Source organism: Telopea speciosissima, chromosome 5 (assembly GCF_018873765.1).
Source record: "Telopea speciosissima isolate NSW1024214 ecotype Mountain lineage chromosome 5, Tspe_v1, whole genome shotgun sequence".
Lineage (NCBI taxonomy): Eukaryota > Viridiplantae > Streptophyta > Magnoliopsida > Proteales > Proteaceae > Telopea > Telopea speciosissima.
Genome location: NC_057920.1, coordinates 24,954,163 through 25,026,251, shown reverse-complemented (window position 1 = coordinate 25,026,251; position 72,089 = coordinate 24,954,163). Strand labels below are relative to the sequence as shown.

The following is a 72,089-nucleotide window of genomic DNA, read 5'->3' as shown; positions in this document are numbered from 1 at the left end:
GAATCCATATAGTCTTCAATAGCCACCTACGTGCAACTCCAAGTGGACTCTGATGTAGAGTGGAGGACTACTATACGTTTCTATTTCCAAGGTACTCACTATGTTGCTTTCCTGTTATCAAAGTTGGTCACCTCCAAAGATAAGTCACATGCCAATCCACCCAACCAAGTCAAGAAGCAGCGTCATAGGCAACCAAATCCTATGAGGGACACCAAAAGAAGCTGGGTTGGGGCATATGAAGGACTTCAGATTGGGCACACAGTTATTGAAACAGAAGAGAAACAAGATGAGGTTTTCAAAATTTGATTTTCTTTTTTTTCTTTTTAGAAGAAAAGAAAAAGAGAAGAAACTAAGCACTCCGAATTACTTAAAAATCAAAAAAATAAAGTGGACAATAATCTCCCTAGCAACGGCGTAAAAAACTTGTTTGCAAGATATAATAACCGCAAGCGTACGGATCAATCGTAGCTACGGGTCGAACTCAAGGAGATGTACGCCACTCTATTTTACTCACTTAAAAGTAATGCAAAGTGAACCAAATTAATTAAAGTGGTGGACTAAACTAATGATAATTAAAATAACACGTCCTAATTCATAAGCATCTAGCAAAATTACGTATCTAACGAATTGAATTGGCATTCTAACACATATCCATCTAACCTATCAATACTAAGGTGGATTGGAAGGAATAAATCACAACCACACACCACAACCACATAAAAATAAAAACAAAAGAAAGATATTAGAGAGGGAGAATGAGACTAAGAGATTAGATATGTAAAACCCGAAGGTGCTTGAACCGGATTGAAATTGCTTGCTTCTCACACTTGAAATGGTGCTACAAAATCTGAAATTAAAACAACAATAATTAAATTAAAATCCTACCATAATGCATGATGATAATAGTGATTAAAAAATAAAATCCTAAAAACATGATTGAATTAGAGAAGTAGAGAATGAGAATGAAAATAAAAATATTAGAGAATGAAAATTCCTAATAGAATGGAGGGATTAATGGAAATGAGAATACTAATAAAATAAAACTAATAGAAGAAGAAAGAGGTAGAGAATAAGAAGAAGAAATTAGAAACTAGAAGAATTAAGAGGTTAAGAAGAAGAAGAACATAAAAATAAAAATAAGAACTTGATACTCCTTTCTACCAAAGTTGAAAGGGCATGAATTAACTAGACATTGCATGAATGTAATTTGATGAAGCTTGAACCCTTGATTAATCCTTGCATGGCTTCCTCTTCCAAGTCTCTAATTCTTCTCACAAGGATTAGAAGCCTAGACTATAAAGCTTTAAAACTAAACTAGAATTAAAATATTACAACCATATTGAAGACATAACTAAATTAAAGCTTGAATTAAAAATAACCATGGAATTAAATTCATGAAATCAAAACTAAGACTAGGAAGCCAAAAATTAGAAGGAGAAAAAGAGAAATTTCTTTAAATTATTGAACTAAAAATTGCACTAAAAATTGAACTTAAAACTGAACTAGAACTAACTAAAAATTAACTAGTTACAACCCAAAGGGCAAGGGGTATTTATAGGAGGAAGGAGGGGACAAAGGGGAAGAGAGAAGAGGTAGGAGAAATATTCTCTTCTCCTTCCTTTACAAAAAGATTGAATCCCAAGAGAAAAAATAAAAAAAATAGAAAGTGGGAGAGATAAAAATCTTAGCTACATAAACTTTCTATTTTTCAAAAAGTGGATTTTTTAATTTCATTCTTGTGCTTCCTTATCTTTACATGAGTCTTCTCCAAGTAAAGTGATCAAGGCATCTTTAATGTTTGACTTTTCAACATTCCAAGGATAAGGGAATCTTCTCCAAAAACAATCTATCCATAGTAAAGTTCTAAAAATACCCTTGAAAAGTTGAAGGAGAGAGAGAGTGATCATTGGGATTCCACTCACAATAAATAAAATACCCATTCTGTCCTTCAAAAAACGTGGACCATGGGATACTTATATAGGCCTCACTGTTGCATTCCTTGCAAAAAATTACCCAAAATAGACCCAAATTTCGTCCAATTTGGAATTCGGGAGCCCAAGATATCTCAAGTTGAAATTGGGCTGCTCCAGAGCCTTCATCTTTCGGCTAACAGAAAAGATAACTTCTGATAATTGTAATATGGCCCCTCGAATCCAAACTTCCGCTTTACTTTGTCCTCGGCCAATTGTCAATAATTACAAATAAACCCCTATCATAAAAATTGAAATAGTGGCATGCCATTTTCACGCGTCGTTACAAAAACGGTCGTAACTTCTTTGTTTCAACTCGGAATCAAGTGCCGTTTAAACCGTTGTGAAGCTGACTCGACGAGTTACGCATCCATATTATTAACACCTCAAAATTATGCTAAGGGGCCCACTGTACTCGCATTCAAATTTAATTGATTGGCATGATTCTTTCAGTACTCAATCCAAACTTGATTTTCTCGACTCCTGGGCGCTTCCGACTACTGCCAAACACCACTAAATAGCTTAAAAATAGCTATTTAGCATCATTTGCTCCATTTTCATAAGAATTCACCTAAAACCTGAAAACACAAACAAAAACCTTTAGTAGCTCCGTTCCAAGTATAAAAATGCATGCTCTATGGCCCTAAGATTTCACACATAAATGTGCTCATCCAGAGTAATAGCCTCAATCCTGCATTAGAAAATGAAATTCATCTATGAAGGAAAAATGATCACTATCTTTGGCAATCCAGAGATTGTCCACACCTTGGCAAGCATCGAAGTAGGTGGGGAAGCTCCTGCAGATTTTTAGATGGGAGGATTTGAGATTGGGGCAATCAGTGTATTGGCCTCAGAAATGAAGGAGAAAATTCCATCTAGTTACCCATATGCATAGAGCAGAACAATTCTGAAGATGATGAATAATATGGGATATTTTTTGGGACTTGGATTAGGAAAGAACCAACAAGGGATTCCACTATTCCTTGACTTTTTAACTTACAGCAACCATTAAGGGCTAGGATACAAAGCACCAAAGAAAGGAAGTTATCCTAAGCACATGAGCCAAGAATGCCAGAAGGCCAAGAAACCATCTCCATACTTCAAGACTTTGAATGGATATTTTTTCAAAAAAGGCAACAGTTTCCCTTACTGCGGAAATATTAAGCCATGGTTCAATCATGACAGTGGAAGTCTCTAGCCAGGTTTTTAAAATCTTCTTTCAAGAGGACATCGATTAGATCAACCTCAAAGTAGAACAGATGAGGTTGAAAGCTACTGAAGAACGACTGAACATCGAAGGACTATTTGAAATAGCTGTGATCTCTGTGGGGGAGGAAGAAGGGCCAAAACCTTATCTGTCAATTCACCCTGTCCAAGAGCCAATTGTGAACTGGATTAGTGTCTCAGAAAGGTTTAGTAAGATAAAGTCTCAGGGAGTGGTCAGCATCGAGTTAGTCCTGTCTGTCGATGAGTCTATTGTAATCAAGGAAGGTAGTGCCTTCCAGTCTGTCGAGTGTGCTTGTATTCCTTCTCTTATCATGAATGAAATCACCCACTCCGAGTATGTCTCCTCTCCATCTGATTCCTCTTTTGATTCTTCTTCCGATGATGAGGATGTCCGAGAGGACGTATGCTGGGAACTGAACAATGCCCACAAATGGTTAAAATTGGTGCCCCGCTCAGCAAAGAGGAAGTTGGTCAAATGACAGTCCTGTTGAAGGAATTTCAAGAAGTGTTCACTTGGACCTACAAAATATGCCCGGCATCGATCCAAAAATAGTTTAACACCAACTACCTACTTATCCAGATGCATGGCCGATAAAATAAAAGCCCAGAAGGATGCGACCTGAATGGAGTGAGAAGATCAGGGAAGAAGTCATAAAGCAGTTGAATGCAGGACTCCTACAAGTAACGCAGTAGCCTTAGTGGTTATCGAATATCGTCCCCGTACCCAAGAAAGACGGAAAGGTAAGAATGTACATGGATTTTCGAGACCTCAACAAAGTCAATCCCAAAGATAAATTTCCTTTGTCGCATATTGATATATTGGTTGACAACATGGCAAAACATGCCTTGTTATCATTCATAGACGGATTCTCCGGATACAATCAAATCAGCATTTGTCCAAAGGACAGAGAAAAGACAGCGCTTACCACAGCATGGGGAACTTATTATTACAAGGTAATGCCCTTTGGTTTGAAGAATGCTGGGGCAACATATCAAAGGGTGGCAATGGCCATTCTCCATGACATGAGATACAAAGAAGTGGAGGTGTACGTAGATGACATGATTGTCAAGTCACTCGACAGGGGCATTTTACGGTATTGAGAAAGTTCTTCTAATGAATTAAAGAGTACAAGCTAAGGTTGAACCCTCAGAAGTGCGTGTTTGGAGTAACAGCAGGGAAACTCCTAGGATTTCTCATCAGCAAGAGAGGGATAGAAGTGGATCCCGACAAGATAAAGGCCATAACAGAAATGCCAACACCAAAAATAGAAAAAGAAATCCGGGGTTTCTTTGGACAAATTCAGTACATAAGTCGGTTCATAGGCCGGTTAACCAGCGTATATGAACCCATCTTCAAGCTCCTAAAGAAATAAGAACCAAAGCAATGGAATGATAAGTGCCAAGAGGCGTTCATAAGGATAAAAGATTACTTTATGAATCCACCGGTCCTTGTTCCGTCAGTATTGAGCGAACCACTGCTATTGTACTTATCTATCGGCGAAACATCAATGGGATCTATGGTGGCACAACAAGATCAAAAGAGTGGGGAAGAACACGCGGTTTACTACTTAAGCAAGAAATTGTTGGAGTATGAAACTCGTTATACCCCATTGGAAAAGACATGCACTGCTTTTGTTTGGACGACCAAGAGGCTAAGACATTACATGATCGCACATCAAATCCGGCTCATCTCAAGGATGGATCTGATTAAGTATCTCTTCGAGAAGCCAGCATTGACAGGAAGGATGGCCAGGTGGTTGTTGTTGTTGTTAGAATTTGACATAACATATGTCAACCAAAAATCCATAAAAGGACAAGCAATCTCAGACTATCTAGCTGCATACCCGACCAGGGTAGATTCACAGCTACCAGAAGACTCATTCCCATATGAGGATTTGGAATATGTGGAGGAAGAAGACAGTGAAGACTGGTGGCAATTGTACTTTGATGGTGCAGCCAATCAGAGAGGATATGAGGTAGGAATATTGTTGATAAGCCCAGTTGATCTCTATCTGCCGTCTGCATTCTGGCTAGATTTCTCTTGCACCAATAACATTGCAGAGTATGAAGCATGTGCAATTGGTCTCAAAGCCACCATGGCATTAGAGATCAAGAAGCTGAGAGTCTATGGGGATTCATCAATCGTGATTTGTCAAACTCAAGGAAAGTGGAAGACAAAGGATGAAAAGCTGAAACCTTACCAAGAACAATTGGAGAGCTTGATCAAGAGCTTCGATGAAATCACCTTCGAATATTTGCCGAGGGACAATAAAATATTTGTCGACGCTCTAGCTACTTTGGCTTCAATGGTTGAATGCACTCTAGACACTTAAGTTCGCCTATTCTTGGTGGATAGAAGACATGGACTAGCATATAAAGAGTCAGTAAATGCTATGACAACTGATGGAAGGTCATGACCTGCACCCATCATTGATTTCATCAGAGAAAGGAAATGTCCTCCGAATTCCACAACCGGTGAACAGAAGAGGTTGCAAAAGCACGCCACGTAATTTGTACTTCAAGGCGACCTGCTATACAAGAGCTCCTATGATGGTATACAACTACTGTGCATAGACGAGGAACAGACCCAAGTCATCATGGAAGAAATCCATCAGGGAATCTACGGGCCGCACATAAATGGCAGGATGCTCACCAAAAAAATCCTCAGAATGGGATATTATTGGACAACCATGGAAGTTGATTGCATGTCCTTCGTGCAGAGATGTCACAAATGCCAGATATTTGCCAATATCATTCATTTCCTCCAACAGAGCTCCATTCGTTAAATGCTCCCTGGCCATTCTCAACATGGGGCATTGATATAATTGGGAAAATCACGCCAAAGGCATCCAATGGACACGAATTCATCCTTGTAGCCATAGACTATTTCACCAAATGGATGGAGGTGCGGTCCTATGCTGTCTTGATAGCTACAAATTTAGCAAAGTTCATCAAAGAGAACCTCATATGCAAATATGGAGTGCCACATGCCCTCATATCCGATCAAGGAGCACATTTCTGGGGAAAGGCAAACAAGTTTTGCACCAAGTTTGGCATCCAAAGGCATCGGTTAATGACCTATAGACCACAGACTAATGGGGCAGTAGAAACAGCCAATAAGAATGTCAAAGTCATATTGCAAACAATGGTTGATACCCACAAGGATTCGACAAAAAAACTCCCGTATGCGTTATGGGCATATCGAACCTTAATTCGAATCTATACTGGGGCAACCCCTTTTCCTTGGTCTATGGGATGGAGGCAGTATTACCCATAGAAATCCAAGTGCCGTCTCTGAGAGTATTGATGAAAAAAGGATGAAAGCTATGGATCAACTCAAGAAATACCAACTCAGGACGGCAAGGGCATTTAATAAATGAGTTCACCCCCGCAACATCAAAGAAGGGGAATTGGTACTTCGAGAACAAAGAGCACTAGTCTATAACCCAAGGGGCAAGTTCAGGCCTAATTGGAGCGGACCTTATTACGTGAAGGAAATCTTGGCTAGGTAAGCAATTTGTCTCACTGACTTAGATGGAGAGGATCTAAAGGGCCTTGTCAATATAAACCAACTTAAAACATATTTCGTGTAGCCATTTGGTCTACATGAACTACGTTTGATTTGATTCCTTCCCAAAGGATACATAGGCAACTTGATATGCTCAAGTACGATCATAACAGCCAGTCCCCACCAGGGACATTCCTCTAATTCTACCATCCGGCATTTCTATCATTTAAGAACCCCTTCTGCCAGTTCTGCTACTCGACACTTCTGTCTATTAAAAAAAAAATCCGCCATTTAGCACTCTCCCATGTGTTTCTGATAGGAGCTAACTAATCCTTGAGTCTAAAAAAAAAAACAAAGAAAGAAAGACTTGTTCCAGTTTATTAAGGAAGCTCTTTGATTGAGTGTAGATAACATGCATCATCCATAGAAGGCGACCTCCCTCGATGAGATCCTGCAAAAATGGACCCTTAGCATGAATTCTGACGATCCAACTCTTCTGGAAGACGTCCAATTGCCGGTCCTAGGAAGGATCATATGCATGGAGATTCATCATGACATACTCCGACAAGCACACCAGTGTTGGGATCCAAAACTACATGTTTTCAGATTTAGAGAAGTAAGGACAACACCCACAATTGAAGAATTTCGAGCTTGCATACTCTCACCACCACTAGGGAGACTCTTTTGCCCCCCTTGCACAGTAATTATGAAGAATTTTTACAAGATTTCTTTGGATGGACCAAGAGGGAAGTCAAAGAAATCATGAATTATGGAAAAGTGGATATTCTAAAGCTAGTGGATGCTTAGTTTGGAGAAAATGAGGATTTAATACAAAAATAAAATTTTAGTTGTGCGTTCTTTTTTTTTTTTTGGGGGGTAATTGCATCGGTACCTAACATTTAGAGAAATTACATCTTGGGTACCTCACGTTTGATAATATTAGGTTTGGGGTACCTCACGTTTCATAAATATTATATGGGAAAAAAGAATGCCAACCGGTTGCATGGTTCCTGCGCCTAGACAATGAATTCGAGCGAAATTACCACTCACCACCCAGTGAACTGAAAATATCTATTCAGTCAAATGCTCCTGCATGCACTCTTATAGGCCTCCGCACTGGTGCAGGCACTACACGACGAGATAGCGATCTCTTGCCCATATTATATTTGGGGGGTATCTAATGTTTCTTAAATGTTATTGTTGAGAGGGTGAATATTCCCTCTCAGGATTAGCGTCAGTATTTTGGTGCTAATCCCGAGAGATCTCCTCTCTTTTTCTTATTTTGATGTTACTTTCCCTTTTTAACCCTACTTTTTGTAATCCCTTTATATGAAAGAATATCGCAGCCCTCTCATTCAACGAGAGAGCTGCTCTTTGGCTCCCTTTCCTTCTTCCTCCTCTTTCTCTCTTCTTCCTCACTTCTTCCATCTCTTTTCTGTTTATTTACATGCTATCAGAGCATACCAGATCACTGGTTACAAGCTCACACAACTCAGGTTTGGTTCTCCATCGTCTTCTTCATCCTCACAACAAGAAGGTGAGGCTGTGAACAAACTCCTAGGGCTCTCGGCTTCCTTTCTACAGCAGGGGGTGTCTCCCCCAGACTTTTCTTGAAGTTTGTGAACCTTGTATGATGGGTTAATGACATCGTAATACTCCTTACTCAGGTTCAATGTCTTCTTTTTCTTTCCGGATGCATTCTAGTTGATCGATTTTATGCTTTATATTGCTGGTGCTTGAGTAAATCGATTAGGATATCGATATTTACTATTCTACAATGAATCTTTGCATTCGGTAGTGGAGGAATTAATTTTTGGATCAATTTTTGATCGATTTTTTATGGCTATATGGTCTTCGGTTTGGCTGCTTGAGATCGATTTTTGTGCATATATGGTCTTCAGTTTTTTCTGCTGTTCGAACCTCTGTTTTGGGTAATCGATTGTTGAGCCTTGTTGGACAGTTCGGCTGTTTGATTGCTGGTCTCTCTTGGATTGTTTTGTTGGTGGCTGGATTGCTATTTGAAGATATTTGGACTGTTTTACTGCTGCTCTTAGACCTGTCAAACTTTATTTCTGGTTTACCTTGTCTTTGGTTGTAATGGGAGAGACACCAAAGGATGCTAAGTTGGTGACTGAGGTTGTATCCTCCTCATCAACATATCTCACAGCTAAGAAATTGGAAGGGAGTCACAACTTTCAGCAGTGGCAGATATTTGTGTTCCTAGTTTTGATTGGAAGGGGTGACAAAAATCACTTGACAGGGGTGAAGCCTGTGGGTACTGATGAGTCTTCATGGGAAATTACCGATGCTAGGATTTTGGGACAAATGCTTAATTCTATGGACAGCAACATTGTTGACCTGGTCACTCATATCAACACTGTCAAGGAACTATGGGATTACTTGGCTGTGTTGTACTCTGGACACAACAACCTCTCGAGGATTTATGAGCTGTCCCAAGAATTTTATCATGTTGATAGGAAGGGTCGTCCACTTACCCAACACTTGGCTGATTTCAAACGTATGTATGAAGAATTGAATGCACCGTTGCCCATCACCTCTGATGTGACACAAATGCAGAACCAACGGGAACAGTTAGCTGTTATGAGCTTTTTGGGCAGCTTGGGACCTGAATTTGATTCGGTTCGATCTCAGATCGTTGATGGTGACAAGGTTCCCTCGCTTGCAGAGACTTTTTCTAGGTTCTTTGTGTATCCCAAGACACTACACGAGACTCTAGCACTGTTGATAGCACTGCCCTTGTGAGCAGTGGCTGTGCAGGAGGACGTGGTCCTACTAAGAAACCCACCTCTGTTGTTCCTTCTTTAGCTAGTACTCAAGGCTTGACTGATAAATCTGAGAAAACTAGTCCAGTGAGGGTATGTCACCATTGTGGTAAACCTGGCCATATTCAGCATTTTTGTTGTAACTTGTAAGTTACATGGCAAACCACCTCAATCCAAGATAGCTAACACTGCTAGTACTGAGCCAGCAGCCCCTTTTTTGCCTATGGAGGAGCGCCTCGTGACTTTGACCATGACAGAGGAGTATGCTTGATACAGCCAGGGAAAGGCATCTCAGGAAACTCCTTCCACTTCTGCTTTTGTCCAAACAAGTAATGTCATTGTGTGCTTCTCCATCTCTAGGCCCTAGATTATTGATTCTGGGGCATCTGATCATATGTCTAGGATGTCAGGTATCTTTTCCTCTTTACATACCTCTTATTCTAATGTTACCCTTGCTGACGCTTCCTTTGCTACAGTCAAAGGTACCGGCACTGTTCAGCCTACTTCTGCCATATCCTTATCTTCAGCCTTATATTTACCTAAATTCCCATTTAATCTTTTGTATATTAGCCAAATCAGTAAGGCATATAACTGTTCTATAACCTTTTTCCCTAATGGTTGTGTCTTCAGGATCTCCAAACGAGAAGACGATTGGTAGAGGCAGAGTATCGCGGGGGGGGGGGGCTATATCTTCTTGAGGACACACCTTATGTTGCCTATTCGAGTACATCATCCCCTCACCAGAGACATTGTCGGCTGGGACATCCCTCTCTACAGAGTTTGCAGACACTTTATCCTAGTTTTCGTTCTCTTTCGGTTTTAGATTATGAGTCTTATCAGTTTGGGAAACTCCACCGTGTGAGTTATTCCCCTAGAGTCAATAAACGGGCCACTGATCCTTTTTATTTGGTTCATTCGGATGTATGGGGCCCTTTTCCCATATCGTCCAATCTTAGGTTTAAGTATTTTGTTACTTTTGTTGATGACTACTCTCGTGTTACATAGTTATATTTAATGAAGTGTCGGTCTGAACTATTTCCTGTCTTTTCCACCTTTATTGCTGAAATAAAGAATCAATTTGGTGGTTATATTAAAGTTTTGCATAGTGACAATGCACGGGAATACTTTTCTACTCCATTTAATGCTTTCATGACCACTCATGGTATTATTCATCAGTCTTCTTGTCCTGACGCACCTCAACAAAATGGTGTGACAGAGCGGAAGAAACGTTACTTGATGGAAGTTACTTGGTCCCTTCTCTTTGAAATGAAGGTGACCAAATCTTTTTGGGCGGATGCCGTTTTGACTACATGTTATCTCATCAATCGCATGCCCCCTTCACTGTTGAAAGGTAGCATTCCTCACACTTTGCTTTTTCCTACCGACCCTTTATTTCATTTGTCACCACGTGTTTGTGGGTGTATTTATTTTATTCGGGACCATACCCCTGGGTTATCCAAACTTGACCCTAGATCTCTTAAGTGTATTTTTGTTGGATACTCCCGAGTTCAGAAGGGGTATCGGTGTTATTCTCCCACTCTTCGGAAGTATTTTATTACTGCTGATGTTTCTTTCTTTGAGTCTTAGTCATATATGGATGCACCGGTCATTTCATCTACTTTTTTTTTTGTTTTTTTTAACCCGAATATTACTTGGGACCCGGGCCAGCCCCTAGAATTTTATTAATAATCAAAAGTTATAAAAGAATACAAGGGGGGGACATTCCACCTTACTCCAACCCAAGGAGCACAAAACTCTCATAAACCTCTCAAAACAAAAACCTTCCAAGCCCATACAACTATGAAAAGAAAAAACACAAGCACTACTTTCTCAGAACAGGCAGTCCAGCCTTGTCCTCTCTCAGAATACCTTGAAATTCTCCCGTTGGCAGAGTGCCCTGCTAGAGAGTGATAAAGGACCTTATATTACAGGCAAGATTAGCCAACCAATCTGCTGCCCTGTTACTTTCTCGATAAGAAAAGGACACGAAAGCCCGAGTAGAAGAAACTAAAGCCAAGACCTCCTGGAACATTGATCATTCAAACAGTGGATGCAAAGTCTAAGTTTACCACCAAATAACCTAACTCCTGGCACAGAAGCAAACCGTCCCTTAAAGCCCTTAACTCTGCAATTGAATCAGTGCAAGCACCATAAAAGTTAGAGAAGGCTACCGGGACCACACCATACGAGTCCCTAATGACCCCTCCACCACCCCACCCCCCAAAGCCAGGATTACCCTTACAAGTACCATCCACATTAAGCTTTACTGAGGCGAACGACGGACACCAATAAGCTGGGAGAGGGCATTTCAGCTTGGGGGTCATTTCATCTACTTTAGATGAGGATATTCCAATTTATGTTGTTCATTCTCCTATGTTTGTGCCTATTTCACCTGTTCCTGTGCTAGTGTCTGCTCCGCCTGTTCCTGTACATGTGCATGTTCGGCTGAAGTTCGCAACGTTTACGGCCGTCGTCCAAGGGAAGAAGTTGCTGTCCTTGTTGACACCTGCTGCCATGTCTTTGTCGTCTGAGGATTCTACACCAGTCCATGTTCCTCCGCCTTCAGATTTGGACCTTCCCATTGCTCATCGCAAAGGTAAACGTCGGTGTGTTTAACACTCTCTTTCCTCTCATGTTTCCTATTCAAGTTTGTCCACTTCCTTTCATGCCTGTCCGTATATTGTTGAATCTCATCCCCTTCCTAAGACCACTGCAGAGGCATTATCTAGTTCTGGCTGGAGGACAGCTATGGAGGAGGAATTGCAGGCATTGGAACATAACCAGACTTGGGATCTTATTCCATTGCCATCTGGGAATCTGCTATAGGTTGTCGATGGGTTTATGTTGTCAAGGTTAATGCAGATGGCACTCTTGCTTGCCTTAAGGCCCGCCTGGTGACCAAAGGCTATGCACAGGTTTATGGGGTGGATTATTCCGATACCTTTTCTCCAGTTGCTAAACATACTTCTGTTCTGGTCTTGATCTCTCTTGCAGTCACCCATCAGTGGCCTTTGCACCAGTTAGATGTCAAGAATGCATTCCTTCATGGTAACCTACAGGAGGAGGTGTATATGGAACAACCTCCCGGGTTTGTTGCTCAGGGGGAGTCTGGCTTGGTTTGTAAGTTGAAGAAGTCCTTGTATAGCTTGAAACAATCTCCCAGAGCCTGATTTGGTCGTTTCACAGAAGTAGTTCTTGAGTTTGGTCTATCTCAATGTAACAGTGATTACTCTCTCTTTTATCGACAGACCAACACAGGCAGAATTTTCCTTGTTGTGTATGTGGATGATATAGTGATTACTGGAGATGACTTCGAAGGAATTAACAATTTGAAGTCCCATTTACAACAGAGGTTTCAAACTAAAGATTTGGGGAAGTTAACTATTTCCTAGGTATTGAAGTGGCTGAGTCGAGGAAAGGTATATCCCTATCACAGCGGAAGTATACTCTTGACCTACTTACAGAGACTGGGATGCTAGGGTGTAGACCTCTTGATAACCTGATGGATCCTAATGTCAAACTTGTTGCTGAAGAGGGAGATGTTCTTGATGATACAGAGAAGTATAGAAGACTTGTTGGGAAGCCCAACTATTTAACTTTCACCAGACCCGATATTGCTTTCTCGGTAAGTGTTGTGAGCCAATTCTTGTCATCTCCTCAAACTCCTCATTGAGATGTTGTTATACGAATTTTGAGATACCTCAAAAAGGCTCTAGGGCGTGGATTAGTATATGCTAGTCATGGGCATGCGAGAGTTGAAGGGTTCTCAGATGCAGTTGAGTGAGAGAAAGAGAGAGAGAGAGAGAGAGAGAGAATAACAGACCTGAGAAAAGAAGAAGAATACCATGACTGGCCGATCATGATTTCACACACCACAATCGCACCACAGTAGCAACTTAAATAACTCTTTTCAATTCATTCAAACTTCTATGGTATTACATTGTCAATATAAAGAAAACTCCCTCGCATAGAAATAGAAACCCAACTAAAATAAGAAACTAATAAACTAGTTTATAATTCCTACGTAATCTACTACATAGTGGAATAAAAAAAAGATAACAATTAAAATCCCTGCTAGCTTAGTAAGAAACTACCAAATGTCTACCAGCCCTTGTCAGGCCAGAAAACTGGTTTAGGACTGGTTCTTGGTTTGGGCCTCCAAAGTGGGTCATCTATGTCCAGCCAAACCATAGCCTCCATGTCAGCAGGTACTGATCTCAAGTTCCAATAATATTACATGGTATCAGAGCTTTGATTTCAGTACCTGTGTTACCCTTTTCATCTTTGTTTGAGTGCTTGTCAAGGTTTTTCCCTATCTTGTGGTATGCACCCACCTATGCTATTTTTTGTTTGGTAAAACCCTAGTTTCTTGAACATACACAACTAAGGTTTCATCGTTACTACTGCTATGATTACTGGAGGAGTGATGGTCTGCATTTGATGAAGGAAAAATTCTAATTGAAGATGCCTTTCTCCTGTGTTAGGGTTTGTTGTTTTCTTCCTTACACATGAGAATTTGCCTTTCTAAGGTATATTTTTGGTGCTGCTGATTTATCCTCCTTCTCTGAACCCTATCTCATCTGGGTTGATTATTGTGAAATTTTTAGGACATGTAGTTAGTCCTGTGGAACAGAATTGGAAGAATCCCCAAATAGCATGGGACTCTTTCCTTTGTCAAAAGCAGTCATTCTGTCAATGGATGCCTGCAAAGATGCCATCATTGTCTGTTGAGAATTGACAGATAATGTTGACACTACCATGCAGTGAGTTAGTGCTAAACTCTAAAGTAGTCGCTTGTTCAATAAGATTGGCAATGGCCACATCACTTTTCATCTTTATAGGAGTTAAGCAGTTGAAGAAGCTCATTATTACTCACCATGGCTGCAGGGATTTGTGATGGGCCCACACAGAGGGTAGAAAGCTCAAATCAAAGTGTAGCGGCAAAACAGTAAATATTTTGAAGTATATGAGAGTAATGGAAGAATTGTACATAAACTGAAATCTATAATATGATGGCAGGACTGTAAATAAGAGGAATTTTAAAGGACTAATAAGGAATAAATAAAGAAAGGATGTCAAGGGGGATATAATTTAAAGAGAAGGGGTAGACTTGGAATAAAATTAAAGGGTCGGCGTTCTCTGTGGGGGAGCATGGCCCCTGCACGGGCGGGGGGGCCAATGAGAGCATGCCCGTTGGCATCATGGGGGGCGGGATGTGTCTGGGCATGGGCAGTACACTCTCCTATAGAGAACTTTTCTCCAAAATTAAAATAAGGGAGAAAAAATGATAGAGTTTAAGGAAGGGGTAATTGAGGAAAGTAGGGTAATATAATTCAAGCAACCAAATCGTTATGGGGGGAAATACAGTCTTCTACCTCTCGACACCAAAAACCCAGCGGAAACCAGATTGATGGTGGGAAGGAGATCTTCCTCTGGAGAACTATGACTGACCTGAAATTTCAGGCGTAAGATTGCAACTCAAGCTTCTATTGATCTCCACAGCCAACAGCTCAAAACAGCAACCAAGGAACCAAAGAGGAGGACCTGACGGTACCCTTAAGAGCCAACAGATGTTCTTGGTACAATCTCACAGCAGATGGGGATTTTGGGCTAAAGTTCTAGGATTTTAAATTGCCTCAGCAGTGATAATTATACCCCACATACCAGATCGATATGGAGTGTAACAGCAGAGCTTCAATGAACTCTCCTCAGGTAAACAGTACCAGTAACAGGGAAAAGGAATGTAAGAAAGAAAAAAGAATAAGAGAGAAGAAACGAGAGTGAAAGGATATGTAACTACAGGGGAAGTAGGGGTAACATGCCTTGAGAAAGGAAGATGGGTTCTTTTGGCTCTGATACCAAATTGGTGGAGAACCCATTGAAAGAAGGAAATTGTTTCAAAGAGAGAAGGGGAAAGGGACCTGTTTACCAGGTCTGCAACTCGCCACGCACAAGCACACGGTATCCAGAAACTCAAAACTTCATTTATTCCAAGAATCCATCATATGCTACATCCTAATAAATAAGTAAAACTCCAACAAAGAAAATAGAAACTAGTCTAAGACATGGAAAAAAAATTTTGGAAACTATCTCCTACGTAATCTACCCAAAATAAAAGATTACTCCTAGGTAGTCTACCAGCCTTTGCCAGACCAGAAAGCTGGTTTAGGACTGGTTCTTCGTTTGGACTCCAAAGTCCAAAGTGGGTCGTGTCTGTCCAGCCAGGCCATAGCCTCTACATCATCTAGCTTCTTGGACATGCATCCTAAGACATAAAAGTTCTGTTAGGCATGTAAACAAAGACAGCTTTTGATATTTCCCAGTTTTAGTAAGAGAAATATTATCCCCTAAGTTTGGTTTATTGAACCAATGAGCACCAAAGTGGCGTTTGTTCATTCTCAAGCTCCCTCTTTCTAATCATCTTTCATATTTCTCTGCAAACTAGATTACATTGCCAATTGGTTGCTTCTTGTTGCGGCACTGTGATACGCACGCGAGCTTATCGGCTATTCACAAAAAAACAGAAATGCTGAACTCAAGTTTTTAACTAAAATAGTGATCCATAAATATCAATTAGAATTGGAAAAAGGAAGAAATCTGCCAGATAATAATGGGAGTCACCAAGATGGTAGAATAACTGTAGAACAACAGGGAGAGTGGTAATCATCTATCCATGTCTAGGCATCTAAAATTCTGCTCAGAAAGAGATTCTGCTCTTCTCATAGCTAGGCACATGCCACACGTGCTAAGCTATCAGATAATACTAAAACATGAGAACAGCTCATTTGCATGAATGTATGTACTATGTTCAAGCATGCACATTCAGATTTCAGAGATGTGGGACTGAACTGCTGGATATATAACTATAGCTATTGAACAACTTCATGTAAGACTGATGGTCCAGATTATAAAGAAAGAATGCACTACTATAAATACAGTGGCATGTAAGCATCATGAACGCTACCTCCAACCACCGGTATGATCTTGTCAATTCATACGTTGCAAAACCACCATCGTTGTTCTGCAGCAGCACCAAGAAATGCACATATAAATGAATTGAAAAGGTTTATTACTTGAAAAAAATAATAATAATAATAACAATAAGACTACAAAGCATTCAGAATAAGACAGCATTACGATATCATTCAGAATATGGTAAAAAGTTGAGCTGCAACATGAAGACACAGGCTCAAGTCTGAAAGCAGCCCACTATGTGCAAAAAATGCTGAAGGTTAGAAACACTTCCACATGTGTATGAAGGCGGGACTGGTACTCTTATATTATCCTTCCATACTCTCAATAACCATCACTTCTGTTCCAACTAAATACTGTAACCTATCGGCATTAAAGCCACGCACCCTACAATTTCTCTCCCTGGCAGATTCTTTTAAAACTGAGGTAGCCAAACAACACTGACAATTCCCTTTTCAACACATTGCCCCACTATCATGTATTCATGTTCTCCATTCTCATCAACCTGAACAAACAAGGAAAAGACTCACAAGCTTACCCCCTCCCCCCACAAAACATTCATCTTCTAAAACCTCAGTGTTCTCCCTCCCATCATATGGGCTACCGGAGATGGCAAATTTACTTGCAAAACTCCTAAAATTTTAAGATTACCATTCAATTTTTGAACTATTATGTCGGCAATCATTTTGCATGCAAAGTTGTGCTCATAGTTAATAATTAGGGACGTATTTGCAAGTATGCTAGTACAAAAAAGTATGTCCCAGTGCATGAGGCTCCTGCAACTGCAGGATCTGGGAGGGGGGAGGGGCAAATGTATGCAGACTTACCCCACATTGCAAGTATGCTAGAAATTTATTATATAATTTTGGATTATTCAGACTTAGGTTACCTGCAGGGAAATAATCACATTTGCAGCATCATATAAGAGCTTTGCCTCTAACGGCTCGCCAACAATTTCTGATGGAATCTTCGATAATAGAAGAGCAGCCTGCAGGGGGGAAAATAACAACAATTACTATAACAAAGAGTCCGGTAGCAATTGAGATATTTTAATTCTGTTCACTGATTCTACCTTTAATCCTTCGGCTGTGCAGTCAGAGATCGGCCAACCATGATCTGCAGTTGAAAAAGGCCATGCACCTCTAGAAATATGTCGATACCAAAAATTTAGATCACCTGGGCAGTCTTCTAAAACCTTCAAAAAAAAAAAAAAAAAAAATCAAACAAGAGTGAAAAGGCAGGGAACAATATGATTAAGAATATAGAAAATGTTGCCTGTTGAAGATAACAGAAGAAAACCTGTGTTTTTTTTATGTACCCATGTGCTTTTCTAAGAGTTGAACCATATTCTTCAACAAGGTCAGTTGCAATAATTGCTTGAACAGCAAAAGCAGTGTCCCATAACTGACTTCCATTATACCCCTGTATTATGACGGACATAGGATATAGAAGCCAAACTTTGTAAGCTTGGATGAAATAGTGAAATAGAGTTAGTTTTCAATGCAACAAGCCATTGAAATAATCATAGATTTTGCAGCTTGAGTGATGGATTAAACAAAACATATTGCAGAAGAGAATGATAAGATCCACCCAATGATATTTACTGACTGGTTGTTATCTTCAGACCTGCATTTTCATGCCATCTTCAGCAAGCCACAAGTAATCAAGGATTCTGGGGAGATGCAACTTGAATGCCTCTGAGTTTGGATCTTCCACCCAGCAGCAAAGCATATTTAAAACCTGTATTACATTAATCAAGCTCTCGAAAACCTTTAACAGAATTATAACTAAATAATCTAATGTTCTTAGTTATTAACCAATTAGAGTAATCAAGTTACTGGATGGACACTTGACAGTTCATAGCATATTTTATCTGTTTTCAGCTGCAACTGAATGTTCAATGCTCCAATCAAAGATAGAAATTATAACTTTAAGAAGAGCACTATAGGAATCTTCCAATTCATACCTTGTTTACTGGACCTATGCATATGTATCGAGTATTCTCATCTTCATAATGTATGTGCTGAATTGCAGTGAGCAAAGCTTTCTCTCTCAACCTTTTTCCTGGCCAACACGTTAGTATAGGCTCAACAAACTTGTGAAGAGATCCCCAAAGGATATCCTGTACAAGTGGATGTGGGTAGTATAGATCTTCCTGCAACAAGAATGAATTGTATCCTCATGCTGACACAATACGATAGCAAGAAGCATGGAAAAAGGTGCAACAAAGTTATTGAGGAGAACTGTCCCATTTGCGCTCCTTTATAAAAGTTTCTCCCTTATCCAAAGGGAACTAATTATGGCACTTGACAATGTAAGAAAATCCAGAACAATGAATGAGAAAAATCAAGTATAAAATACGAGCAAAAAACAAAGCACCAACATTCTTCCTCAACAAATAGAAATAGTCTCCCATTCTTCATTCGGATAATTAGTTTCATTTCTCAAAACATTTTCTGCTTTTAAATTATTTTTTTTTTGGCGGGGGGGGGGGGGGGTGAGGGGGGGTAGGGGGTTGGACATGATATTTTTTTCCAAACTTTGCCTGGAGCTTCCACAGCATACAAGTGATTCTTATCTCCAATCTCATGAATTAAGTAGAAGTGGATCACATTCATGGAGCGAAATGACCTTTACATATTCCCAGCCTTTATAACAATAACAATTTTAATGATGACAGTGAAAATCTTACAATGGTAGTAAGTGAAAGTATTTCCTAAATCGGATTAGAAACGGCTTCTTGTTTGGAGACCTTTTAGAGCCATGTGGATGGCTATAAGGTCAATCCAACCATTGGATAGATGGAGCACCCCTTGGATTGTCTGGAGGTTAAACTTTGCGGTCCATCTCTGTTAGAGTTTGTGTAATAAGGGTACTTTAGGAACTAGTCTTTTGTCTAGTTGCCTTATATTGTATTTTTCTCCTTTTTATCTTTTTTACCTTTTACCTCCCTAGGGATGTGGATGTAATATCTTTCTTATTGTCAATGAATTAATATAGCTGTGTGGAGAATACTCTCCAATACAACACATTACCACCGAATCTTCTTCTCCTCCCTCCCTCTTCGTCTTTCAACTTCTTCTCCTTCTCGTACTTGCATTCACAACCTAAAATCCAACTTGGTATCAGAGCTCTCAGGTTTGAGAGTTGTATTCCTCTTCTTGCTTCTTTTTTCCTCTCTTTGGAATCCTAGGGCACAAGGGAATCCAAGAAGGAGGTTACTATGTGAAACACTTGAAGAAGTATGAAATAGATTTCGTACAACCTATTTAGATGTTTGAAGTTGATATTTGAGCTTTATTGAAGCTCACATGCAGATTTGAAGCCCACCAAGCTGCTCCTAGTATTACCGCCAGCTCCCTGTTGCAGGCTCTATTCTCTCTCTCTCTCTCTCTCTCTCTCTCTCTCAGCATGTGTTTGGGCTTGGGAATGGACCACTAGAATCGCCCAAGGGTTATTGTTATGCTCTATGTCCTTATTTGTTGATTGAAGAAGCTGTTTGAGCATAGCTCCTTCTTGTGGGATCTGCCAGGTAAAACCGATAGTCTTTTTCCCCTTTTCTTGCATTTGGAATGCAATGTGTGACTTCCTTGGTTGAGAAATGGTTATGGAATGTTTTGTTTGGAGTTTTTGAGTTGGTTTGAGTTGGTGCTACTCCTTGGAGAGTGTTAGAATGGAATTTATCAAAGTTGGTACTTATTTTCTACTTGGCTAGGACTCTTTTCTCGTGTTGGATTGCATATTTGGGTTGAGTATGTACTCCCCACTTGGTTGGGATACCTTCGTTTATGGTCAAGTACCGTTTTTTCTACAATATGGCTGATTCAGATGTCTCTGGGCTTGGTTCGGCTGATTCACAGCCTACTCTGGTAGCCCCTCAGTTAGTTTTTGAGAATCCACATACACAAATCTCCATTGTGAAGCTCGATAACACCAACTACTTGGACTGGTCTCACTCAGTGAAGCTTTCCCTTAGGAGCAAAGGGAAACTTGGGTATATTATAGGTGCTATTACAGCCCCAGAGCCTGGCTCTCCTACCTATTAGAATGGGAGACCGAAAATTCCACAGTCATGACTTGGCTGATTTTCTCCATGAAGCCCGAGTTGGGAGAAGGTTTATGCGAAAGGAAACTACCAAGGTAATTTGGGATTATGTCTCCAAGACCTTTGATAGGGTGGGTGACTCTACCAAGGTCTACCAGCTTCTCCAAAAAACTATTACAATGCGGCAAGGTGACAGGACCCTTTCTGAGTACTATAATACCTTTATTCGTCTCTAAGAGGAGTATAACCACTACAAGGATCTTCAACTGACCAACCCAGAGGATGAAGAGAAGGTGTATCGCACTCTTGAGGAGAGTGTCCTCATTTTACTTAGTATCTTGAACCCTGACTATGAACCAATCAAGATCCAGATTTTAGGTCGGTCCCCTCTTCATTCTCTTGACGAGGTCTGTAGCTACTTACAAAGTGAGGAGACTCGGCGTGTGGTCATGGAACCAGCATCATCACTTGAGAGGTCTGCTCTCACTTCTAGTTCTCATAGAGACTTTTGTGGAGTTGGTAGAGGCCAAGGGCCTAACCGTGGGGAAGACAGAGACAGATTTCGATGCAATCATTGTGGGAGATTTGATCATACTAAAGATAGGTGTTGGAGTCTTCATGGCCGTCCTCCTGGTACATACCAGTGGTGGCCGTAGAGGAGGAGCTCGAGCACACTCTGTGATGACTAAGGCAGATGCTAGGGAGTATTTGAAATTAGTGGAAAGTCAAAAGTCAACGCACTCATGCTATCCACTCAATTAGGGCTTTTTTATAGGATTATTTTTGTCTAAAGGTGGGGCATGTAGTGTGAAATCCACTGTAAATTTGAACTTTGGAACTTGTGTGATTTCAAGTTCCAGTTCAGTATCTATGGTTGCTTCGATGCTGTGGGCTGCATCAGTAGAGGATGCAGATCAACTCCTCGACTCACCTATGGAGGATTCCAGGGAGTCTTCATAGCTTGCTATTCTGGAGTCTGAGAATCCTGCCGGTACCTTGCACCAGAGTTACCTGTGTCAGATCTGCTGGCTCGAGCGTATGCAGAATCTTTCCATTTCCTAATCCAATTGTAAGTTGTAATCTATCCTTGTGTATATTATGTAATATTGATAAATTAGTATATATAGGGACAGAATGGTAACTGTTGTCTATGGGACCCACGTCCCCAGTGGGGAATCCAGTTCCCTGTAGTTTACCCAGTTGGATTTCCCCTGGTGTCATATGACATCATCATATGGTTAAATATAGCTAATTAACTAATTAATTCTAATTAGAATTAGTTTTAAGAAACTGTTTTAAAAATCTGTTTTTGATTAACTTGGCAAACATGCCTTAGTAGAATTCAATTATATAAACCACAATTAGTGCTATTCGTTCATTATACAAACTAAGAGAATCGATTCAGCCTAGAACCTTGGAGAAAGAAGAGGAAGGAAAGGAGAAAAGAGAAGAAGAAGAAGGGAAAGGATGACTTACCTTAGAGATTTGATCTTGGGACTGAGTTGGGAGCTTGGATACCTCCATTAAAGGCCTTGGAACATTCAATCAAGGCTACCATCTATCAATTCCATCTGTTGTATCAGGTAGGCCATGAATTACTGCTGTATCTTCCTTCTTCCTCTTATTTCTCTTATCCCTAATTAGGTCTTAAACCCAATTCAGCCTTTAAATCATAGATTAGCTTAGAAATTGACCAAATCCTATAATTTACCCTTGAAATTAGACCAATTTTGGTTTAGGTAGTGATATAATCTGAGGATTACATATTACTTTTCAATTTCAGCTGAAACATACAATCTAATTAACCCTAGGATGGTAAATTAGGTTTAGTTAACCAGATTCCCAAATTGGTTTATGGTTTTTGAATTAAACTATCAAATTCTATTGACCCACCTTAAATTAGGTCCAAAACCTAAAATTGGGAGCTTGCATGTCAAGATCCATGAATTACAGACAAAACCCAAATTCTGACTTTTGGACCGGATGGAGTTGCAGACCTGCAACCGATCGACCGTAGGGTTTTGGCTTTGAATCCGGTCCATGATTTTAACCTTATTTTGAACCCCTAATGCTTGGATTTTGATGTAGGACTCCTCCTATGTCTAATTTGTGATGTTTTGTGTCTAATTAGGGCTGTGTAATCCTGTCTTTGTATGGTTTATCTGGAGTATTAGAATTCTGCTGGGCTAGACTAGTCTGTTATCTCAGGTAAGGGAAATTTGAACTTAATTTGGTGTGTTTGTGGACTTAATTGTTATTTGTTAGGTATGCCATACCATGCATCATCAATACAACTCAGATCATGTAGTTTGTTAGCTCTTACTTCTTTGCATTAGATGCATGTGAATTAGGATGCATTGGCATGTTGCATTGCACTGATACTTTACTTGGAACTGTATGAATGATGATGATGTACTGGTCAACATACTATTACCTTATTGATACATATGCCATCATGTTAGACTGCATATGGTTAGGATTGACATAGCCCAGTACTACATCTCATACCAACAGGGGAGAGGTGTTGGATAACCCGTGGTAGGTCCAAAGGGATAATTCCAGAATGCCATCCACTGTCCCATTACCGAAGAACATTACAGGTGTGGGAACAAACAATAGGGTTAGTCACTGGGGGTCCGTTAACGTCAGATGTATGATGCTTGAGCTGCCAAATCTCCACCGTAGTAGAATGGTTTCGCTCGGGTGATCGACGTCTGGTTATGTGTTTCCGGGACCTAAGCTAGCATTCTATTACAGTAGTACTTATACAGTTATACCTCATGAGACCTAGTATTCATGTTAGGAGCATGCTTATTTTAGGTCATTCATCATGGCATCTGCATGTGCTTGCATGTTTTTCCTTGCTAGGCTCAGTGGAGCTCACCCCCGTGGATATCCCTACTTTTAAGATGATACTTCTGTTCAAGGTACTAAAACTCGGGTCTCGGCACCAACTCGGCTCTTGGAAAAACCGAGACGAGTCGAGATCTCGTCGAGTTGGTGCATTTTTTTTTTTCCAACTCGAAGCCTCAACTTTGGATCAACCCGAGATCCGAGATCTCGCCGAGATATATCGAGTTTTGCCGAGTTAGGTAAGGTATTTAAGTGGTAGGTCGCCCAGGTAGGTCAAAAAAATGGGTCGAAACCGAGATCCAAACCGAGATCCGAGATCTCGCCGAGATATTACACTTTTGAGACTCGCAGGCAGTCTCGGCTCGGCTTTTCCAAAAACCAAGAAACTTGGCGAGATCTCGCGAGTTCTCGTACAATGCTCCTGCTGCTATTGCTGGTGTTTTTGTGGGAGTCTCTTCTGCTCAGGACACTCCTTCAGTTCTTGGAGTTGATAATCCTCTTGTGGTGGAGCACGATGTCTCGTGCTCATGTGACGACCGCTCGTTCTCTTGAACTGCCTGACAGACAGGCTATCTCCTCCCTTTTTATTATAACACTTTCATATACAGAGACTATTGTAGATATGTCTTTTGGTTTTGAATTATTGTGTGGGATTGACTTGTAACTCAACTTCACTGTTACATACATATAACAGCTTTATCACTAGATTCCTTATTATTGCCTTATTCTTTAATATTTAAATTGCTTCCGCTGCGTTTAAATTCTGTATTGTGATAATGATTGTAAATAGGGTATTGCACTTGCGATCCTGGTGGGTTGGTTGGATGTCAGAGACATCCAGTCACACTTGGCCCTTATGAACCGGGCCAGGGTGTGACATGTAGGGTAGAAGTGGTGTACATAACATGAAAAAATCAAAAGCTCTGCCCTCCCTCTCTATCTATCGAAGGGATGGAAGGGTAAAGGCCTTTGGTGTCCCCTCCAGTCAAGAATTGGGGCCTCACAATCACTAGCCAACCCACATAGCACACAGGATGATTCCACCTTGGAAGATGCAGTGTGTCGTAGGTTCATGTCACATCTGGGCACATCTTCTTCTATACCTAGAGTGGCCAGTTCCTCTTCATCCTCCGCTTTGCAAGTCTCCACATCCGCTTCAACTGCAACCCAGTCTTAGGTTATTAACTCTGAAGCCACTGACCACATGACTGGTACATCTCACTATTATGATTCCTACACCATTTGTTCTGGTAAGGATAAGGTTATTTGAGTTGATGGCTCCCTTTCCTCCCTTTCTGGTAAGGGCAACATTCCTGTTACATCGTCCATTTCTCTTGTTTCCGTCCTTCACGTCCCTAACCTTACTACTAATCTTTTATCTATGAATCATTTGACTAAATCCCTGAACTGTTGTGTCACTTTTTTTCCTTCTCACTGTCTTTTTTAGGATTTAGTGACGAAGAAGATTATTGGCAGTGGACTTGAGGAGAAAGGCCTTTACCTTTTTTAACCTTTGTTGCCCATAACTCAGTCCTATGGGTGTGGACGTAATGATAGTAGTTCTGTAGATTCTGTTATGTTATGGCATCGTCATCTTGGCCATCCATCTTTTGTTGTAATGAGGAAACAATTACCTCATTTATTTTCTTCTTTTGTTTCTTCTCGTGTTTTTTCAATGTGAACCATGTATGTTAGCCAAACATTGTCGTTCATCTTAACTATATTAAGGCAATAGATCTACTACTCCCTTCCATATTGTGCGTACGGATGTTTGGGGACCCTCTTCTACTACCTCTTTATTTGGCTATCGTTACTTTGTTTCATTTGTTGGTGACTTTTCTCGCACTACTTGGACTGTTCTTATGAAGCATAAAAGTGATGTCTGTGATGCATTTAAGAATTTTTATCAAATGATTCTTACTCAGTTTGATACTCAAATCAAAATTGTTCGTTCTAATAAACGGGGGAATACATGTTTAGTGGCCTCCAAACCTTCTTTGCTAATAATGGAATTATCCATCAGCTAGCGTGTGTTAATACATCCCAACAAAATGGGGTTGCTGAGAGGAAAAATCACCATTTATTGGAGGTCACCCGTAGTTTCTTATTTAGCACGCATGTTCCTAAGACCTTCTGGTCTGATACTCTTCTCACTACTTCCTTTCTCATAAACCGCATGCCTACAATACTCCTTGATTCCAAATCTCCCTTAGAAACCTTATCTCCACAGGTTTCTGCTTTCTCCCTTCCTCCCAAAGTCTTTGGATGTGTTTGTTATGTACATGTTAACAAACCCTCTCACACTAAACTTGATCCCAAAGCTCTCAAGTGTCTCTTTCTTGGGTATTCTTTTACTACCAAAGGCTACAAGTGTTATCACCCTTCATCTCGTCGGTGTCCCTTCTCCAAAGATGTCACCTTCCTTGAATCTGTCCCCTTCTTTGCCCCTTCTCAGCATCCTCTTCAGGGGGAGAATTGTGGAAGTGAATAGGCTATTGATATTTCCTTTCTTTCTCCTCTACCTATCTCTCCTTTTATGTTTGACATTGGAAAACACAGAGCAATGGATGTGGTCCATACTAATGATCAATCAAGTGTTGATCATAACAATGAAAAAGAAGTAGTTGTGTACAAAAGGGGTGAATGCTTGAAGGGAAAGAAGACCTGCCAATAGTCCTCTTTGGATCCACATTCTGAGACCCATTCTCCTCAGTCAGGTGACATCCCTTCTCTTCCTTCTGATTTAGACCTTCCTATTACTATTTGAAAAGGAAAAAGAGCTCGTACTAATCCTATAGCCTTGTTTGTTTCCTATTATGCTCTCTCTCCTACAGGTCTTGCCTTTAATGTTGCTCTCTCTTCTATTTCTATTCCCAAGAATGTCACTAAGGCTATGTCTAATCCACAGTGGAAACAAGCTATGTCTGAGGAGATGATGGCACTTGAGAAAAATGATCCTTGGCAATAGGTAGATCTTCTCCAGGGACGAGTCAAAGTTGGATGCAGATGGGTCTACACAATCAAGTATCAATCTGATGGTACAGTTGAAAGGTACAAAGCAAAGTTAGTGGCCAAGGGGTACAATCAAGTCTATGGAATAGACTATCATGAGACATTTGCTCATGTAGCTAAGCATAGCTCTATAAGAGTTCTACTATCATTGGCAGCCAATAAAGATTGGCCATTATATCAGTTAGATGTGAAGAATGTCTTCCTTCATGGCGACTTGGAAGAGGAAGTGTACATGCAAACTCCACTAGGTTTCAAAATACGTTCAGCTGAAGGGAAAGCGTGTCTTCTCAATAAGGCACTATATGGTCTCAAACAGTCACCAAAGGCATGGTTTGAGCAATTCTGACAGGCTATTCTGAAGAATGGATATTCCTAAAGTCAAGCTAACCACACTCTCTTTACCAAGTGGGGTAATGGTACCATCACAACTGATGCAGTTGTCTTAGCCTGGCTGGACCAGCATGACCCACTTTGGAAGCCCAAACCAAGGACTGGTCCTAAACCGGTTTTCTGGTCTGGCAAGGGCTGGAAGTTTTGTTAGGATGCAATATTTGTTTTATTTCACAAGTAGATTACGTAGGAGCTTATTAGGTAGTTTCCTTTTCTTAGATATGGCCTATTTTAGTAGTTTCCATTTTGGGTTGTTTCTATTTTAGTTAGGTTTCTATTCCTATGCAAGACTATTCTCTATTTATTCATTGTAATAGTAGGAGAGTAACAGATTTGCAGATTTGATTAATGGAAGTTATTTGTGAAGCTCTTTGAGAATGTGTGTATGGTGATTTCCCTCTTCCCTTTCCCCTCCTTTCTTCTAATTCTTCTACTGTTCTCTCTGTGAAGCCCACCATAGCAGACCCCCCTGGTTCTGCATTAACAACCCTTATTGTCTATGTTGATGATATTGTAGACACTGGAGATGACAAAGCTGAGATAAATAGGTTGAAGACCTACTTGGCTCAACAGTTTGAAATCAAAGATTTGGGTCCCTTGAAGTATTTCTTGGGAATTGAAATATCAAGGTCCAAGAGAGGAATCAACATATGTCAACGGAAGTTTGTTCTTGATTTGTTGACACAGACAGGGATGTTAGGCTACAAACCAGCAAATTCTCCTATTGAGTAGAATCACAAACTAGAAGAAGATTGTGGTCCTTCTCTTGTTGATGCAGGAAAGTACCAAAGGCTAGTGGGGAAGCTTATCTATCTCTCTATGACACGCCCAGATATCTCTTATGCAGTGGCAGTGGTGAGCTAATTCATGCATGCCCCCAAGAGTGGCTACTTGGAAGCTGTGTATCGCATTCTCAGATATTTGAAGTCTTCTTCAGGGAAAGTGTTGTTGTATGCAAGACACAATCACTTGAGAGTGGACGGTTTCACTGATGTCGATTGGGCTGGATCCATTACAGACAGAAGATCCACCTCCGGCTATTGTACCTTTGTGGGAGGTAATTTGGTTACATGGAGAAGCAAAAAACAGCATGTTGTACCCAGATCCAGTGCAGAGGCAAAATTTAGAGCTATGGCTCATGGAGTGTGTGAACTCATATGGTTGAAAAGACTTGTTCAGGAACTGGGATTTGACACTGAAGGCCCTATGAGACTCTACTGTGATAACAAGGCAGCCATCAGTATTGCTCACAATCTGGTGCGACATGACAGAACAAAGCAAATTGAAGTGGATCGACAATTCATCAAGGAGAAGATAGACTCTGCCTGCATTTGTACCCCTTTCCAGAAGACTGGTGATCAACTGGCGGACATCTTCACCAAAGAGCTTACCTCTCTTCAGTTTGGTACCCTCTTATGCAAGCTGGGAATGCATGACATTTATTCTCCAGCTTGAGGGGGAGTATTAGAGTTTGTGTAATAAGGGTACTTTAGGAACTAGTCTTTTGTCTAGTTGCCTCATATTGTATTTTCTCCTTTTTTATCTTTTTTACCTTTTACCTCCCTAGGGAGGTGGATGTAATATCTTTCTTATTGTTAATGAATTAATATAGCTGTGTGGAGAATACTCTTCAACACAACACATTACCACCGAATCTTCTTCTCCTCTATTCTCTAGTCTTCTTCTTCTTCTCCTCCTTCCCTCTTCCTCCTTCAACTTCTTCTCCTTCTCTTACTTGGATCCACAACCTAAAATACAACTATCTCAACCATATGGATCACTGCCTAGCAGTTTTTCCTCCATACATTTCAGCCGTCAAATCAGTGAAAGGATGATCTGACAATTCTAAGCTGTATATGGATGGGGGAGGGCATGTAAATTTTTTATCTATCAAATTTCAAAGCCAACAAATCATATGGCTGCCAGTGCATTTAACCCTTTCCAAGCCATCCAAATCTTAACTAAAATTGTCTTGTTGACTCTGTCATATGGTTTAATGTTTTTCACCAAAACATACCAGGTGAGTTTTGACATTGATGACAAGTCTGCAAATTTTGAGTGTCAAGTAACATGCCATGTGCTAAATATTTAGGTCCATGCTGCATGGACAAGGAAGCCAGTCATCATCTAGAAGTACTCACCTGGAGAAACCAAGCCTAATAACAATAAACATAAGAAAATAATAATAATAATATGTTAGAGTTATGTGTGTAAGGGTAGTTCTGTCATTGTCTTATTATAAGACATGACTTAGTTGTTATTTACTCTTTCTTTTTATTTCTTCTTTCCTCCCTAGGGAGGCTTATGTAATTTCCAGAAGTTTATTAATTAAGTTATTATGTGTGTTGAGAATCACTCAACACATAATCGATTCTCTCCCAATCTCTCTTCTCTTCTTCTCTTCTCTCCTTCCTCTTCCTTTCTCTTAGCTGTTAACCCTTTGATATCTCATTAGAATCGATCCATTGAAGATTTAACTTAATAAAGGGTGGTGATCTGACTTCACAGCAGCCGGAAAGGGGTTGCTGCTGCCTAGCTTTCCTGCACTACGGCAGCATCTTTTGGCCTCCAAATTTGTGGACATGTTTTTCATGTCATCTAATCATGTCTTGATTTTCATCTCAGTCCAACATTGATAAATATCAGAAAAAGGGATTGAAAATTTGTTGACAGACAACATTGAAAAGGGGTCCTGTTTGGGGGTTGGGGCATACAGTTGCGATAGGCCACCAAATTTGACATGCCTATCCAAGAAATTCCCCATTTATTTGAAAGTCTGAATGACCACATGTCCAGTACATGAGTATGTAGCGGGAAACCCTTTTGGCCAAGGGACAGATCCATTATTCCATAATAATTTTAGAAATAAAAAGAGGCCTCTTAAATAGATTGGAGAACTCTGTCACAAGTACAACTTGCCATGTGGCAAACATGTGTGGGTCCATACAGTAGACGATCCTCACGCATTTAAATAGTCAAGTATCAACTCGAAAGAAGTAGTGAAACTACCTTAAAAGTGAGTTCAAAATGATAGAATTACAAAAATGCCACTGGATAAGAGTTGATTCTTTTTTTATTTTTGGATAAATAGCATTCTTGCAATTATAGAAAACTTTAAAATAAGTTTTAACCACTAACTAGTTACTAGTTGATTAGGAAGGCGGTGGAGAATTGTTGGTTCTCTATTGTGTTGGGTGGCAGTCAGTCCGGTTTTTTCAAGTCCTCTACGGGGGTGAGGCAAGGGGATCCGTTGTCTCCAGCCCTTTTTATTTTGGCGGAGGAAGTGTAAAGCAAGGGCATAAAAAATCTGTTCATGGAGGGGCACGCTTCTTACTACAGGCTGCCAAGGGGATGCCCTGGAATTTCGCACAGCCTTTTTGCGGATGACACCATTATCTTCACCAGGGGTTTGAAGAACTCGCTCAAGCAAATTATGGGGTTTATAGGCAGATATGAAGGTTTCTCAGGGCAGCTGGTGAACAGGCAAAAAAGCTGTTTTGTGTTGGGTAGCAAGGCCTCCTTGGCAAGGGCCCATATGATCGGGGCGGTGACAGGTTTCTCTAGAAAGACGCTCCCCATCACCTACCTGGGAGCTCCTCTGTATGTAGGCAGGCTTAAAATTTGCTTTTTTGATGATCTAGTTGGAAAAATAAGAAACAAAGTGGCAGGCTGGAAGGGAAGGCTACTTTCTGCTGGAGGTCGGATTACACTCCTAAAGCATGTACTCGCCTCTATTCCCATACATGTTCTAGCAACAATTAATCCTCCTAAGGCTGTTATTAAAAGGCTTTATGGGATTTTTGCTGATTTCCTCTGGGGCTGTTCTGAGTGGGGGAAGCGAAGACATTGGGCGTGCTGGCGGAAGGTCTGCAAGCCCTTTCATGAAGGGGGCTTGGGAGTTCGGCTGCTGGAAGATGTTGGTCTCTCGCTTCGACTTAAGGGCCTTTGGAAAGTTTTCACTCAGTGCTCTCTTTGGAGTGAGTTCTTCAAGGCAAAGTTCTTTAGGAATTCACATGTTGTGCTGGTTGGTGGTCAGGGATTGGGTTCGAAATCTTGGCGTAATACTTTGGCCTACAAGGATTTTCTGTTTCACAGGTCAAGATGGCTGCTTGGCTCGGGTAACATCTCCTTTTGGCTGGATAATTGGACGGGTGTTGGCCCTCTTCTAGACCATGTTGACAACACGCTGCAGGTGGATCTGGACTTGAGAGTCAAGGATGCCTTGGGGGAGGACGGGGTTTGGAGGCAAGAAATTCTTGATGTCATTGACTCAGTGGCTGCCAGGGATAGCGTTTCTCTCCTTATGTTTGCTCCCTCTGATAGATGTGATGTGCTCGCTTGGACCCTCTCTTCTTTTTTCTTTTTCTTTTTTTTCCTTTTTTTTTTTTTATTTTTATTTTTTTTTTAACCCGAATATTACCTGGGGCCCGGGCTGGCCCCTGAGCTTTTATTAGATATCAAAAAAAATAAAGAATACAGGGGGGGATGTACCACCTTACCCCAACCCACGCCTCTAAGAATTCACTCAACTCAAGACAGCCTAAGCAGCCCTTACAAGCAGAAATAGCACAAAAGCCTAACATCTAAGAATAGGCAGTCCTACTTTGTCCTCACGAAGGATGCTTTGCAGGGGTCCCATGGGTATGCTCCCAGGCCGAAACCTAGCGGAAGCCACAGTAACACAAGACAAATTGGCCAGCTAGTCTACCGCCCTGTTGCTCTCTCTGAATGTAAAAGACACATGTGCCCGTGTGGAATCAACCAGCTCCAGAATCTCCTTAAAGCAATACCAACCCTCCCACAACTTGCATCTCCTCATATTAACAACCCTTACTGTTGTCTTGGAGTCAGAATTTACTACCACATCCCACAAACCCATCTCTTTGCATATTTTCAGACCATCCCTCAGAGCCCTCAGCTCTGCCAGTGAGTTCGTACAAGGACCATAAAAACTAGAAAAGGCAGCCAGCACATCCCCATTCCGGTCCCTAATCATCCCTCCCCCGCCACCCGGGCCAGGGTTGCCTCGGCAGGCACCATCCACATTCAACTTAACCGAAGCAAAAGGGGGGCACCAATACACAGGATATGGACGTTTCCTCCTGCGGATTGGTGCCGATAAGCCCAAACACTGCAGCAATAAACTGTCCCTAACTGAAGCATGACAACCAATCTTGGATGGGTAGGAAAGCTCCCTAACCCATCTCTTAATGCACTCGATTAAAGTACTAGCTGTCCTCCTCTGTTCACCATGCCTTCTGTTATTTCTTTCCTTCCAAAGTTCCCAGACGATCAGAGATGGCAGAAGCCCTGTGATATACGCGCTGAGGCAGTGGCTGCCCGCCAACCCCTGCCAAAGCAAAATCCTGTCTGGCACCCTGGCCAGGGAGAACGGCGATGTCAAACATACGGGAGAAGTGTCGCCAGACTTTGGTGGCTGTTCCACCATCAACCAGGCAATGATTTGTTGTTTCCATCTGTGGTCTACCGCAACAGGAGCACTTTGAAGCCAGGGGTATGCCCATCGCCATTACGGCGTCGTCAGTTGGAATCCTCCCATTCAAAAGCTGCCAAGAAAAATAGCCTATTTTCACCGGGAGAGCTTGATTCCATATCCATTTCGCATATGCTACCGTTGGGGCCCCACCCCGCACTTTATTCCAAACAGCCTTGGTGGTGAACAAACCATTACTAGAGGGGGTCCAAGCCAACACATCCTCGCCTTCCGACAGGACAAAAGAGCCTGAAGCGATACAATCTCTCGCAGTCGCTGAATCAATGCTATCCAACACGCCCTGCCTCCAAGAGCCATCCCCACACACTGCATCCTTTACACGAAGCCCCAAGTCAACCAGGAGCCCATTGTCCACAGCATCTACCAACGGACCAAACCCCATCCAATTATCCAGCCAAAATGAGATGTTGCCACTGCCTAGTAACCATCTAGAGTTGCTCAACAGGAGATCCTTATAGGCTAGTGTTTCCCGCCAGGATTTCGACCCAGCCCCCATCGACCCTACTAATTCCACATGTTGATTCTTAAAGAACTTGGCCTTAAAAACTCACTCCATAACGACCTTTCCATAAGAATCCTCCACAGCCCCTTTAGCCTCCACAACCCCTTTAGCCTAAGGGATAAAACTACATCCTCCAGCAGTCTAATCCCCAGCCCACCTTCCTCCTGCGGTCTGCAAATCTTCTGCCAGCTAACCCAGTGCTTCCGCTTACCCCATTCTGAACTGCCCCAAAGAAAATCAGCAAAGAGTCCATAAATTCTGCGCAATACTGCCTTAGGCGGCGCCAGCGTGGCAAGAACGTGAATGGGGATCGACGAGAGCACATGCTTTAAGAGAGTGATTCTGCCACCTGCAGACAACAACTTTCCTTGCCAGCCTGCTACTTTGTTCTGAATCTTCTCAACCAGCCCATCAAACAGACAGATTTTGAGCCTTCCCGAATGCAGCGGAGCTCCCAAGTAGGTGAGAGGAAAAGACTTTTGAGCGAACCCAGTAATCTCCCCTACAACTCGGGCCTTTGCAGGAGACGCCCAGTCACACAGCACAAAACAGCTCTTTTGCCTATTTATCAACTGGCCCGAAAAACCTTCATTTCTGATAAGGAACCCCATTATCTGCTTGAGAGAGCCCTTCAGCGCCCTAGAGAAGATAATAGTATCGTCCACGAAGAGACAATGTGTAACCCCAAGACATCCTCTTGGCAGCTTAAAATAGGAGGCATGCCCTCTGCAAACAAATTTCTAATTCCCCTGCTTAGTACCTCCTCTGCAATGATAAAGAGAGCCAGGGATAGGGGATCCCCTTGCCTCACCCCTCTTGGCGACTTGAAGAAGCCTGACTGTCTGCCCCCCAGAACTGTAGAGAACCAGCAGTTAACCACCATCTTCTTGATCAAGCTGATCCAAACATCGCTAAACCCAAAACCAAAAAGGACCTTCCAAAGAAAGACCCACTCCAGCCTGTCATAGGCCTTAGCCATATCAAGCTTAAGTAGCACATTGCCTCCCCTGGTTTTTCTGTTGATGTCATGGGCCATCTCTTGGACAATGGAAATATTGTCATGTATGCTTCTGCCCTGCACAAAAGCCCCTTGCTCCTCTGCAATGATGGAAGGGAGGATGCCTGCAAGCCTGGATGCAAAATCTTGGCAATAATCTTATAAGCAAAGTTGCACAGGCTAATGGGCCGAAGATCCGACATTACCTCAGGGTTCTCCTTCTTGGGGATGAGCACCAGATTGGCAGAAGTGAAGCTCCTAGGCAGCTCTCCTCCCTCAAAGAATTCATGGACAGCAGCCAAAACATCCTTGCCAACCACGTCCCAGCAAGATGTGAAAAAGTAACCAAAGAAACCATCCGGTCCCGGCGTACTATCACAAGACAAGGAGAAGACCGCCCCCTTGACCTCATCCATTGATGGCATCACAAGAAGAGCAGCACTGTCAGCATCAGAGACTACCTTGGGAATCAGAGTAAGCAGGCCCTCGTCCACCAAACAGCCCTGAGTGGTAAAAATGTCTGAGAAGTGCCTCACCGCCTCCGCATGTATCCCCTCCGGGTCTGTGACCCAAGCACCATCCCCCCCTTTAATTCTCAGAATATTGGCCTGCCTCCTTCTGATGTTAACCATAGAGTGGAAGAACTTCGTGTTACGGTCCCCCTCCTTAAGCCAAGACACCCTGGACAACTGCTTCCAGAAGATTTCCTCCTGCAATAACATCTCTTGTAAACCCTCCCTAGCCCTTTGCAAAGCATCCCTGGACTCATCAAAGGCCTGCAGATCAAAAGCCAATTCAGCTCTGCTCACCGAGTCCTCCGCATCCCTAACCTTCTGGTGTATGTTGCCATAGACTTCCTTGTTCCATCTTCGCAGAGCACCACGAAGGGACTTGAGCTTCTGGAATAAAACAAAAAGGGGAGAGCCAAAAGCCGGCAAGTTCCACTGGTCCTTCACAAAGTTATAAAAGTCTGGGTGCCGAAGCCACATCTGTTGAAATTTGGAGGAAGGGGAATGAAGGCCAGCAGTCTTGAACGCCAGGCCAATGGGCGCATGGTCAGAGCAAGTCCTGTTGAAATGGGAGACAGAGCTGCTTGGAAACTCATTTAACTAAGCAGTGTTAACCAGGAAGCGATCCAACCTAGCCAACACCCTTCGAGCACCAACCTGGTTATTCGACCAGGTAAACATGTTACCAACATAACCCGCATCAACAAGACCAGCCCGGCTCATAAAGGTCCCAAACTCCTCCAGGGCGAGAGAACAAGCCGGTCTTCCTCCTATCTTCTCCAGCGGGGACACCATTGCATTAAAATCTCCACCCACCACCCAAGGCATAGTAACAGCCCGAGAAAAGAACTCGAGCCTCCCCCACAGCTCCCTTCGCTCCATGACCGAACACCGGCCATGGACAAAAGAAACAAGAAACCTACCTCTGCTGTCATCTTCACATTCAAGAGTGAGAAACTGATCATGTTCCTCCATCACTTTGACCTTCAAGGAAAACTTCCAGAATACCCAAATTCTGTCCATCAAGTGCAACGAATCCATCCCAATTTTCCGCAACACCAAGCGTGCTTTCGCTGCTTGGGCCTTGGGTTCAGCCACTGCTACGATATCCACCTTTTCTAAGGTGATTAAAGCTTTCAGCCGCCTAATAGTAGGTTTGTTTTCAACACCCCAAGCATTCCAAAAAACACAGCTCATGAGGAAATATTGCTAGGGGTGACTGTCGATCGCATCGATCTAGTGACTCTCCTTTTGGCTCCCTCTCCGGAACGCCTACCACGCCTTACCTTTCTAATTTTCTTTCTGTCATACACCTTGGCAGCACTGAGATAGGCAGTTTTTGGGTGCCTACGGCTCCTCAAACCACGTCTTGCAGGAACTGACGCACTTCTCCCAGCTTGCAGCCTCGCAAGAGTGTTGCTAACCCTCCCCCCTCCAGTGTGGCATTGAACTCCCTGAAACTGTCCAGCAAAGCCTGACGCTCCAACACAGGGCCATCCAACCTAGAAACACAGCCATCATCCCTAGACCCCAGAGGTAGCGCTCCCTGATCAAAATAACCCAGGGGCCTGTCACCAACAGAGTGCGAACGCACACCATCGAGCCTCTCAACCACAAACGACAAAGACTGATCCTCCAATCTGCAGTCACCCTTCATGGCCTCATCGGCTTCAACACCAACAATCTCCCCCTCCTCCAATAGAAGGGGTGCATCACCCTTCGTTGCCGCGGGATCCTCCTCCCTTCCAGGTGAAATCTCGAAGCCGCTGTTCAAGCCAATCCCCCCAGCATCGGGAACCTTATGAATACCCGCATCGTCGGTTAAAGCCAAGTTATCAACCCTCGTCTTTTGTGGCATAGGCCTCTAGTGACCTCCCCTCCAGTGGGAGGGCACCGTATGTACCTGCGCAAGCTTTCCGGTAACATCAGCACCTCCACCCGAAGTGCCTTCACCCCTGGGGATGAACACACCAACGCTATCTCTGTCCCCAGCCCCTCCCTGCTCCGCCACTGGGGCTGCTCCCCTGACCTTGTCTGTAGTCCCCTTCTCAGCTCCTACAGCCGCCTTCCTCCGCAAACCTTTCCTACAGACCTCTTTCTGGTGCCCAATCTTCGAACAATTCTCACAATAAGCAGGGCGCCTCTCGAAGACCACCTTCTGATAAAAACCAGATGCACCACACCCAATCCAGATTTGTGTAGGGAGTGAGGCACGAAGATCTACCTCCACGCAAACCCGCGCAGCCACCGTCCTTGTGCAGTTTGCCGTTGCCCCCATCGATACGAAGTGCTCGCCCAATAGCCCCTGCAACAGACTTGGACCCCCTCTTCTGATGGAAGCTTCACTACCAAATCAGCCTGGAATGAAGTAAGGAGTGCTTCTACAGTGATTCCTTATGCGAGGTGGCTTTGGAACCAGGCGGTTCCCCTGAAGGTGGCGTTCTTCTCTTGGCAGCTTCTTAATGGGAAGATCCCCACAGATGATTCCTTAATGTCAGTGGGCATTCCGTTGGCTTCCAAATGCAACTGTTGTGGGAATCCTAGGAGTGAGACCTCTGACCATTGCCTTGTGTCTGGCGGTACGGCTGCCAAGGTCTGGGGGTACTTCTCTAGGCTCTTTGACATCCCTGCAATCCCTTCTCAGGACGTCCGTGGTCGCATTAGACTTTGGCACGAGTCAGCTAGTTGTAGCAGTGCCTGTGCTTTTATTACTGGCATACTCCCTTCCCTGATAGTTTGGGAGCTTTGGAAGGAGAGGAACTCTAGAAGGCATGGGGAAAAGCGACGCACTGCTAATTCGGTGATTGAGTGCATTAAAGCCTGGGTTAAGGAGACTCAGCTCCCTCCCAAGCTAGGTAGGCAAGGTTCGGTCAGAAACAGCCTGATTCTATAGTGTTTTGGCCTAGGGGCCCCAGCACTCAGGTTTTCCCGCCCCACCCCGGTGTATTGGTGTCCCCCTTTTGCCTCAGTTAAGCTCAATGTGGATGGCGCAAGCAGGGGAAACCCTGGCTCAGGAGGGCGTGGGGGCGTAGTTCGGAATTCGAGGGGAGAAGCCTTGGCAGCCTTCTCTACCTTCTACGGTATCTATACGAATTCGATTGCTGAGCTGAGAGCCCTGAGAGATGGCTTATCCCTTTGCCAGGCCTTAGGCTACAGGGATGTGGTGGTTAACTCGAACTCCGCTTCCACGGTCAGAATGATTAATCAGAAAAGGTGCAACTTGTAGAAGGGCTGGTACTGGTTCCAGGAGATTTTGTCCTTGATTGCTGATGGCCGGACCTCTGTGGCCTTCGCTTTCCGGGAAAGTAATAGGGTGGCTGACTGGCTAGCTAATCTGGCCTGCGACTCGGGTTTGTCTTGCACCTTCCATCAGGATTATATTCCCACAGGTAAGCTTCAGGTGATTCTTAGGGAGGACAAGGCAGGGCTGCCAGTCCTTAGGAGCTAGTTTTGCTCTCTTGACTCACTTTGTATGGGCTTTGAGTGGATTTTAGACTATGAGAGTTCAGTTTCAAGGGCTGGGGTAAGGCGGAATGTCCCCCCCGTGTATTCTTTGATTCTTTTTTTGGTGATCAATAAAATGCTAGGGGCTCACCCGGGTCCCAGGTAATATTCGGGTTTAAAAAATTTAAAAAAATTAAAAAAAAAAACTAGTTACTATACTTTCCTCAGCCTGAAATTTGAGCCATAGGATGCGTTTAGGCAATGATAAGTTTCGATACATACCAGGTGTATCGATCTGATAAGTATTGGAAATCTTGAGAGTAGATACATGATTTAAGCGAAACCCCAAAAAAGTTTTAGGGATTGGACTGTATCTGCTGTTTCGAGCATATCAACATTGATACTCTTCAATATGTTCAATACATATCGAAACTCTTTCACACTGTACCTGTTCTTCTGGAAGAAAAAAAAAAAGAGAAACCGAGGGAAGCAAGTCTTCCAAGTTTTTTGCATTTTATTTAATTTCTATTCTATTTACTTAAGATATTTCATGTAAAAAGGGAAGACCCTCCCCCACTGGTACAGATCTTGGAAAAATATTTGTAGATACAAAATTCTGAAAATTTTCAATGTTGATCCCCCACCCAAAGACAAATTCGCTGTTTTGGGGTCGGGTCCAATTTTCCAATTACTAAATAACTAGGGATTTAAATTTTGTATAGATTCTAAAATGCAACAATACAAATAAAAAACAAAGGTCAGGCAAAGAAAATGCTCACATCATAATCTTTATAAAATCTACCTATTTTCCCTTATTTCAGCAGGTAATTGATATACAACTACCAATTACCAGGGATTTTGGGCCATAGGCTATAGAGTTATCTATACATGGCTTGATTTAGGACAAGACCAGTCATTATATGAAAAGAAGGGGAAAAAAAGTGTTTCTTCAATTTATTTGTTGTGCTTGTTGTGATTTGAGCCCTATGTTAAGATTTTTACTACGCATTTGATTCCTCCTTGCTTATTATGGAATCTTTCAGTTATTACATATAATTATTTGTTCTTTACAAACAGTTGATTATGCTTAAAAACCCTAATGTTGCATGGCTTCTTAGATGTTATACTAGATTAGGGTTAAGAAAACCTCATGTAAACCAGAATCACAGGGATGGGAGCAAACCAGCAAGCAGAGAAATTGAATCACTCGAAGAATATAATTCAGATTAACCAGAAATTATGGTCGAATAGTCTAACAGGAAGGGAGAACATCTGATCAAAGTTTGAAAGAATGCCAATGGTTAGATTCAGACTTCAGAGATATGAAAGAATCCCACTCTATGCACGTTACCAAAACCGAGACAGAAAATAGAAATTAGAAACCAGAATTAGTAACTTCAAGAACTAGTAACTCAGATTTAGGAACTCAGAAATTTAGAAAGTACAGTTGGAAAAGGATTTAGAAGCTAGAACCCGAAAATAGAAACTAATGGAACACTGAGATTTAGAAACTGAATAATAAAAGAGAAGTTTCAGCGAAAAAACCAGAAATCAGAATAGCATATCAGATTCAGAAAATTGTAGTTTTCAAAAACAGAATAGTAGCTATGGTTTCTGAAATCGATTGCAGGTTGCTAGTTTGAAATCAGAACTGAACTTGTAACAGAATAGTAGTTAAACCAGCAGAACAGAATTAGAAACTCGAATGCGCAGGGTAGGGAAAAGTGCAAAAAACTGACCTCATTGGATGGAGAAGAAGAAGAAGAGAAAAGAAGATAAGATATGATCAGAGAGGATAACAATCAGGAATCCACCTGATTAACCTGCTGAATCCAAAGCAGAAAACAACTACTGAATCCACAGCAGTCCACTCCTGAATCCCCCTTAGTAACACTCTTGAATCCCGCAAGAGTAAACCTAAGATCCACATACAAAGTAGCAGCCAAAGCCATTATTCATTCATAAAGTCGTGGGTGGAGCTGTAGCCCCTTCCACTTATATAGAATAGTGCTAGACACACTCAGACTCAAAAAAGGAAATGCCAAAACAAATGTTAAACTGAAAAGGAAACATGAATTGACTAGAAAACTGATACAATAAGGAAAACAGCTTGAAAACAGGACTGGAATTATAGTAACCTATTCCAGCCTAACTACTAGCAACATAATAATAATAAAAAATTAAAGAAATTAGAGTCCTAATAAAGACCATGATTGCTGGTTCCTTGGGTGAACCAGAACTGAACCATAGGGTCTAGAAAGAACCAGAAAACTGGTTCAAAGTTGGACACTTGGACCAGACCAAACCGCAGCCATTCTGGGGAAACTGTAGAGGTTCCCCTGACAGCTGCTCCACACATCCCCAGCCCCAAAGAAAATTATTGTGTAACTGAAAGCACATGCTTAGAAGCTACTTTTCCTCACTTTTTTATTCTAGAGAGGAAGTTAAGTAATGTACAAAGGAACTTGTAAGCTGTAACTGAGAGTAGATGCGTTTAAAAAAAATTCAAGGTGCCAACCCAAAGTAGTTTGGATAAGTATGGTTCAATGAATGGTCCTTGTTTGAGCAATGACAGTTCATGACACTGTAACTGTCCCAACTTACCACATCTGCAACCATGGGTAAGTCCCTGTGCTAGTGGACTCCACATGGATCCGACTCATGAAATTTCATCCTCAAACAAGCAGAAGTTTCCTAAAAGTGAGTTCAAAGTAACAGAAAATTACAGAAATGCCACTAGATTCCATTACAGAAAAATGTCATTATTGTAATATCATGAAAACTTAAAAATTCAACCTTCAACCACTTCTGATGATTGTTTCAGACAGATATTTGACTAGTGAGATGGGTCTGGAGTCCTCCCTCACACGGACCCCACACCCATCCAAGTCTGCCACATGGCAAAAAAATACGACATTGTGATGGCAACAAGTGTAGCAACAAGGTAACTCACCCTGACCAAATTGGATGATAACACAAACTGACCACTTTATTTACCAAGAAACCCCAGAAAACCAAAACCCCAAAAGTCAACCTTCCACACCACAAATCAACAACTTAAATCCACTGAACAGATAGATTGGCCACTGAGTAATATTGCACTCAAAAGAGGAAACCTCCACCTGCACCTTGACCTCATTCCCAAACAAACAAAATGTTAGGGCTTGACATGCCTTCCTAAATAATTTTCCCCTTTCGCATGAATAATGAAGAAATCATCATAGAGAGAAGTAACCAATGTACCAAAAATCGTAAGAAAATGCTCAGGAACTCATCAGTCCACACTCTAGAGACACTCGATCAAAACTGGTCCCTAATGCACTTAGAAGAACTCAAAGCCCCTAGTACAGATAGATCCTTCACCAGGGAGTTTGCTGGATGAGGCATCCAGTGGAACGAGAGTGGTCTACATTGACCATTTTCCCAGTTATCTTCAATCATATCACCATTGCTGGGTTCCCCACTATAATAAAGAGCCAAATGCCCAGCTGAGTGGAGGTCAAAGAAAAGGAAAGGAGTCTCTACCTCTGCCAAATCTCCACTCTAAATAGGTCCAAAGAAGAATCCAATCATTTACCAGTCCAGACTCTGAATGTATACTATAATGTCCCAAATTTCCTAATGAAACATCCAACCAACAATGATCCATATGATGGTCTCTTAGGGCTGTATTTATTTCAACAGAAATATTTTCTAGGAAAGTCAGTTTGCAGTTATAAAAGTTATTTGACATTACTTTCTCATTTGTCTTTTCTTCACTCTATTTCATTTTTTTTTATTTATTGTACATGACAAGGGAACATTTTGAGCATTGTTCACTGAGGAAAGAATCCAACCATAAGGTGGGGGCACTGTCCTCCATGGGAAGCAATTATATGACTGAACAAAATACTAACAATTCTTTTTCAAGAAATTTGAAACGGTAGGTGTTTTCCAAAATTTTGTGTTGCAATTCAGGGGAATAATTTCTGCTTTTATCTCCTAGTCAATTTTCTTTTTCTTTCAAGGCAAATAATGTAGGATATTTTCCATTGAAACAAATGAAACCTATGGAAAGGAAACCCAAGTCTGACAACCACCACCATTCTAAGAGCACACTAAAGAGAGCTTGCATGAGGATGGATTACAATACCCAAACAACACAGAATAAAAGATATCAAATGGCACTATATATGTCAAACTTCTAGTAGGATTAAAGTTTCTAGAAGTTACGGACCTTTGCACAAAGATTGCGTGCTTTATTCCAGTCTATTTCGTTATAGGGCACTGCATAAAGCTCCTTTCTCAAAGATAAAACTGTTGATGTGATCGGACCAACAAAACTTTTCCCATATAAGTATGACATAGGCAAATAAACCATTCTGCAATGGCACCACATCCTTCCTGTTGAGACGAAATTAAAATAAATATATAAAAAATAAAAGGAAACTTAAAGTTGGACATAGAATCTAGGAATTCAAGTTTGGGCAGGTTAATTAATAAAGTTGAAATATTAGTGCCTACTTTCAAGTTCAATTCAAGTTTTGATTTTTATTCAAGATCTACAATCAAACAAACTGCTGCCAAGGAATTTCTGCAACAACAGTGAGTTTGAAGCATCCCTGTAAACAGCAAGAAAATAGACGAGGAAGAAGAAGAAGGAGAAGAGAAAGGAGACGAGGAAGGTGAGAGGAAAGCTGTGCTCTCTAATCGTGAGAGAGGCCAGCTATATTCATTAATATAAAGGAGACTTTACAGGAGTAAAATAGGAAATAAAAAAGGAGAAAACAAGCCTAGCACCATATAGGCTGATGCTATTACCGAGACCCAAACATTCCCATTTTACCCTCTATACTTCTAACACTCCCCCTCAAGATGGAGCATATATATCAATCATGCCCAGCTTGTTACAAATGTAATCACCCTTCCCACTAACTAGAGACTTATTTAAAATATCAGCAAGTTGTTCTCCAGTCTTGACATACTTTGTAGAGATGACCTGGCTGGAGTTTCTCTCTTACAAAGTGACAATTCACCGCAATGTGTTTGGTTCTCTCATGGAATACGGGGTTTGAGGCAATATGTATAGCCGCCTGGTTGTCACACCACAATTGCATTGGTGTAGAGCTCTCAAACCCTAGTTCAGTCAACAACATCTTCAACCAAACCAGCTCACAAGTAGCATATGTCATGGCTCGATACTCGGATTCTGCACTCGATCTAGCCACTACACTCTGTTTCTTACTTTTCCAAGAAACAAGGTTTCCTCTAACAAATATACAATAGCCTGTAGTTGACCTCCGATCAATTGGAGATCCAGCCCTATCTGCATCAGAAAATCCCTCAACTCGAGTATGTCCATGATCAGTGTATACTAACCCTTGCTCAGGAGCCTTCTTAAGATATCTTAAAATCCGAATGACAGCATCCCAATGAGGTGTCCTAGGAGATGACATGAATTGACTTACAACATTCACCGGAAATGAAATATCAGGTCGCGTGAATGTCAAGTAATTCAGCTTTCCAACCAACCTTCTGTACCTTTTTGGATCATCCAGGGGATCCCCTTCATCTGCAACAAGCTTGATATTAGGATCCATTGGGTTCTCAAGAGGTTTACACCCTAGCATCCCACTCTCCATAAGCAAGTCAAGGGTATACTTCCGTTGTGAGAGAGATATGCCTTTCCTGGATCGAACCACTTCGACTCCTAAGAAATAATTCAGCTTTCCCAAATCTTTAGTTTGAAATCTCTGTTGAAGATGAGCTTTCAAACTATCGATTCCTGTAGAGTCATCACCAGTAATCACAATGTCATCAACATATACAATCAAAAAGATACTTCCAACACTTGTCCGATGGTAGAAGAGAGAGTAGTCACTATTGCATCGTGACAAACCAAACTCAAGAACCACCTCTGTAAATCGGCCAAACCAGGCCCATGGAAACTGTTTCAGTCCATACAGAAATTTCTTCAATTTGCAAACTAAGCCACACTCACTCTGAGCAACAAACCCCGGAGGTTGCTCCATATACACTTCCTCTTGGAGATTGCCATGGAGGAAGGCATTCTTAACATCGAGCTGATGCAAGGGCCACCCATAAGAGGCGCAAGAGAGATCAAAACTCAAACAAAGGAGAGCTTGGCAACTGGAGAAAAGATATCCAAGTAATCGACACCATACACCTGTGCATAGCCTTTGGCCACCAATCGGGCTTTCGGGCAAGCACCACCAGCATTAACCTTAACCATATAGACCCACCGACAACCAATGGCAGACTTCCCAGGTGGCAGTGGAACAAGATCCCAAGTGTGGTTATGTGCCAAAGACTGGAGTTCTTCCTTCATAGCTGTCCTCCAGCCAGGAACAGATAATGCCTCTGCAATGTTCTTAGGAATAGGATGAGATGCAACACTGGAAAGACAAGTTTGAAAACTAGAGGACAAACCAGAATAAGAAACATGAAAAGAAATGGGGTGTGTACCACACCAACGGGTACCTTTCCGATGAGCAATGGGCTGATCCAAATCAGAAAAGGAAGGATCAGGGGTAGGATCATAGGCGGCAAAGACGTGGCAGCAGGCGGAGCATCAATAGGGGCAGCAACATCTTCTCTCCGACGAGGTTCATGGTGATACACACGAATGATGGGAGGCCGAACAAGGGGTTGCACAGGAGATGGAGCAACAAGAGGCTGAATAACACAAAGAGGAAGATCCTCATCCAAGGAAGGATCCTCAATAAGCTATTGCACATAAGATTGAGATTCAAAGAAAGAAACATCAACAGTAACAAAATACTTGCGAAGTACAGGAGAATAACAGCGAAACCCCTTTTGAACACAAGAATAACCCACAAAAATACATTTGATGGCTTTGGGGTCTAACTTCGATAACCCAAGAGTATGGTCAAGAATAAAGCAGACACACCCAAAGACACGTGGGGGCAATGGGAATAAAGACTCAGAAGGAAAGAGCAAAGCATGAGGAATGCCCCACCTAGAATAGAGGAGGGCATTCGATTGATAAGATAACCAACACTGCATCAACCCAGAAAGTTTTGTCCACCTTCATTTCAAAGACAAGGGACCAAGTCACTTCCATCAAGTGACGGTTCTTCCGTTCAGCCACACCATTTTGTTGGGGTGTGTCAAAACGTGAAGACTGGTGGATGATCCCACGAGTGGTCATAAAGTCAGAAAAAGGAGCAGAAAAATACTCACGTGCATTATCACTACGCAACACCTTAATATAAAACCCAAATTGATTCTTAATTTCAGCAACAAAGGAGGAAAAGACAGAATACAACTCAGAACGATTTTTCATTAAGTATAACCATGTCACACGAGAGTTGTCATCAACAAAAGTAACAAAATATGTAAAACCCAACTTAGAAAACACACGACAAGGACCCCATACATCTGAGTGAACTAAAGAAAAGGGTTGTAAAGCCTGTTTATTGACACGAGGGGGATAACTCACATGGTGGAGTTTCCCAAACTGACACGACTCACAATCTAAAACCGAAAGAGAACGTAAACTAAGAAATAGTTTTTGCAAACTCTGTAAAGATGGATGACCAAGGCGACAATGAAGCTGATGTGGGGTAGTTGTGCCTGAACAAGCAATAGAAGATGTATCCTCAAGAAGATAGAGCCCCTCGAGACCCTGCCTCTACCAATCGTCCTCTTTGTCCGCAAATCCTGAAAGACACAAGAATCAGGAAAGAATGTTATGTAACAGTTGTAGGCATTGGTAAGTTGATGAATAGACAGGAGATTAAAAGGAAATTTAGGTAAATATAAAACAGAGGATAGGGAAAAGGAAGAAGTGGGCTTAACAGTACCAGTGCCTCTGACTGTAGCACAGGAACCATCAGCCAAAGTGACACTCGAATAAGAAGGTTGCAAAGAGGAAAAGATACCTAAGATGCCAAAAATATGATCTGAGGCCCCTGAATCAATGATCCAAGGCCTAGAAATGGAGAGACACGCAGTGGCATTACCTTTCTGGACAAAAGTAGCAGTGGAGGAAATGTCCTGAGCAGCCTTGCCCTTGCTGTAGCGAGCATACTCCTCCTCTGTCATAGTCAAGGTCACACGGCGCTCTTCAACAGGTACAAGTGGGGCTGCAGGGTCGATACTAGCCGTGTTAGCCAACTTGGCTGCAAGCTTGCCATGTAGCTTCCAACAATAACGCTGAATGTGACCAGATCTGCCACAATGATGACAAGTCCTTGGAGGACCAAATCTCTCAGACTTCTCAGACAAGTCATAGGTACTAGCAAAAGGTGCAGCTGGGGGGTCTTGGTAGACTGACGACCCCCACTGCGGCCACTACTCATAAGAGCAAAACTATCACCGGAAGAGACTCGAGTAATGTCACGAGATACAAGAAGAACTCGAGAAAAAGTGTCTGCAAGAGATGGAACTTAACACCCCCAAGGATCTGAGATCGGACTGAGTCAAAGTCAGGGCCCAAACTGCCCAAGAAGCTCATAACTGCTAGTTGCTCACACTGTTGTTGCATCAACATTAGAGGTAATGGGCAACAAAGCATTCAACTCCTCATACATCCTCTTGAAATCAGCAAAGTGTTGAGTCAATGGTCGACCCTTTCTATCAACTCAATAAAACTCTTGAGAGAGTTCATAAATCTTGGAGAGGTTGTTGCGACCAGAGTACAGTAAAGCCAGATACTCCCATAGATCCTTACCAATGTCAATATGGGTCACTAGGTCTACAATATTACTGTCCATAGAGTTGAGCATTTGACCCAAGATGCGAGCATCAACAACCTCCCAAGCCTCATCACCCATTTTGGCAGGTTTCTTGCCAGTCAAATGATACTTCTCACCCCTTCCTGTGAGAACTACAATCACAATCTTGTGTCATTGTTGTTAACTCTGACTACCCTCTAGCTTTTTAGAGATCAGAAAATTAGGTGAAGAGGATACAACCTCAGTCACAGCCTTGGTGTCCGTCGATGTCACATTCTCTCCCATAATGACCACAAAGAAGAACACCAACAAGTAATAACAGGTCTGAACTCAAACCAAACAACAGTGGCAGCACAAATGATCCACAATCTTCACCAAAGAAGCATCCAAAAATGCATTCCAGAATAGGCAGCAAACAATATAGCTAGCAACAGCAGCTCAATTAACAAGTATAATCACCAAAAAAACACACACAAAAGGCCCACAGCCAGCAAACCAGTAGCTGAACAGCATTAGAATAACCAAAATACAGCACAAAAAAACCTTGATTCAAACATCGAGTGCCATCCTAAGGCTACTCCAACATCAAACTAATCCAAAAGAAGGATTGCAGCAATGAAAAGATAACAAGTATATACCATAAATGCATCCCACAACACTCTTAAACCATTGTAAGAATCACCGAACTTGATTAGAGTAAGAGACGATGCCTTCAAACCATTGCTGCAATCTATCAAACACCTTCTAGGCTTCAACAATGGGGTGAACTACCCCCTACGGCAGAGATGATCCCTAAGAGGTCTTCAAAATCTGATAGGGTTTATTCCACCTTCTTCTTTGATTTGGAGAAGTAAGAAATGGGATGGAGAGGGAGATGGAAGCTTGCCCTGATCAGACCTGCTCTGATAACATGTAAAAAACCAACAGGAAAATAGAAGAGGAAGGTGAGAGGAAAGCTGTACTCTCTAATCGTTAGAGAGGCCAGCTATATTCATTAATATAAAGGAGACTTTACAGGGGTAAAATAGGAAATAAAAAAGGAGAAAACAAGCCTAGCGCCATATAGGCTGATGCTATTACCGAGACCCAAACATTCCCATTTTACCCTCTATACTTCTAACAATCCCCATCCCCAACAATTCTTCTTCTAATCCTCTCACAGCCCTAACCCTAAGATTCCCTTTTTTTTTTTTATTTTCCCAATACCTAAATTCTGCCCAGATCAAACCAGCCAGCCAAATCACACCAAACTTTGATCGAATTCTCTTTTCATACTAGGGAAACTTGATCCAAGTTGCTCACTCATCTGACCATCATAAACCCAAAAAATCCATCTTTTCTTCTTTTGCAAAATCCGAAACCCTAACCCTAACCTTGCTACTGATTCAAATTAAAAGGCCTAAACTTGTTAAAACTTAACGTAACCTTCATTGATAGACTCCCCTACATCAACTTGACCTAACCCTACCATCAAACCCTAAACTCTAATTTCACAATTTTCACCTATTTTGACCTAATCGAACTACATGTTCAGTTCAGATCCTAATTATTGGATTCTAGTTGGTCTCCTACCAATCTAGAACTACATTAAGTGGTATCAGAGCATGGATGAACATGGTAGACCAGTGCTGCTAGCAGCAACCGATCTTGTGGCTACTGTGATTGAGCTGTTTCAAAAGTTCTCTACTGAACAGAGGGCTATATCTGAAGAAAATACCTTAACAGAAAGCTATGTCTGCTAAACAGAGGACTAGCAATGATAGGTTGCAGTTAATTGAGCAACGCCAAGATACTCCAGTAAGGGGCAGTAACATACTAATGGAAGAGGACAGATCAAATACTGTCTCAAGTTCATTGCACCAACCATAGGCACAGAGAAGGAAGGGAACAACCTAGACCTCCAAAGGCGTTTGAGTTGAAGGAATATGATGCAAACATGATCCACATGTATTTTATGATTGGTTAGCTGCTTTAGATGATTACTTTGATTGGTATGATTTGCCTGAGTCTAGAAAGATGAGACTAGCAGTACTAAGCTAGTGGGTCCCGCCCATTAATGGTGGAGAACTCATGAGAATGATTTTGAATACCCTGGTAGAGCACCTGTTACATGTGCAAAGATGAAGCAAGAATTGAGTGACAAATATCTACCACGGGCATTCAAAGCTCGACGGCAAGGTCAATTAAATTCTCTTCGACAGCATACCACCAAAAGACCTTCAAAGCCGAAGACAACTTGAAGCCTCCTTCAATGAATTTCAGTTTGCAAATTGAGATTCCACCATTAAAAGAAGCATTTAAAGAAAAGGAGCCTGAAGTTGTAGATAAAGCTGAAGTGATCACAGTGAATTGTGATGAAAAGGAAGAGACAACGCTTGAAGCTTCAAAGACAAAAGGTCAACATGTGGAAGAGTCTACTGAAGAGGTCTGTGTTGAAGAAATCAAAGTAGACAAAGCTAAAACAGTGGAAGGTGAAGTGGTGGTTGAGAACACCCCACAGGAAATAATTGGCATTCAAGATGCTATTCTTGAAGAGGTGGAGCTTGTGCCTCAAATCTTCAGTGGGAAGGTTACCATAGTTGAGGATTGCATTATAGAGGTTCATGAAGACTCAGTTAAAGCAGTAGCACCAGATGAGGTTGTGATTAAGGAAGACTTCAAGTGCATTTCGCATGAAGTTGTCACCACCCCTGATGCTAGTCTTATCATTGGAGAACCTATTGAGTTTGTGATTCCACCTCAATACTTTAAAGAGAAAACTCCGTTGAAGACTTTATTCCTAGTATTCCTACATTACCAGAGTTTTGTTTGGGAATGGTCAAAGTTGCTACTCACATGTTGTTTCCCCCTTATCACTACAAAATTCAAGTATGAATTTTTTTCAAGTTGGAGAGAGTTGATGCAGAGTTATCACCAAATGGGGTTTCTTTGCATAGGAATTAATCTAGGGTTGGGTTATATACATGTTGGGCCTTTGATCCCATGGGTTTTCTATGCAATAGATCACTTTTATGGACCTAAAGTATGGGTAATAGGGTTGCACACGGAATTAGTTGTTTTAGTTCCATACTTAGTTTTATTTTGGTGTTTTGTTCATAAATTGAACCGGTACAACCAATGGTTCAATTTAATTGATTCTAGAAGTTTTCTTTTAAGCATTTAGTGGGGCTGGATTAGGAATTTGTTTTGAGTCTATTTCAGTTTCCTAGTCAGTTTAAGTTACCTAATAGGTTAGGGATTGGGTTAGGCCTTTCCTTTTTAGTGTAGGAGTCTATTTTTGAGTCTTTTATATAGGGTTATAAGGGGGGCAAGTATTGAACATGAATTTTGATATTAATGAAAAGCTTTTTGCTGCTCTTCTTCTCCATTGAAGATTTTTGTCCTGTGATTGATCAAGGCTGGTGGGATTGGTGTTTGAACCAATCGACACCTTGCGGTGTGAAGCCCGGGTAGTTCGTTCAAGCTCTCTCTTTGTTCTTTTGAAATCCTACTTTCAAGTTCAATTCAAGTTTGATTTTTATTCAAGATCTACAATCAAACAAACTGCTGCCAAGGAATTTCTGCAACAACAGTGAGTGTGAAACATCCCCATCCCCAACAATTCTTCTTCTAATCCTCTTACAGCCCTAACCCTGAGATTTTCCCGTTTGTTTTCAATTTTCCTAATACCAAAATTCTGCCCAGACCAAACCAGCCAGCCAAATCACACCAAACTTTGATCAAATTCTCCTCTCATACTAGGGAAAACTCGATCCAAGTTGCTCCCTCGTTTGACCATCATAAACCCTAAAAATCCATCTCTTTCTCTTTTCAAAAACCCGAACCCTAGGTCCCACCAAACCCTAACCCCAATTTCACGATTTTCACCTATTTTGACCTAACCGAACTACATGTTCAGTTCAGATCCTGGTTATTGGCTTCTATTTGATCTCCTACCAATCTAGAACTACATTATTGGATCAACAGCGAAACAAATAACAAGAGTATGGCAGAATTTGTAGCCATTCAAGAGTCTAAACTTTAGAAGGTAAAATTCAACCTAATTATAGAGTTATGGATATGGTAGAATAGGAGATAAATCTTATTGGAGGCTTCTAGCGCATGCTTGTCCTGTAGAACATGAGGATAGCTGAGTTGAAGCTTAAAGTAGTGGAAGAGGGCAAGAGGAGAAGAGAGAAGATGAGGATGAGAGGTAGGAGAAGAGAAAGTTGTGCGGTAATAACTTGAGAGAATAAATTTCTCTCCCCTATGGCCCTATATTCATTCACTAGCTAATATTATATGAGAAATTACATACCTACCCTCATGCTAACAGAAGGTAGCATAGGGAGGTAAAAGGGACAAAGCACAATACAAGAAAATAGCTTACATAACTCTAACACTCCCCCTAAAGCTGGAGAATAAATGTCATACATTCCCAGCTTGCACAGAAGGGTACTAAATTGATAAGAGATGAGCCTTTTGGTGAAGATATCACCCAACTAGTCGCCTGTCTTCACAAAAGGAATGCAGATGTGGCAAGAGTCAATATTCTCCTTAATGAAGTGACTATCCACCTCAATATGCTTTGTCTAGTCATGCTGCATAGGATTGAGGGCTATACTTATAGTAGCCTTGTTATCACAATAGAGCCACATAGGCCCCTTAGTGTCAAACCCCAACTCTTGGACCAACCTTTTCAACTATAGAAGTTCACATACTCCATGAGCCATGGCTCTTAATCTTGCCTCTGCACTTGATCAAGCCATAATAGGCTGTTTTTTGCTTCTCTATGTAATCAGGTTACCACCCACAAATGTGCAGTATCCTGATGTAGACCTTCTTGCAGAGACAAATCCTGCCCAGTCAACATCAGTGTAGCCTTCAATCTTCAAATGTTTGAGTCTGGTGAACAATAGCCCTTTCCATGGGGTAGACATCAAGTACATTAGGATGCGATACACATCATCCAAGTGCCCACTCTTGAGAGCATGCATAAACTGACTCATCACCCCAACCGCATAGGTGATGCCTGGGCAAGTCAAAGAGAGGTAGATCAGCTTTCCCACTAGTCTCTAATATTTCCCTACATTAATAAGGGACGGTCCACAATCTTCTAATTTGTGATTTTCGTCAATATGAGAGTTTTCTAGTTTACAGCCCAACATCTCTGTTTCTTTCAACAAATCCACCACAAACTTCATTTGACAAATAATTATTCCCTTCTGTGAAGACACTTCAATTCCCAAGAAATATTTCAATGGTCCAAGGTCATTCATCTCAAACTGTTGAGCTAAATAAGACTTTAGTCCTTTTATCTCCACCGTGTCATTTCCCATCACCACAATGTCATCTACATCGACAATTAGAGTTGTGATGTATCATTACCCCACCGGATAAACAGAGTATGGTTCAGTTTGACTCTGGGTATATCCATTCCTCAAAATAGCATGTCTAAACCTCTCAAACCAAGCCTTTGGAGACTATTTGAGGCCATATAAAGCTTTCTTAAGAAGACACACTTTCCCTTCAGCCAAGGGAAACTTGAAGCCTGGTGGAGTTTGCATATACACTTCCTCTTCCAAATCACCATGGAGGAATGCAGTCTTCACATCTAGTTGAACCATAGTTTGAAAACTCGCTGAAATTTCGAATATTTCGGTAGTTTCGACATGTCTGCAACAAAATAGGATGTGAAACATGTCTGTCATAGTCGTACCACTTGGGTGTATATGATGCAACACAAGAGTAACATATTTCAGTGTTTTAAGGTTTTCCACAAATTAGTCCAGACTCAGTTCAACGCCACTTTAAGGATTCTCCGCAGTGACAATGGCAGGGAATACTTCGAGGGACAGTTTCAAAAATATATGGTTGATCATAGAATCCTTCATCAAACCAGTTGTGTTGACACCCCTCCCCAAAATGGTGTGGCTGAAAGAAAAAATTGCCACCTCCTTGAGATGTCCCATGCCTTGATGTTTGACCGCCATGTCCCCTCACAGTACTAGAGTAACGTTGTGCTTACCGCTGCCTACTTAATCAATCGGTTGCCTACTCGGGTTCTGTCTTCCCGTGCTACGGTTGATGTCCTCCAGGGTGCCTCCTCCTTTCTCATACCTCCCAAAGTTTTTGGGTGTGTCTGTTATGCTCACAATCATCATCCCTATGGGAAGTTGGATCCTCGTGGCGTCAAGTGTTATTTTTTGGGTTACTCTGCCACTCAAAAAGGGTACAAGTGCTACCATCCTCCCACTCGCTGTGTGATTGTCACTATGGATGTTGTATTTCATGAATCCTCACCATACTATTTATCGCCACACCTTCAGAGGGAGTTAGAATCGGCTAGTGAAGCTGTGCCAATAACATTACCTCCGCCATTACCTGCTGCCCATCCATCACCACTTGCTGCCCAACCATTGCCGACATCACCTGCTGCCCAACCATTGTCGACATTACCTGCTGCTCATCCATCACCATCTGCTGCCCAACTATCATCATCCACCACACCACCTGTTGCACCTATTTCCCCTGTTCCTCTTCAAGGGAGCAAGTACCGGATCAGATTCCTATTCAAAAAGGACCTTCTTCGGATACAATTCAGGGGGAGCAGCCTACACCTGGCTCTATTAGAAGACAGGTTGACAAACTTCAGGGCAGACTTGATCGGCCAGATCTTCGCGTCTTCACTCGAACCAACAAAAAGCAAGTTGGAACTACCACCCCTGCAGCACCTTTACTCATCCCATTGTCATCTCTTGAACCAAAGCCTACTAGTCCATCTAGTAAGTCTTCTTCTTCTCTTGAATTACCTATTGCTGCCCGTAAAGGTATTAGATCATGTACCCTACATCCTATATCTCATGTTGTTTCCTATGATTCTCTTTCTCCTTCCTATCATGCTTTTGTATCTTCTCTTTCCTCTATTTCTATTCCTCAGAAGTGGCAGGAAGCATTTGCTAATGCAAAGTGGAAAGCAACTATGGTGGAAGAGATGAATGCCTTAAGAAAAAAATAATACATGGGATCTTGTTGTTCCTCCTCCAGGAAAAAAACCAGTTGGATGTAACTGGGTATTTGTAGTCAAGCAGAAGGTAGATGGTACAGTTGACAGATACATAGCTAGACTAGTAACCAAGGGTTTTACCCAGACTAGGGATTGATTACCAGGAGACTTTTGCTCATGTTGCTAAGTTGAGTACTGTTTGTATTCTCTTGTCCTGTGTTGTGAATTTTGAGTGGGATTTGCAGCAGCTTGATGTTAAGAATGCTTTCCTTCATGGAGAGCTTGAGGAGGAAGTATATATGGAGATTCCTCCAGGTTTCTCATCTGAAAAAACTCATGGGAAGGTCTGCAAACTAAAGCATGCACTCTATGGGCTGAAGCAGTCTCCACGAGCCTAGTTTGACAGATTTCACAAGGCCATGATTTCAGTGGGATATAAACAAAATAATGTTGATCATACTTTGTTCATCAAACGGTCTGGGGCCAAGGTTACTATCCTCATCGTTTATGTCAATGACATTGTGGTGACAGGAAATGATGATACATAGATCTCTCGTCTGAAGAGCTTCTTAGGGCATGAGTTTGAAATAAAGGATCTAGGGAAATTAAAGTACTTTCTCAGGATTGAAATTGCTCGTTCTTCAAAGAGCATCTTTCTCTCTCAAATGAAGTATGTCCTAGATCTTTTATCTAAGACCGGTTTGTTGGGCTGCCATCTAATACACCTATGGAAGCCGGTACTCGACTGAAAGATAAAGATGGTGAACCAGTTGATAAAGGTCGTTATCAGAGATTAGTGGGGAAATTAATTTATCTCACATACTAGACCAGACATTGCATTTGCAGTGAGTTTGGTTAGTCAGTTTATGTATGACCCCTATTCTTCACATATGACTGTTGTTCTTCGCATTCTTTATTATTTGAAATCAGCTTCGGGAAAAGGGGTCCTTTTTTCTCCCTATAATCATCTTCATATTGAGGCATATACTGATGCAGATTGGGCTGGCTCTTCTGATCGGAAGTCTGCTTCAGGGTACTACTCATTTGTAGGAGGGAACCTTGTCACTTGGCGCAGTAAGAAACAAGATGTTGTGGCAAGATCCAGTGCTGAAACAGAGTTCCGAGCTATGGCACAAGGAATCTGAGTTATTATGGATTCAGGGTTTACTTAAAGACCTTGGTGTCACTGTTCGTCTCCCAATGATGTTGTATTGTGATAACAAAGCCGCCATCAGCATTACCCATAATCCAGTGCAGCATGACCGCACGAAGCATGTGGAGATAGACAGACACTTCATCAAGGAGAAGTTAGAGAATGGACAGATTTGCATGCCCTTTGTGAAAACTGATGATTAGTTGGCTGATGTGTTCACTAAAGGCTTATGTGGAAAATTATTTCATCCTATTTTGTTCAAGTTGGGCATGTGTGATATCTATACACCAACTTGAGGAAGAGTGTTAAGTTATGTAAGGGCATTATTGGTTTTTCCCCCTATAGTCGATTCCTAATTAGAGTCGACTATAAGAGGGGTATTATTATACACTAGGAATAGCTTAAGCCAAAAGGAAAAAAGAAAAATTTGGAACTACAACATGATCCATGGTACTCCTGATAGAGTGTAAGTCAAGAGTGACAAAAAAAATAGCAGGTGACAAAATAAAATCGATTTTTAAATTTCCACTCATTTGATTCAAAAAATGAAAATTTAGAATGAAAGAAAGAGTAAATTGGTTAAACCTGGATGGAAAGGAATAAAATAAGGTAATAGCCAAATCTCTGGAGGCAGCGGATTGTTGCCAGACCATTCAAATACTCCAAGAACCTGTTACCATCAGAGAACACAATATCAGCTGAAGTATATCTGAAAACCATCGGACATTGGTCCTGCTGCACAATGCAACAAAGCAAAGGTTAATTGCCATACTGAAAGCCACATTTTCCCCCAGGAAGTTATTGAAGTTGCACCACCACGGTCCAGAATCCATTTACGTCCTTTCTCCATTGCCCCTTGTCCATCATCAGCCCCTTCACCAAGCAACCTCAACGAAACATAGTTCAAAGTTGTACCAAACATGGTGCTTGGGCCCTCAATATGTAAGCCCCAACCCCCATCTTCATTCTATAAGTCACATTTGTCAATTGTCAGAAATTTTCATGCCTCCATTAACAAGGATGAAAGGCAAAAAAGGAAGAAGAAGCAACAAATTGACAAAATGTTGCAAAATTGCAGGAGATTATTCATGCCTGATGATTGTAAAGATATCGGCAAATCTCTTGCTGATGTTCTTTTGATAAGACAGCATTTACTGCTCCTGTGATATATAATGTAATAATCTGTGCCATCAAAGAGTTAGAGAGCATTACTAATTAACAGCGTAGAGAACACACACAAAAGTGAGTGTCTCTGTTTTGTTTCAAATACATGTTGGGCCATATAGGGATGCAGCCAGTCCGAAGGGTTCCATGTGTATCCAAAAACCAGAGTGGATACGTCAGCCCTTCATGTGGCTCAAATAAAGCAGCCAAACTTAGCAAGGTGGATCACCTGCAAAATCTATTCATGCACATTCATGGATAGATACATATATATTAGGCACTACTAGAATCTACCAAGTGGCAGATTAAGTCTCATAAAAAAGGTCCACACATAGCCCACATCACCTCTACCTATGTCAATAGAAGTTTAGACAAAAAAAATTAAGTTCACCATGTGGCAAAATAAGCCTTGGAAAATGGTAAACAAGTCAATATAATTCAAGCCCAATACATGGGATATAGCCAGACAAGTGAGTTGTGCCACAAATGTTGACATCTGGTGAATCCAAAGGATCCCCTATCTATTCAAAGTAGACCTCTATAGGCTCAAATCAAGTGCCCATTCAGCCAAGCTTGGCTAACAGTATGTATAAGCATATACCACTGATATAGGTATATTGATATGTCCAGGGGGTTGGAAAGAAAGAAAATTGTGATATTTACAGGTGAGCACTTACCAAGCCAGGAACTAGAAACATAGGACCACCATAATCTCCTGACCAATGCCCGTCATGTGCCTGGATAGTTGAATGGTAACTGATAGCCCTTTTTAATGTGGCTGTAACTGCCTCCTCTGTAACATCAGCTGTATCTTTTATTTTGACCTGGGGTAAGTCTATCTTGCAAGGGTTCTCCTTTGCAAACTATATTGTGGAAAAGAAGAAAATTAGAGGGTGCATAATTTTAACCATCTATATGTTATATGAACTGAAAGGCATAAACAGATATTTGTCATTTGTCGTTAAGATTTCTCATAAAATACCAATAGCTCAAGGATTAGAAACAGTACATGTCTACAAGTTATGAGAATGGTTACAACTGTTAGCCATTTATTCATGCATCCATCAAAGGGTTGCTGACACCTGGATAAATCATTTCGCAGAAATTTTCTTGTGTTTATTGCAGAACCAGGTATCTTAACCCAACTAGACAAAGAGTATTCAAGTCCTACTAGGACTAGGATATAGAAATAACACTGATAATAGGAACAGGATAACAGAAATCGAGTCTACATTTCATAAACAGCAAGTAACAGAATATCAAACTTCCCAGAAAATATTAACCCAATGGAGAAACCGAACGAGATTTTGTTCAAATCTTTGAAAAATATCTACCTGTAATTCAAACTTGATTCTAACCTGTCATTTGCTGAGAAACACTCTAACAATGTTTTTAAAGAACTTGAAAACAAAGTTGAACCCAATGGAAGTAGAACTGATGGAAGGGAGAAAAGTGGTCCATTAGGAATCCACCATTACAAAAAATAATCTTCACGTCATGAAATTCACACCATTTTTTTTCTTTTCTTTTCTTTTTTTTTTTCAAATATCCAAGGTTACCTGAAGTCGCATAAGCAGATCTGAACTGTGTTTCTTCTCGAACCTATGCTCCCTGAAATGGTCACGAACTTTCTCCACCTCCATAAGCTCTTCCGGCGTTCCAAGCTTGGGATCGAACTCCCAAAATTGCCTCCCAACGTGATTGTTTACCGTCCGAAGCCATGGACTCCCTCCTTCAGCGATTTTGAGTTTCCACATTACTTATCAAACAACTACAAATCCAGTGAACACCAATGCGGATGTTTCCGATTAAAAATCAACTCGAAACAAAGCTGAAAGTCCAAAGAAAAAGTTGAAATAAATAAAATGCAGATGTCTCCACCACTAATTTTACTCGTAGTCTCGAAATCAAACAGAAGAAATCATTTTTCTGCGCAAAATCAGAAATTATCGCTTAATTTACAGTTTAAACTCTGTAATCAGAACAGAAACTACCTTTAAAATGGTAGATTTAGAGAGGATATCGGATCCCAAATCTGAAGTTGGAGGGAATCCGAGCTGCGCTATCGCTTTCAGGTAGATATACCAGTCACCGAAGTTAATGCATGCTTAATTCTGTGTCTTCTTCCCACTCTTTTCTGTTAGAATCAGCCAGCGATGGGTACTGTCCTTGCGTTCTTAGTGAAAGTCCTCTTAAAATAACAGTGCAGGACGATATTCGACTTTAACCGTCCATTTAAGCACAGCAAATCTCAACCGTTCAACATTTTTTATCTTAATTCACCGAGACTGGCCGTTCCCAAAATGCCTTCTTCCCTCGTCTACCTTCTGCAAAACCTGTGACTAAGGTTTGAGGAATCGGATTCGTATTGTTTGTATCGGGCGATTCATAACAGTTTGGGTAATGGCCGATCCTGATACTGTGCCAATGTATTGGTGACACGGTATGATCAACGGTAAAACAGTCAAAAAATACCTTTTTTAAATAAAATCAAGGCAATTTTATCACAATCGATCTATGCCGTATCGGTATCATAGTGATTTTGCAAGTGACTGATACATGATCCGATACCATGCACTAAAACCTTGCCTATGAAACCCTCTTGAGGTAGTAGTGTAGTACTAACATAAAACCAAAGGATTAATGGGAAAAAAAAAAAAGAAAAAAGAACTGCCTCCTATGAAAAGACACATCTATCCTCTTGTTTTGAAAATGAGAGATATAGACACATGGGGGTCTTGACTCACATTCACATGTGAACATACCAGAATGGCTCACATTCGCTCCCATGTGGGTCCCACAAGGTGGATTCCATCTAAACGGCTATGAACGTGAACTTGTCTCTCACACAAAGGAGTGTTGACTTAGGCCATACTCACTTCTGGATAGAAAATTGCTTTTTAAAAAATAAATACTAAAAAACTCGTCTCAAAATTTAAAAAAAAAAAAAAGAAAAAATTACATGATTTATGATTAACTACTTTGTGTTTTCATTTACAAAACTGTCTACCTATATTTTAGTTAACAAAAATAAACAAAAACAAGTTAAGATTTACAAAAATAGACAAAAAATAGCTAATCATGTAATTTTCCCTAAAAAAAACTAAAAAACTCACCTAGGAATACCAAACTGCAATTATCTTCCACTTCATAATATTCAAATCCGTTTGTTACCGTTTGACATTGGCTTTGAATGCGGGTACCAAATTCCCAATGTTTCTACCGTATTGGAATTCGGGAGAAGCCGACTGGACTGAACAATAAAAAATATTATCTCTCACCGTAATAGCCGGGAACCGGTGATATAATCAAAATTCAATCGACAGTCAAGATTAATGTTATATTGAATCGACGGCTATAATTACGAAACATGAAAATTAGTTAGCATACGTTCTGCCAGGCTGCCACAATAATAATAAGTTAACGTACCTCCTTGTCCACCACACATTTTAAAACAAAAAAAAAAAAAAGAAATCTTAGCTAACGACAATTATAAATGAAATGAGAGAGGATCATGAGGTGGAACTTATCTATCAATCAATCAATCCATCCATGCCAAAGCCGAAGATACAATTTGATAGGCGCCGCCCTTTTTTTTTTAACCAAAGCTTTTTTCTTGCCATAGGCGTTTTCTCTCCTCCACCAGTGGAGTGTTCCTTATCCTTTTCTCTCCATCTCCTTCCTCTTTCCTTCTACTCTTGTGATTCTGCTGCATCCTCCCTATGGAGCCACCACCATTATTACTACCACCTGAACACCCTTCTTCCGATGCTGCTCATTCCAACATTCCACCGCCTACAATGCCACCATCCTCAGACATAGAATCTGATGATGACATATTTGAGGTTGATGAAGTAACGGAGGATAGGCTTGCACAGTCTTGGGATTTAACTCTTGTTGGTTCAATCTTGCTAGGGAAACCATACTGCAAGCAAGCAGTTACTGAGGCACTTATAGCAACATGGAACACGAAGTTCTCAGTCTCATCACTCTACAAGGATACTTATATGTTTCACTTCCAACATGCGATGGACATGCAAAATATACTTGGCGAAGGGCCATGGTTCGTTGCAGGTAATCTTATCATCCTTGAGAAATGGGTTGCTTCTCGAAGCTGGAAGTTTGAAGTTACTGATTTCTGGATCCAATTCCATGCTCTTCCTGAGGAGTTTATGGACTTGGAGATTGCAGCTAAACTGGCTAAGAAGGTAGGAACACCCTGGAAAGTGATGTTGATTAATGGGTTTAGAGGAGGGCAACAATTGTGTTATCTTCGTGCGAGAATCACATTGAAGATTCTAAAGCCCTTGAAATCATCCATCATGCTCAAGAGAAGAGATGGAACACAATCTATTATCGAAGTCCGTTATGAGAGGCTTCCGTTAACTTGCTTTTGATGTGGTTTACTTGGTCACGAGGAGCAGAGATGTTCTACCCTATTCTAACCCATAGGTCGAGATGGGTCTTTTCAGAATGGTCGTAGAATCAGTGCTTCAATACGATGCTCAGTACCTGACTCAAGGATTATCGAGCCAACTGGTAGCTCGGGAATGGGTTCTCCAACTGAAGGCTCTACTCCTGTTCCTGCTCTGGGCACTTTGTGCTTTTGTGCTGCTTCCTCCCCGGTGAAACATCAATTGGATCACTCGATCTGGAACCAGAGAATCTGTAATGGGCTCTCGACCCAACCAAGCACCTTTCATGCTAATCATGGCACCGGAATCTTCACAGCCACAGATAGGAGCTCCGTCACCCTCCGCTATGCACAGTGGTGATCCAGTTAACATTGCTGGTGGTGGGCCTACCAGTTCACACTCTCCCTCAGATGAGCCACGTGGCAACACCCCTCCAACTACCTTGAGTCTGATCCTACATACCCAACTCCCCCATCACTTGAACATACCCAACTCCCAAATACCATCCCACGTCCAACCACACACCCACCTCCCTTCAGCCATGACGACCAATGCTAATCTCCAGGACCTACAAACAATGTTTTTGCAAAGTCCGGAATTATTGCAAGCGGTTGTCAACCTGCTCCCACAAATTTCCCTAACCACTAACCAACCCAATTTCAACCACCTAGCCCACCTCCCATGACATGTGTCGTTATCAGTTGCAAGTCCACCACCACCACTACACCCACAATCTCACACGCCCTACTCTCCCTCCAATCCAAATAACTACCAAGTAACCCCGACCCGGAGGGCTCCACTTCGGGTCATGCTTGACCCATCAACCATTTCTCTTGTCTCTCTCCCTCTACCCCATGGCCCAACTGCACACCCAAACACCATCCCTACACCTAAACGCCTTCGTGTGAACTTGGAGGGACTGGCTATGAAGATACTATTATGACCACTTCTTCGGAGGAGAATAATGAAGTTGAAAATGTCGGCTATTTTTTATTGCATCGCCCCGTGGCGGCTGGGGAAAAGCCATACGAGGGATCATGAAGCTGATCATTTGGAATTGCCAAGGACTGGGGAGATCCTTGACAATTCGTTCTCTGAGTAATCTACTCAAGAAGGAAAAGCTTGATATTTTATTTTTAATGGAGACCAAGGCAAACCGTGTGAAATTTGATAAGATTCGGAAAAGCTTCACCCTCAAGAATTGCTATACTGTAAAACCAATCCATGTCTCTAGAGGCCTTGACCTATTGTGGTCTAATAATATCAAACTTTAAGTCTTAGTAGTAGATGATCGTATTATTGATCCTAAAGTCACCACTCTGGGGTTTCCCCTTTTCTCTCTGTCGTGTATTTATGGTGATCCTTATAGAAGTCGTAGGCAACTGGTGTGGGATAGACTCACTCTCTTGGACTAGAATAGACAAGGGAGCGGGGTTTGCATGGGCGATTTCAACGCTTATTTAGCAAGGTATGAGAAGACTGGAGGTGTATTGATGGGCCAACGTGACTGTAAACAGTTCAGAGATATGCTAAATGCTTGTGGCCTTATGCATCTGGGCTCCCATGGCCCCTTCTACACTTGGAACAACAACGGGACCGGAGATGCCAACATACGCAATAGACTTGACAGAGTCTTTTCCAACTCCAATTGGCGCCAAGATTACCCTGATGCTGCCGTCTTTACCAAACCTGCAATTGGATCAGACCATGCGCCTCTTGTTCTTGATTCTGAGGGTGGCAAGTGTACTAGGAAGCGACCATTTTGGTTTGAGGCTATGTTGTTAAGGCACCCTGAATACCAAAATGTAGCTCAAAGATGATGGAATGTTACTACCTATGGGTTCCCACCGAATGTTGTAACCCAAAAGATCCAACATATACAGTCCACTTTCAAGAAGTGGAACCGTGAGGTATTTGGCAATATTCAAGCTAATATTGTCTCTCTTAAGGAGCTGGAATATGTTCAAAGTCTCCCACAACCGAGTTTTTCATAGGAGAAGGAGAATGACATCATCAAGCTCTTGGACGGAGAACTACAAAAGGAGGACATGTGGAGACAAAAATTGAGAGTGGACTGGCTGCAAGGTGGTGATAAGAATACAAAATTCTACCATATCTCAACTCTGCAGCGGCGTCAACATAACTGTATCCTACGGTTAAAGAAATAGGACGGGCAATGGACTGAATCGATGAATGAAGTGGGAGCTGTTAGGCAAAGTCATTTTGAAGAAATCTACAAATCAGAGGCGATTGATGATGAGACTTTAAACCAGGTTTTGCATTGTATCCATCCTATTGTCACTAATGAGATTAATGATCTATTGTGTAAAACCCCTACGGTGGAGGAGGTCAAAGCAGCCTTGTTTGCTATGGCACCTCTAAAATTGCATGGGCCTGATGGGTTTCCTTCCTTTTTTTTTTAGAAAAATTGGGACCTAGTCAAATTTGATTTATATGCCTTTGTGTTAGATTTCTTTACTATTGGTCATGTTCAAAAAGATCAGAACAAAACCTTGGTGTGTCTCATACCTAAGACTAAGCATCCGGATTCGGCTGATCAATTCAGGCCGATTAGTATCTGTAATGTTACTATGAAAATTGCTACTAAGGTGATTGCAGATAGACTACGTGGGATCCTTGATAGCATCATTTCCCCATCACAATCGGCGTTCATTCCAACAAGGTTGATCTCTGACAACATCCTCATAGCACATGAAGTCTTTCACTACATTAAAAAGAAGAAAAAGGATGATCAAGGCTTCTTGCTCTCAAACTTGACATGAGGAAGGCATATGATCGCCTAGAATGGAGGTTCGTAGAGGCAGTCCTGTCTAAACTTGGTTTCGAACAAAGGTGGATACAACTTGTTCTAGAGTGTATTAAATTAATATCTTATGGTCTACTCATCAATGGTACAGTAAGTACCGTGGTCCTTGGTGACGAGGTTTCCTCAACCTTTTTGGCGACATATTATTGGTCGATTATTGTTTGGGTATCAACTAGACACGTCATCAAGGGGTTGGGGTCATGCTTCATACAAACATTAAAAAAATGAGGAGTCGCCACCTAGGATTAGGGCCTAGGACCCAATGGGTGTAGCCCTATCCATTATGAACGGAATCGGGCTACAAGATTCCATATGGTCTAGTCAAAGATTCAGGTAAGGGGTCAGATTACAGGCATGGGAAGGTGTTAGACACCCATCTTGCCCGACGAAAACCGGTCTTTCTGTTATAGATGCTGGAATGACGAATATTCTCTCTATGACATGGGGCTACATAATATACATTGTACTCATATTTACACTATGTACATCGAAACGAGAAAACACGAGGGACTACATTGTAACAATGAAAATGCAGTAATTATACCTCTATACGGGCATTCCGCAGATCTTGATGATCCCCTGGCTCAGGGGGAGACGAATGAATTGACCAACACCGGCTTCTTCGAATAGGGTAACGGCTCTTTTGGATGTGTTTTTCGTTATCTGTAAACGAACAGAATAACGGTTGTGAAGGAATTTTTGTTATCCGTACACAGATGGAATAACATCTTGGAGGGGACGAGATCGCTCCTTTCTTGAGTGGGCAATCGACGAATCTACCCAAACTTTGGAATCTCACTTAAACGGGCGCTCGCAAGAGTAGGAATGGGAACAAAAAGAGGTCGAAAACTGGCTAGGAGGGTCTCCCTACCCTAAAAATCCATGAAATGAGGGGAGGGGGACCCTCCTATTTATAGGGGGTGTCCCACCTCCACGGCCCCAGATAGGTCCTCCACGGCGCCGTGGTGGACTACCACGGTGCAGTGGATGACATCAGCAAGCTGACGTCGTAGCCCTCTGCGACGGTGTGGTTTTCTACCATATCATCGTGGGAGGCCTCCACGTGGCCGTGGGAGACTGTCCACGACGTCGTGGACAATGTGGGCCCTCTTCCTTTCTTTTTAAACCTCAAATGGGCTTTTTTTGGTGTTTTGAGTGTGTCTGGGCCTATGGGCCTTGTTTTCTTGGTCTTTAAAGGGGGGGAATGGTGTGACGTCCATTGTCCGTGTCCTGTTGTCATCATTGCCAGGGATGGTGGCAAAATTTCAGTGTCTAAAGTTTGTCCCTCTTTGGCCGAGGCCTATGCCAGCAGCCGAAGGGTAAAGACAAAAGACTAACTGATTTTGTCACCAAGAGCATGTACTGCTGATGCCTTGCTCAAGGGCGGCATAGTTGCGAAAAAAAAACCATGTGATGAAATCTTTCGATAAACCTCAAAAGAAAAGGAATCAAATGGGCGGCTAAAATCCTCTGTTAAACTACAAAGGAAAAAATCATGCGATTAATCACAGTGAAATCTTCTGATAATCCTCGAAAGAGAAATTACACTTGTGGGCATCCGCCCAGAAGTTTGTGGTGCCGAAAATTAGGGTGCCTATGTGTGTGTATTTTTGTTTTATTTTATTTTTATCTTTACATGCATATATATATATATATATATATATATATATATATATATATATATATATATATATATATATATATATATATATATATATATATATATATATAGTAAACCCGTAAGTGAATAGTTTTCTTCAAGCTTTCTTCAAGAGTCCTGTATATCAAGAGTGTAATTCAAATTCTCCTAGTAATATAAAATTCAAGATTTTAATTCTCTTTTATCTTCAAATATTGGTCGGCTCGGCCGCCTTGCCTGAAAGCTACCCAAAACGGTAGACCGCCGAGGTTACCCCTCAGAGTGCGCGACCGATCTAGTATGGATTGCGGCACTGCTAAGCACACATAAATTCCCTAACCAAATCCTAGACAAAAAACAATTCGAGAGGTTCCTAGGAAGCCTAAATTATGTCGAGAGATTTCATTCCTCAAATTAGCGAATTATGTAAAGATCTTTACTCTAGGCTCAAGAAAAAACCAAGTCCATGGACTTCAAACCATACCAAGCGAGTTCAAGATATTAAAAAATTAGTCAAGGAAATCCCATGTTTAAAACTTGTAGATCCTGCACTCTTCAAAATTGTTGAAAGCGATGCCTCGAACTTGGATATGGAGGCATTCTTAAACAAGTCCAAGATGATAAAGAACAATTAGTCCATTTGCTTGAGGAGTTTGGAACCCAGACAAAATTACAGTACCATTAAAAAGAAATCCTTTCGGTAGTTCTTTGCATCCAAAAATTTCAAAGTGATCTTCTAAACAAAAATTTTTAGTAAGAGTTGATTGCGGTGCATGGCAAAACAAATTTTAAAAAATGATGTTCAAAATATTGCTTCAAAAGCAGATTTTTGCAAGATGGCAAGCCCTTTTATCGAGTTTTGATTTTGACATAACTTACATAAAAGGAGAAATGAATTCAATTCCCGATTTCTTGACCGTGAATTCTTGCGGGGTCCTAAAACAATTTACATTATCATGGCTCCAAAGGAGCCCCCAAACCAAGTATAAAATCAAAAGGTTCCTATGCTAAACCAAGCTGCTTCAAGTCAACTAGTCAAAGTGTCCCCCTCCAAAACAATAGTTGAAAGTATTCCCTTCACCCAAGTCGTGGCTAGTCAGTCCACTCAAATAGTTCCTAACACAAGGTCATCCCAACGACTCTCTAGGCCAAGTTCCTCCACAACGATGTCCAAACCAGTTTCTTCCCAAAACTTACCTAAGAGTCGATATGTCCTCAAACAAGCTTATCAAGACATTTTTGCCCTTGATGACCGATTCACCAAAGGCTACACAACACTCCTGTGGAAATAGCGAAGGGCTTTTTCCAAGGTTGGGATTTCTATTCCCCAAATAGTTCAAAAGGCCAAGAGTTCTATGAGTTTATCCTCGTTGATACGATTCCATCCGTATCAAACAAAATTTCGACAAATATATATATATATATATAGTAAACATGCATGTGCAAATGCACGTGGACAGTGTATGTGTGTGTGTGTGTGTGTGTGTGTGTGTGTGTGTGTGTGTGTGAGAGAGAGAGAGAGAGAGAGAGAGAGAGAGAGAGACACTAAGTAAGAATCGGTCTCATTCAGTGTAACTAACACTTAAGCACGTTTTTGTGCATAAGACTAGTAAAAGGCCATTTATCTTGTTGAAGATTAATTTATCAGATCCTTTTATAAATATACCTAAATAACTTTTTGAGTATGAACTTTATGACTATTTTATATATTTAAATAAAAGTTCTCTACAAGTTAAAAGAAGAAGAAGGAAAATGTTTTTACACATTCAACATATGGGATTAACCGGGCAACCAAAATGGTAGACTTCTATTATTTTGAAACAGAAAAAGATGAACCTCAAGTCCCCTGCATATGCAAACATTCTATATTCATCAATGATGTAGAATGAACACAATCTAAGAGATAAGTGCCTTAAGATCACCAAAGGAAAATTAGACATACTATACTGTGAAACATTTCCTTCAAGTTCATCTCTAGGTGTTAATGCATCTTTCAAGACATAATTGTTCCTCAAGATCCTTGTGACAATATACTAAAGTATACTAAAATGTTTTGGAATGAGCATCTGGTAATTGCCTCAAGCGGCCATTTACATGTGGTATAATATGTCTTTGACCTGAAAAAGAATTCTTCTCATAAAAAAAGGAATTAAAGATGCCAGTGAATTAAGCCATGTAATTCTCCAAATGAAGTTATGAGAACCTTACTGCACATAATTTTTCTATTAAGCTGTTGAGAACTTGAGACAAATGAATCTATAAATGACACGAGTACAGGAACATTGCATTGTACTCTGATAGTCCTGATAGAACATTCATTGTTTCCTTTTGGAACCATTTTTGGATTGGGAGATTTATTATTCTAATACAACAATATAATTCTCCAATTCTTTCTAGATATTTTAACGATGTACAATTTCACAACATTTGAACCCGATAAGTCCAATAATGTTTGGCCCAGTTAGGAACCGAATCTTCTATACTTCTAAATGGTATGAATGATGAGAGAGAGAGAGAGAGAGACAGTCAAACTCTATGAGTCCAATCATACATGTCCCTTATACTGGTATGATATGGTTTTGGACTGTGTATCTCTTTAATTGGAAGCCCATACTTTCAGAACACTATACAACATCCTTCGCATGCTCCTCCAAATCATAGTCATCGTAGAAATTGCACAAGGTACGCAAGGGACAGCACAACCATTACTCTTTCCACTCTCAAATAAGATAGATAAACTACTTAAAAAATCTACAATAATTTGGATCCGAATTTGATTCTCGCCATAGATCTTGTTAACAAATTCTTAGAATTCAAACTCCGCTCACATCATTCATTAATCAGAATATTTTACACATGCAATTTTCTACTTAATTCAATCATCTAGGTCAGATTGCCATCACAGTGATGGAAGGGGATAGCGAGCAATAGGCCAGTTCTAAACCCCCACTGCCAATAAAAATTACAATTTCAAACTTTAACCCCACAACCCCTCCCAAGTAATTAGAACACATCTGGCTAATACAAATCATTGATACAGCATAAGTTGGTGGTGCAACAATATGGGCCTACCAACCAGCCCTAATAGGTGTTTAAGTGATGCAAATCAAAGTGTGTAATTTCCAATAGACATCTCATGTAGTCATGTTTCAGGTTATCAACATCAAATACAGTGAATACTTGCCGAAAAACAAAGACAAAACAAATAGTAGAATGGGAATCAACATTCTAGATCACTTTCTATAATCAATAATCACTATCTAAGATAATTTAGGAACATAAAACAAAAGGGTAAGCCATTCACAGGCTAAAAAATCTTTTAACATAAATTAACAAAGAAACTCCAACTGCAACCAAAAATCTGAATCCTCAATGGGGATGGGGGGGGGGGGGGGGCGGGATAAACTCTAATCAATAAAATTTACAAATTAACTTGCCTCGAGGTTGAATTTACGGCGGACTGCAGTTCGGCTAGGATATGACAACTAGGGTATTAGACAATTCCAACCAAAAAAGGGTATTTCCAAGTAGGTGCAATGTAAGGCAAGCAATGGTTAACAAAAGCACCTGGGCCAGATCCTAGTCTCTCAACATTGCTACCATATAGCATACAAGGGGCAACACTTCCAAGGAGACCTAGCCAGATTACAGCATGTCAGTATATGAAAGACTAACAAACATATGTGAATTGCAATGAAACCAATAGGATTGAAAACCTTTTAGCATCTCAGTAGCTCGAAACCACTAAAAATGAAATACAAATACCTTAACATTAAAGCCTCAGCCCCCTAAACCTTGCAACATGAAAGAGTGACCCCATGCAATAAAAATAATGGGAAATATGTTAGTATCCTGACCTTAAATTTAAGGTCAAGTATCTAACCTCAAATTGAATATCAAGTGATACAATGGGTACCCATCAGCCAAGCTGCTAATGAACAAGCTTGAGATCAATTTTGGTCCAATTTTGGTCCGGATGCCTTTTTCATGCCCCTCCAAATCATAGGCAGCATTGAAGTCTCTTTCCCATATGGTAATCATAGAAATTGCACAAAGTACGCAAAGGGCAGCACAACCATTACTCTTTCCCATTTCAAATAAGGTAGATAAACCACTTAAAAAAATCAAAGTATCAAAGCCAGGACCGATGGGGGAGTGAGAGAAGGAGAAGGACTTTCAACTCTCTAAGCAGCATAAGGAGGCTTGCCTCTCAAGGACTCCAAGAGAGAGAGAGAGAAATGTGAGGCGGGAGGTGAGAGGGACCATGTGAGACGGAGAGGAGAGAAAGAACGGAGTGTGTTGGAGAAAGAGAGGGGTATTGAAGAGTGATATGTTTGAGAGACGAAAGGAAAGTGGATAAATTATATCATAAAGCGTATTATTGTTAAAGAGTACTCTTTAAAGCAATTTAAGGAGGAAAAAAAAGACGTCAGAGTGGTAGGCAAAATAAGTCGGTGTAATAAAAAGATTATGCACTATTTTGAGTTTCTAACACAATACCAACTTGGATTCCTAATGTTCTAGAGTGGACATGCATAGCCATTCAACCAACTAAGAGAAACCCCATTTAATTAAGGGGGAATTTCCTAGATCTACTAGATTAAAAAAAAAAATTACAAAATCAGTAGCAATAAATTATGTTTTACATTCATAAGTTACTTGATTTAAAAAGATTTACCAAACCCCCCACATGAGTAAAAAAAGTTAAATGATTAACCCAAAATGCCCCTACATCCTTCTCTCTCCTTCGTCTTCTTCTCCCGATGGAACCAACCACTCCCTTGATCCCCCTCCCCTGCAATCCCGCCCCATCCTTCTCCTTTCCATAGCAGCCCTCTAATTTCTAATCGGAATGGTCTGTAAATCAATCAATGGGATCGCCTGGACCTAATGGGTTGATTCAAACCTGGAATAGCATTTATAAATAGGAATGGAGAGGCTTCGACTGGGACTGGTTCAACACAATCACAAGACATGGCAGGTTGGAAAGATGCAACAGTAGTGAGATTTAGCTAGAGTAATGTATCATTTATAATTTCAAATAATTAAAAAAAAAAATCTCCTTATATCTGACCTCACTTTTATCATCTCCTCCCAGCTTCTCTCTCTGAGACTTTTTCTATGGGCGTGTGGCCGCCTCGCCGGCACCGGCTTCCAATGGCAAATCATTTCTGAAGGATTTTAAGAAAGAAAAAACTAGATTGAAAATGTACGCGTTATTCTCAACCAAAATACCCGCCATCTTTCCGATAAAAGAGTCTGGCGCTATAAAGTGTTACAGAAGAAAACTCAAAATCGGGGCAACGTCAGATGGCCTTAAGACGGTTGAAGAACGCGGAGGAGACCAAGATCCAAGCAAAAGAAGTACTATTGAGTCCACCTTGACTACTACTTCATTTTCGACTCCGGCAATCGATAAAGACATAAAAAAGGTAAGCTTTATTTCCTGAAATTGGTTGTTGTTTCGTTAGAACCTTAATCGTAAATCATTTTCAGGAAATACCCATTACCCAGTTCATATGATTTATGGTTAATCATTATCTTTTATTATCACCCACCATTCTGGGTGTATCTGTGTGCATTCAGAGGAGTACGAAATATAGTTCCAAAGCATCATACCGAAAGCAACATTTTGTCATCCAATCTCAATTACCCACATTCTATTTAACACTGGAAGTAGTTCTTCGTACATTGAAAGTTATTATTCTCAATATCCAAGGATAGCATTAAGTTTCACTAGCTATCTGAATTGTGAATGCTTTAGGAATAATTTAATTCAGTTCAAATTTAAATTCTTACTTTGCCCATATGGCATTCCGTCTGTTTTCTTTATGGATTTAAGAATTTCTTGATTTGAACTTGGGTCTTGTGAGAAATTCATTTTCTTTCAAGTTGTATCTTCGTGAGTTTGTGTTATATATCAGGTTGTTCAAAAGACTGCTACAACTTTTGAGCCAAGGGCTTCCACCGCAACAAAGAATCCTGCAGTACCTGGGGCTGCTTTGTACACTGTTTTTGAAGTTCAAGGTTATGCCTCAATGTTGCTTGGTGGGGCACTTTCGTTCAACTTCATATTTCCATCGAATGAACCTGACATATGGAGATTGATGGGGATGTGGTCCATTTGGTTCAAGGGAGTGGAAGAAGAAGGAGAGAGAAGGATGTTGGGGCATTTTGGGTTATTCATTTAACTTTTTTTACTCATGTGGGGGTTTGGTGAATTTTTTTAAATCAAGTAACTTATGAATGTAAAACATAATTTACTGCTATTGTTTTTGTAAATCTTTTTTTAATCTAGTAGATTTAGGAAATTCCCCCTTTAATATGCAATTAGTTAAATGGAAGTCATGAATGGTAAAGAGGCTTTTATTCTTCTAGTGAATCAATCAAGTAAGAGCAACATATTTTTTTTGTTTGGCAGGTCTCCGATTGGATAGAGACGGTGTCAGGCTGAGATTGAGGCTCTCCGATTGGACAGAGACAGTGCCGAGGGTACTGAGGGTGCGAGCCTCTCAGTGGATGACTACCTCTCGGGATGACATGTTTTTGTTTTTTGTGTATGTTTGTTGTTTTTTTAGTTTTTATTATTTCTTGGAACGGATTATTGTGATTACTTGTACCATTTTGTACATATTTTTCCCTTCTTTTTTTTTTTGATGTATATAAATTTGTATCATAATACCAAAATGATTTCTCTTTTCTTTAGAAGCACAAATTTCATTGATAACCGATTCAATTACATGGAAAACGAAAGGATAAACCAAACATCAACTTGATGTCACTTGTTTACAACATTTTTCCACCACATTTCTAATAGCAGAATCACTACTTCTTGAGTCAAAACCTCAGGAGCTCTAAAGTTCTTCAACTTAAATTGTTCCTGTTTTGGAGACACCAAAGAGGGAACATAAAAACTAGTGTGAGTCAAACCCATGAGTCTCTCATAGTTGCACCCCGACGTCTCTGGTGCTTCCATCTTGGTCTTCATCCAATGGCAGTCCCACTAGATTTCTTGAGCATTCCTTTTATCCAAGTATTCTTTCCAACCTTGGATCTTGTGAAGTTCCTGTGTTTCCCTTCTTGGTTGGTAGTGCATAGGCCGGAGATGGGGGCACGGGATTGGTTCCACCAATCTTAACTTTTCTATCAACCACATCTGGAAAACTGCTTGAGATCCATAAAAGAAATCTGTTCCATATTTCTGAGACTGGCACATGATATCGAATCCTTTGAAAGTCTCCGCCAACACTGTAGGAACGATGTCGCATCCTTTTTCCAGTTGCTTAACAACTTTCGCAATCATCGGAGACATTCCCTTTCCTGGAGTTGTCAGGAGATATTTCCCAATCATACAAAAGATGTATGCTCGCTTTCTGCATTGGATTCAACCTTCTTCTTCAGCTCTGTTGTTGCTAAAGATTCTCACCACTTTTAACGCATCCACTTTATCATTATTGAGAATCTATTTTATCTCTCTTTT

General features: G+C 41.2%; 3 protein-coding genes and 1 long non-coding RNA gene across 4 annotated transcripts; 3 read left to right on the top strand and 1 right to left on the bottom strand.

The window, feature by feature from the left end:
- The first annotated feature begins 4,705 nt into the window (after positions 1–4,705).
- LOC122662901 lies at positions 4,706–5,530 on the top strand. Its single transcript, XM_043858607.1, has 2 exons — positions 4,706–4,950; positions 5,050–5,530. Exons 1-2 carry the CDS (start codon positions 4,706–4,708, stop codon positions 5,528–5,530), a joined length of 726 nt encoding a protein of 241 aa, XP_043714542.1.
- Positions 5,531–16,302: 10,772 nt separating this feature from the next.
- Positions 16,303–57,595, bottom strand: LOC122662654 (cycloartenol synthase 2). Its single transcript, XM_043858357.1, has 12 exons — positions 57,288–57,595; positions 56,406–56,591; positions 55,657–55,746; positions 55,337–55,531; positions 55,150–55,234; positions 41,944–42,110; positions 18,427–18,615; positions 18,087–18,200; positions 17,760–17,882; positions 17,533–17,655; positions 17,350–17,448; positions 16,303–16,509 (listed from the first exon to the last, which is right to left on the bottom strand). Exons 1-12 carry the CDS (start codon positions 57,483–57,485, stop codon positions 16,318–16,320), a joined length of 1,761 nt encoding a protein of 586 aa, XP_043714292.1. The 5' UTR covers positions 57,486–57,595; the 3' UTR covers positions 16,303–16,317.
- Positions 57,596–59,450: 1,855 nt separating this feature from the next.
- On the top strand, positions 59,451–60,125 carry LOC122662900. The gene has a single exon (XM_043858606.1). It carries the CDS (start codon positions 59,451–59,453, stop codon positions 60,123–60,125), a length of 675 nt encoding a protein of 224 aa, XP_043714541.1.
- Positions 60,126–69,819: 9,694 nt separating this feature from the next.
- On the top strand, positions 69,820–70,719 carry LOC122662552. Its single transcript, XR_006333052.1, has 2 exons — positions 69,820–70,041; positions 70,534–70,719. It is a non-coding gene; the product is annotated as an uncharacterized LOC122662552 (long non-coding RNA).
- Positions 70,720–72,089: the final 1,370 nt, after the last annotated feature.

Coding starts and splice junctions, on each gene's coding strand:
- LOC122662901 (XM_043858607.1), top strand. CDS start 4,706: ATGGGATCTATGGTGGCACAACAAGATCAAAAGAGTGGGGAAGAACAC. Junction 4,951..5,049: donor TTGACAGGAAGGATGGCCAG/GTGGTTGTTGTT, acceptor ATACCCGACCAG/GGTAGATTCACAGCTACCAG.
- LOC122662654 (XM_043858357.1), bottom strand. CDS start 57,485: ATGTGGAAACTCAAAATCGCTGAAGGAGGGAGTCCATGGCTTCGGACG. Junction 42,111..55,149: donor TTTTATTCCTTTCCATCCAG/GTTTAACCAATT, acceptor TCGTCTCAACAG/GAAGGATGTGGTGCCATTGC. Junction 18,201..18,426: donor GCATAGGTCCAGTAAACAAG/GTATGAATTGGA, acceptor AATGTAATACAG/GTTTTAAATATGCTTTGCTG.
- LOC122662900 (XM_043858606.1), top strand. CDS start 59,451: ATGGAGCCACCACCATTATTACTACCACCTGAACACCCTTCTTCCGAT.